Raw genomic sequence first — 70,297 nt, forward strand, 5'->3', positions numbered from 1 at the left:
GTGGCCTGGGTGGAGTTACTGCTCCCACCTCTGTTCTAAGCAGGTGCCTCGTAGAGGGCTCTGTAGCTACAGTCACCACGCCCCGCTGTCATTATCTGTCTACTGGACCCTTCCCCAGGCTCCTGAGGCTGCATCCCTCAGCAGAGCACTGTGCCTGTTCCCATCTGCACCCCAACCCCTGGTGTGTGCTCCCCACAGAGCAGACGCTAGGAAAAGTCTGTTGTATGATTTTTTTTTTTTTTGAGACAGAGTCTCACTCTGTTGCCCGGGCTAGAGTGCCATGGCGTCAGCCTAGCTCACAGCAACCTCAAACTCCTGGGCTCAAGTGATCCTCCTGCCTCAGCCTCCTGAGTAGCTGGAACCACAGGCATGCGCCACCATGCCCGGCTAATTTTTCTATATATTTTTGAATCAGTCAATTAATTAATTAAGATTAATTCATTAAAATCAATCAATTAATTAAAATTAATTAATTGAAATTAATTGGCCGATTAATTTCTTTGTGTTTTTAGTAGTGACAGGGTCTGGCTCTTGCTCAGGCTGGTCTCGAACTCCTGACCTCAAGTGATTTGCCTACCTCGGCCTCCCAGAGTGCCAGGATTATAGGTGTGAGCCACCGAGCCTGGCCCGTTGTGTGAATTGAATTGCAATAAGAAGACTGACTAACCTCATCTCAAATCAGTAACTTTAAAAATGATAAGTGTAAAGAATTTGGAGCTCTTTCAACTTGGGTTTAACATTTAGGTCTGACTGTTAAATATCAGGAAGTGAGTAAATATGATAATAAATTAATAATAGCTACCACCTACTGAGCACGCCCAGCATTCTGGACACTGCTCCGAGCCCTTCGGTACCAAGTATAGAAGACGACAAAGTTTTAAAGATCAGACTTGGGACTTAGACTGGGAACATTTGCATTGGCTCCTAGTTATCTGGTGTTTTCTAGGTGTTAGATGCCATAACAGACAATTTTTATGCATACATCCACTTATTCTCACAAGAACCATTTGGGGAAATGAAACAGACTGCGGCCACAGCACCTTAAAACCCAAGAACTCTATGCTGCTGTCGCTGTTGTGGCCGTGAGAACCTGTCAAAAGGCTGTTTCTTACCTGTGACTCCCAGCGAGTTGTCTTAGTCCTAGAGTCTGAGAAGCAAACTCCACGAGAGAGCCACGGCTCTGGACTGTGGTGTAGCAGCTGGTCTGCCTGTCTGACCACACACCCAGCCTCAGGGGTCCCGAACATGCAGGGAGGAGAGAGGAAAACCACCCAGGGCCTTTCTCTGATGAGCTGATATCAAAGACCTGGATGGCTGAGAAGCAGGTGACCAGCGGCTCGCTCTGTCCGGCGGGGCCAGCAAGTCTCTGAGGTCATCTCAGCAATCACCTTGGTCCCACTGGCCCCTCAACTGGTGTGATACAAGGGCACCCCTCTAACTGTTGGGGTCCTCACCCGTCACCCCCATTGTTTTCTGCTCCTGTGAGTTTTCACAGCCAAGGGAGGTGGAACCATTGGCAAAGCTCTGGGATCAGGATCAACCACTGGCTGCAAAAAAATGAGGAATTAACTTTTACGGAGCACCTGTGCTGTGCCTGCCGTTCACGCCCATTCCCCACTTAGTGCTCGTGGTCCCCTGTGAGCTGGCTGTTACTAGCAACACTCAAAGGCAAAACAGAACCAGTGAGGCGAGAGAGCAGCTGCCCTGGCGCACCCAGGTGGCACGCGGCAGAGCCCAAGACTTTCCGTGAGGTCTGCAGCGTTTGGCCACAGGGCAGAACAGAAAACCCGGTAGAGTCAGTGTGGAGGTTTGCTAACTCTGCCAGACCCGGTGCAGGAAAAACACCAGCCTGCTGTTAAACCAAAGCCTGCTGGGGAAACTATCTGGTGGCCCAGGGCTGGGGAAGGTCAGCGGCCGGGGGTCCTTTCTCACCGGCTTTGTTGGGGCTGAGCGACCCCCTGGGCCCGGGGAGCCCACGGAAGCTTTGGCAGCCTGGCTGGAGGGGCGGCGCCCGCGGAATGTGCTCCTGCTGGGGGGCAGCTGCTGAAGCTCTGGTCACAGGCAAGGGAGCCACCACCTCTGCCTGCGCCGGCAGCAAGCCACGAGCTACGAGCTACGCAGACTGATGGAGCAGAGAACTCATCTGGGGATGTGCTTTTTGCTTAGATGGTGTTGGGACTTGCTGGTGATAGCTAGAAAGCCACGCCGCCACCAGGACACGGGGGACTGGAGAGCCATGGTGGAAAGCCGCTGAAGCGTCGCCCAGGTAGGGCTCTGCGCCTTCCGGGTTCCTGACTGCTGTTCTTTACACGGTGCAGACAGGGCTCTGAGGCCTGTGGCGGGGCGGGCGGGCACGGCTCTGGGTGCTGCGGGCGGGGAGAGAGGGCATGGATGCGACCTCTGCCACCACCACGGATAGACTGCCCTGTGGTTTGTTCGTTTCTATGTAGAGAGACTTTTGTGATTTATGAGCGTTTTTCCATCCGTCCGGGGCAGATTCTGCTTCTCGGGCTCTTGCAGCTGGAAAAGGCAATGAATGTGCCTCAGAGGGGGAGGGGACGGGGCCGAGGAGAGGGAGGCGGTGGGCACACGCACTCCGGGCCCCTCGGCAAGGAGGTGGCGTCTGACACGCAGAGCCGACGGAGCGGAGAGTGCCTGGCTCATGGCAAACAGTTGGCGGGTGCTTTTGTTTTATTTTGCTGTTTTTCTAACGAGGTGGTTCCATTTTTCAGACATTCAGGGGCAGGGTGACAGAACAGATTTAATGGTGACCTTTTTGGCCAAGAGATCTATTTTGCCAGGAAACGATAACTGCAAAAAGGACAGATAACGCGTTTTGGGAGGATCTTTTAAAACTCTAGGGCTTTGGCAACTTTTCCATTTATCTTATTTTTTTATTATTATTATTTTTTGAGACAGAGTCTTACTGTGTTGCCCAGGCCAGAGTGCCATGGCATCAGCCTAGCTCACAGCAACCTCAAACTCCTTGGCTCAAGCGATCCTCCTCCCTCAGCCTCCCGAGTAGCTGGGACTACAGGCATGCGCCACCATGCTCGGATAAGTTTTTCTATATAATTTTAGTTGGCCAATTAATTTTGTTTCTATTTTTTAGTAGAGACGGGGTCTCGCTCTTGCTCAGGCTGGTTTCAGACTCTTGACCTTGAGCGATCCTCCTGCCTCGGCCTCCCAGAGTGCTAGGATTACAGGTATGAGCCACCGCGCCCAGCCTATTATCTTATAATTGGCATTGATTTCCCCTCCTCCGTCCACATGCCAAGGACCTGAGCAGTGTCACCGTCGTCTGTAGTTACGGAGAGGAGCTCCGCGTGACGCACGGAGACTCTCCTCCCTCCACAGGGGGGCTCAGTTCCCTGACTAGGGGTGGGGAAGGGAAACACTGTAGCTGTGTAGTGGGGACACCTGCAGACACCGGCTTCCCCAGGTGACCAAGGGCCGCCCTGGCAGGGATAAGCTGTGTTGCCATTGTGAATTGCTGCTGCAGTGCGATTCTTCCCCAAACCTGCAAACAGTCTAACCATGAGAAACATCAGACAAATCCAGATCAAGGGAGATTCCACAGCATATTTGACCTTCAAAACTGTCGAGGTCATGCAAAACCAGGAAAAGATGGGGACACTGTCACTGACCAGAGGAGACCAAGGAGGTCTGACAGCCAAACCCAGAATTCACTACCCAACCCCGACTCCTCTCTAGGAAGGAAGGGGAGCCCAAGGGTGGAGAGAGTTAAGGCCCAGAGTGCGTGGAGCACAGCTGCCCACCCGGATGGGATCTGCTGTCGTCACAAAATTCTCAGATGACAATCACAGCCAAAGCGTGGCGATCACAGCTGGGCCTGAAGTGCCCTTCCTGTCACATCTGTTCTCCCAGGCCAGCCATGTAGTGGCTGCACCAGCCACTCACAGTTTCTGGAATGCTCGGCGGCATGTTCCTGTGGGCCTGGAGTCCCCTCCCTGCCTTCCCATCCGGGCAACTCCCTGCCCAGGGAATCTGGCCCGCCTGGCGCTGTGAACTGGCTGATGGCACTTCCCCGAGAGCACACTGTGGCCTGCAGGATGCAGAGCGGGGACTCGAGGGCCAGCTCCTGTGAGCCCGCCTGTGGCCCTGGGGCCTGCGGCAGCCAGCACGCTTGCTCACAGGGTCAGGTGCGCAGAGAGGTGACAGCAATTCAGAGAGGCCCAGAGGCCTGCCCCTGTCCCCCAGCCTCGGCAGAGCAGGTGAGCCTGTTTGAAGGCAAAGCCGCTGCAAGATTAGAGAAATGCTTCGGAAGCAGGGGAGGAAGAAGGGAGAATTATGAGGCCGCAGGAAGACGGCGCTGCGATGAGAATCACAAAACTCTCGGGTGAAAATCACAGCCAAAGCGTGGCGATCACAGCTGGGCCTGAGGTGCCCTTCCTGTCACGTGTGCTCCTTCACGGCCAGCCGTGTGGTGACTGCACCAGCCACTCACAGTTCTGGAAGGCTCGGCGGCATGTTCCTGTGCACCTGGAGCCCTCCCTGCCTTCCCATCCGGGCAACTCCAACTTGCTCTGACTCACAGGACCAGCGGGAAGGTCTCTGTGGTTGTCACGATGCCCAAGCCCGTCTCTGTGTCCCACAAACGCCAGCACATCCTAAGGGCTCTGGTTTGCAGGTCTGTTGGCTACTTTGGGCCTGAGCTCCTCAGGGACGGAGACAAGCCCTACCTGTGCTTTGTGTCCCAGCACCCAGCACAGGGCTGGCCCCCCGGGGCACCTGTAACGTGGCTCTTGAGTGAAGGACACAAGGGCAAAGCCTTGAGTGCAAGTGGAGGTGCGGGCACGAGGAAGAAGCTTGCGGGAGGAGAAGCATGGATGACTTAATGGCCACCCTGACGTCACACCCCAGTTCTGTCACCCTGTGGGGTTTGGACCGGGCCTGTGAAGGAGGAGATACACCATGCCAGGCACCTGGCGGGTTCTGCTTCCCCCAAGTCAGTGTGGTGCCAGCCCTGCCAGCTGCGGCTCTGCCTGGTTCTCTCTCCTTCCCTGTGCAGTGGGCGCAGTTGCACCCGCCCCCAAGCACAGATGTGAGAACTAAATAGAACGCCACGAGGGTCCCCTTTCCTCCCCAGTGTGCTGGGCCCAGCTGTCCCATCCCAGAGGACTCCCTGGCACCCTTTGCACCTCAGAGCCTTTGCCAAGCCCCCACCCTGCCTGAACTGTCCATCATCTGGAGAGCTCCTATGCACCCGTGGCAGTCCCATCCTGATGTCCCGGCCTCTGTGAGCGTCTTCCGCCTTCCTCAGGCTCTGTCCCAGCACAGCCAGGCACAGACGATCGCTCCTGGCACTGGCCCAGCCGGGAGGGACAGAGGAGAAGGGCTGTGGGCCTCGTGCCAGGTGGCCGAGGCTCCGTCCCAGGGCCCGCCGCACGCCCGCAGAGCTGGCGCCTTTCTCAGGCCACGCATGTGGCAGCCAGCCCGGCTGGAGCTGTCTCTGCCACACCAAGGGGCGTCTCCAGGACAACCTTGAGAGTCCTTGAAGCTCTTCCTCATGTCCTGTTTGCAGACCTGAGGGGAGGACAGTGCCAGGGCTGAGTTTGTCTCGTGTCTCTGTTCTCCTTGCCCTTCGCAAGGTCACACGGCCTGAAGATGCTTGGGAAGGTGTATTTAGCTTGTTTATTATTTTTTTTTAGAAAAACACCAGAATGTGCCATTCTCAAGAACAATAGTGCTGGGGGGAGCTTTGGTGTTGGGAGGACAACAAGGCTCACAGAAGGTGGGGGAGTGGGCGGGTTAGCCACGAAGGCGTCCCTGGCCTCTGGAGGGTGTGGGGCGGGCTCGGGTGCATCACTGGCAGCGGGGAGATCACGGCATGAGCGTGAATCTCAGTTTGCAAAAACACAACATCTATCGGGTCTCGTCTCAGCTCCTGCTGGGGAGTAGAAACCAGCCCCCAGCGGCTCAGGCTTCTCCCCACTTTATCCAGGGTTGGGCCCAAGTTCATGGGGGGTCTCATGAGTCTCAGGATTTTGGGGTGCCCCATCTGGCCTTTGTCATCAATCCACACAGGTGGCTGCTGGGACGTCTCCTTTCAGCCTCTGACCCTGGCCACGCCCCTCTCAGAACTGTGCCACCTCCCAGAGTTTGGGGACTCTTCCCGAAACTCAGGTGCCACTCCAGGTGGGACCCTCGGGGAAGCCACCTGGGCCCCATCTGCCCAGACTGACGCAGCAAGATCTCTCAGTCAGTCACATCTGCGTCACAGGCCTACGCTGAGAAAGTTCTTCTCTTTCTGTTTTCTGCTTCCCTGTGGTGGTGGGTACAGGACGGCCATGAATGGGTTAAGATTTGGGTGGGGAGCAAAATATCAATGGTGAACTAACAGGAGAAGGAACGATCCGTTAATGCCTCAGAAAAGCAGCCGGTCTGTCCCACCTGCTGACGCGCAGTGTGAACACCACCGAGCCTGCGGCTTTGACATTCTTTCCAACCCAGAGCGAGAACAAGCGCCGTGTTTACACACCGCGTTTACCAAGCGGGCACTGCGTGAACACGCTCGGGGCGGGCAGAGTGGCGTGAGAGAGACTGGAGTCGGGGTAGGGAGGAGGCAGTTTGCAAGCTCGTCATGAGGGTGGACGGGATTTTAAAAGAAGAACGCAGAATGTTCTGTCTTCACTGGGAATGGTCCCAGGTCTGTGGTGGGCGTGGCCGGACCACGAGGTGTGGCTGAGGGGTCCTGCGGAGGGCAGGGCCTGCGGCTGCCTCTGAGAAGAGCAGGTGTGAGCCCCACACACACTGCAGGTGAAGACGCCACCCACACGGCAGGGCTGTCGGGAGCTTTCAGAGGAAGGAAGCCAATGCTCCGAAGGCACTTTGAAGGGATGGAGCCTGGTGGCCCCGTGTAGGTAAATGTCCAGGCCAGGAGCAGCCAGGTGCTCGGCATGGCAGAGTGGCCAATCCGAGAATCCCAGAGGGCCCCTGTGACGGTGCAAGGGACATAGGATCCATGCCAACATAAATCTGAGTGCCAAAGAGCGCCCAGGCCTCGGGGCACAGATGACATCAGCAAGACAGGATGGTGACCTCAGCTAGGACAGCAGCAGGAGCCTGAAACCAGGTGAGCAGGGGAGAGATTGCTAAAGGGAGCCAGCCCATGCCAAGCTGGTTCTGTCCCCGAGACTGCATTTCTGAAACCAGGCACCGGCCTTGCCTTCCCGGCTGGGTGACTCCCTCTCTCTGGGCTTCAGAGCCCAAGTCCCCTAATCCAGGTGGCAGATAGCTGGACGAGGACTCCTGCCAGTCTGCAGGAGTGATGGCACTGGTCACTCATACTGTCACATAGGGAACTGCTGCCAGTCCTTGGGGGCCAAGAACTATGTCGGGTGCTTCTTGCACCTGTGAACTCACTCGATCCTCACAACCCATGTGATGTCGTCAGGAACCCGCCCGGTGGCCCAGGGCTGGGAAGGACCGGAGTGGAGATGCGAACCCAGGTCTGTGTGACCCCAAAGCCAGGGCTCTTCCCCTCCGCCCGTCTGTCTTTACTAACCTCCGCCTGCGGCGCTGCAGCGGGGGAAGGGGGAGCATGGCCCAGGTGAGGGCTGAGCGTGCACTGCAGACACGCTTGCGAGGACCGGGGGAAACCAAGACGCAAGAACCGATGAGCTCTGGGCTGTGCTCACCTGGGGCCTTGTGCTGGGGGCTGCAGGCAGGGGGCACCTGGGACCATGACACGTTTACTCTGCTAGAGGCGCTGGCGCAAGCTTGCCTGGAGAACGGCCCCGAGAAGAGTGCCTCTCTTGCCCCGTGGCTGCTCCTACGTGGAAGCTTCCCTGGGCCCCTCTTGGCGAGCTGCATTCCTGTCCACCCAGCAGCTCAGGCCCGGCCGTGGCCTCTCATTTCTCTGTTGCTCCCTGCTCCTGTCGACCCTGCCTCAGAAGTTCCTGGGACTCAGTGCACTCATTATTTGTGACTTACAGGGACATGCAGAAGGCCAGGCACCGTGTTAGGCTCCGGGGACACAGATACTGGAGCGTTGCCATGGTGTCATCCGTGTACGCCCCTCACTCCTTCCGGCCCAAACGCACCTGTGCTGGGGGCTGGGCCAGCGCTTTGGGGCGCCGTGCAGGGAGCAGCTCATTTGTCCAGAGCCGGAAGAGCCCGGGCGGAGGGGGTTCTGCAGCGCTCAGGGGAGGCCTGCCCATCTGCTGAGAGCTTTGGAAAGGAAATGCCACCACCACGGACAGGCTGGGGCCCTGTGCTGCTCCTGCTTGTCACTTGCCCCCAGCTGCAGGCAAGGGAGGTCGTCAGGAGCCCGCCTGGGCTGAGCCAGCCCTGCCTTGGTGTCAGAGCTGCGTGCAGCCAGCGTGTGACTTAGGTGGCGTCACACTCATGGCCCGGGTGCTGATCCTGACGTTGAACCGGTCCCGGTGGTCTCTGATTGTTGAAAATGCTGCCCCTCCCCCAGGTTACGCTCCTGGGACCTTCCTGGCAATTTTCTCTTGGTGGCGTTGTGTGAGGAGCTGACCTCACAGCACCCGTGGGGACCCAGGTCTGTTTCAAGCCACAGCGGGTGCCAGTGGGAAGCCGGCCCAGCCCTGGGCTTGGCAGCTGAGCCACTCTAAGGTCCTCCACCCACGGGTCTGTCACCACGTGTCGGCCCATGGCACGTGGTGTCATCGGTCCAAAGATTAGAGGCTCACGTGCATTCAGACCTGGAACTCTCTCTGGCCCTGCGTGTGAGCCGGTCTCTGTGCCCGGGGCCTAAACTGAGCAGGGCCGGATAGATAGGAGCCAGGGCAGGCGCTGGACACGCAGGGCTAAACGCGCCCTCACTGCAGTTTCCGGCCGCGGGGCTCCCGCGGGTCTGTGGTTGTCTGGGCCCGGGGCTCCGCCGGCTGCCGCCCGCAGCCAGCGCCAGGGGGCGGCGGGGGGAGTCCGGCCTGCAGACAAGGCAGCCTGGCCACAGCGTTGGGAGGGCAAGCCGATTCTGTACAGATGTATCACGTCTCCTGACTTGAAAACTGTAAAATCATATAATCCCATAGAAAATTTTGAACCAGCCGTAAGTCACCAATAACGCTGCCAGCCTAGCGTTTCTACCTAAGAGCTGCTCATCTTGGTTCATGGGACGCATGATTTTCATTCCTTGTGGCGTAAGGGTCCTGCTCTTTCTGTCTTTCTGTTTTGGCGTCTTTGTGTCTTCACAACACTCGTTTTCGAGGCTGCATGATGCTTTATTGTTAACTCTATTGCATCATTTCCACCGGGCGTTTAGTTTGCTTCCGTATATATATACTTACCACTGTAGAGGGCCATGGCTGAAAACAAAACAACACACTAAATTGTTGCAGCGCTGCTCAGAACCACGTGTGCGTCTGGAGGCGATTTTGCCCTAGCCCCTCCAAGGAATGACAATTACATAGGGAGACAAGTGCTCATCTCGGGGTGGAGTGGGGCGGACGCGGAGTTGCGTTTTCTGCCCTGGCGGCGGTGGCCTGAGTCTCGCGGCTCTCTCGCCGAGCTCCCGGCAACCGTGTTCGCTGGCCGGGTTACTGATGTGGTCTTTGGCCAGAGAGCAGACTTTCCTCTCTGAAATTACATGACTCATACGGAAACAAACCCCAGAGCTCTGGACTCATTCGCCCTGTCGTCTAAACCAGGGTTTTAATCAGAGGTCCATGAGTCGTCGTGGGGCTTTGTGCCAGGGAAGGGCTCTGAAGCCGGGGCACAAAATTTGACACGTAAGTGATAAGTGTGTTTTCTTGGGCTAGTGTCTGTAGTTTCGTTAGATTCTCAAACAGGCCTTTGGCCCATAAAATGTTTACAAAACCAACTTCTTGGGTTGGGTGCGGTGGCTCGTGCCTGTAATCCTAGCACTCTGGGAGGCCGAGGACCAGCCTGAGCAAGAGTGAGACCCTGTCTCTACTAAAATTAGAAAAATTAGCTGGGTGTGGTGGCACATGCCTATAGTCTCAGCTACATGAGAGGCTGAGGCAAGAGGATCGCTTGACTCCAGGAGTTTGAGGTTGCTGTGAGCTAGGCAGATGCCACAGTACTTTAGCCCGGGTGACAGAGTGAGACGCTATCTCAAAATAAATAAATAAATATTTAAAAAAAAAACAACTCTTCTCTTTCCCCCTCCCCCTCTTTGGGAGTCTGGGATTGAAATTAAAGAAATCTAAAGATCTGTGCCGATACACAGAGGTCCAGTGATGGGATGGGGAACATATTATCCCCATTTTAAGGACAGTGAAACTGAGGTTTGGAAGTACTTGCCAAAGGGCACACAGCCAGCATGTGAGGAAACTTAGATTTGGACCCAGGTCTGCCTCGCCCTCCAGTCTGTGTGCCCCTGCCCCCTAAGCTAAAAAGCCTCACCCTTAAGACAATTCCTGCTAGTTTTGCTTTTTAAACCAAACCTAATTGCTATGTGTCCAAGAGATTCTGCCACTATTATGGCCATCCGTGGTTCTTAACTAAAGGAAATGTTTTGGCATTTTAAAAATAGATGGATCCCACAAGCTTTGCATTTCTCACCAGGGAGTCAGACTGACACAGAAATTTGTGGTTGGTTAATTGTTCTTTCCTGCTACAAGCATTAACCATAGGAGGTGAGCTGTATTTGTCAAACTGAAATGTTTTTGCCTAAGACTGAAGGAGCCAAGAAAACGTTGAAGAGAGACTTTGGTCAAGAAACCAAACCCAAAATTCCCACCCAGGGGGTGGGAGACTTCTGCTCGTTGACTTCCTGAAGACCGTTGGGCCTTTCTTCTTCAAACAGCTGTTTTTATTAACGATAATCTCCGGCACCAGCGAGTGGCTTTGACTTCCTAAACGGGCTTGATTTCCTCTCAGTAATCCTGCCCTGAATTTCCTTAACCTCAGGTGTGCATACCTGGAGGAGGGGAGCTTGGAGCATAATTCAATTTCACTTTCTCCTTGCTTCTCTGCTAAAATACCTACTTGTTGTTATTGAAAACTGGCAGTCATTAAAGAGGAAACACTTCATGACATATATCAAATAGTCATGCTACAAAAGAGAACCAATTATATTTTCCTCTTGGGCATCTTAGATGTAGTACAGCATTAAGCACTAGGTTAATGTGCCTTCTTGGCCCCAAAGTATTGGCCGATGATCAATAGTCGTTAGTAGATTAGCACTTGCTTTTGGGATGAATGGCATCTTTCCACCAGCGTCTTGGTCAGGCGCGCTGTGCACTCTATCGCAAGTGGGGTGTTGGGGCGAGGGGGATAAGTAGGATTTTTTCTTATGTTAGGGTTTTCCCTGATTAATTGGTTAATTGATTGACTCATGCATTCATTCAAAGAAGAGAAAGATCGACTGCGTATCTACAGTATTCCAAGGTCCAAGCCAGGGCCCGAAGATACAAAGCTGAAAAATAAATATCCCCTTTCCTTGCAGAGCTTGGGAGGAGTATGGTTCAGAAGGCAGGTGTGCTTTCTGTGCTATGGGTCTGTAAGAAGTGGGTGACCCATGGGGACAGGGTCCCAGAGCTGGCGAGGGGTGGGCTACATCTTCAACAAAGACTAGTTCTTCAGGCAGACCGAGGAAACCTGTGTTGAGTGCTTTTTTAGCTCTTTTCCAGAACATAGTATCATTTCTTAACATAGGTCTATTCACCATCATTATTAGCATGTAAGAATGCTCCTCCTAAACACTGCCCTGAAATCACTCTGACGACACACCGGCCATCGGCGTGGATGTGGGCAGTCTGAAAGGTGAATGGTTCTAATCCTTTAGGTTTTATAATTTGGGTCCCAAAAGAGATTTTTATGTGGGGCTTGATATTTTTACAAATTGCTTTTATATTATTTAGTTTGATCCTTTTAGGCAAGCAGAAAATGTATTTCTAGCCCAATTGTATACGTAAAGCAACTGAGGCTCAGAGAGATTTAGAAAATTTGCCCCAAATCACACAGGTTTATCATTTTTTTATTTCTACAGATTTGGGGGGTCCAAGTGGGGTTTTGTTGCATGACTACATTGTGTAGTGGAGAAATCTGGGTGTTTAGGGTACCCGTCACCTGAACAGTGCACATGGTACCCAATAGATAATTTTTCATCCCTATAGGCTTCTAAATTGACAGATGTAATTATTTCTGGATGATTTGGGGTGCCTACTATATTATTGTGCCAAGCTATTTAATATCATAATAATAGCAACTAATATTTATTGAACGCTCACTATGTACGAGGCGCTATTCCAACTACTTCATATATTTTGAATCATATAAATAAAGTCGTTCAGGAACTTGCTTTCGTACAAACAAGCACTTCTGGCTTTTTTGCCTTTGCCTTATCTCATAATAGATGAATCCAGATGAGTCACTGTTGAGGTCTTTTGCAAAAAAAAACATGATTGCCTTTGCAAAAAAAAATTTATTTATTCAACAAAGGAAGATTCTCTTGAAGTTCTTCTTTGTCCTTGATAAAATATTTACTTTTCTTGTTTTATCGTCCTGCTGATCCCTCCCCTCCATGCTGTCCGCCTGGGCTGGCCCCTGGCCTTGGGCCCGGGCAGAGCACGCAGGGGCCCGAGCCCGGGCAGAGCACGCAGGGGCCCAGGGCCGGGCAGAGCACGCAGGGGCCCGAGCCCCGGCAGAGCACGCAGGGGCCCAGGGCCGGGCAGAGCACGCAGGGGCCCGAGCCCCGGCAGAGCACGCAGGGGCCCAAGCCCGGGCAGAGCACGCAGGGGCCCAGGGCCGGGGCTGGGGTTTGCACAGTGCAGCTGGCTCAGGTACTGGGACCCCAGCATCGTGTGTGTGTGTGTGTGTGTGTGTGTGTGTGTGTGTGTGTGTGTGTTTCCTATCCATCCCCCCACCTCTCCCTGCCTGCCTGGCACAAAGGGCTCAAAACAAGTTTGTTGAAGGAATGATAACAGCTCATGCAACTCACTAGCGTGGAACCACCACGGCTGTCCATTCACTGTCCCTCAAAAAGTGGCAGGAACACAGCAGACGGTTTTGGGGGTTACAAGAATCGAGACATTCTGTCACGTCATCCCAGGGTATCAGAATGAGAAAGGTAAAGCTGTCTCGCACATATCGTGATGAAATTTCCAGCCTGGCCTGCGAAAGCATCCCGTACAGGTCAGCTGGGTTGCCAGGAAACCTGCCCTTGTGCCGGGGCCCTGGAGGCCCGAAGAGGCTGGAAGCCGCAGCCCCAAATCCAGCCACTGCTGGCAAGGACAGACGAGGCCTGGGAAGGGGAGAATTCACCCTGGCGGTCGCCGGAGTCCAGTCCGGAGACGGGAGCGAAAGTGAGGACAGGGTCCCAACAGCCACTCTCCTCCTCCTCTGGGCTCCCAGTCCCCTGCCCCTATCCCACTGCACTTGTGGCTTCGCCTGGGTCGAGAAGCCCCGATACTGGAGCACAGGGAAGAGAGGGAGCCGCCAGGCCTGGCTGGGACGGAGCGGACACCAGCGGTCACCCTCCCCTGACCCAGAGGTTATGGCCTGGCGGGGAAAGGAGCTGCTGCCAGACCTCGTGCTCACCTGTGGCTAAGCCCACACCCCTTGGCTCAGCCCCTGGGATCCCAGAACCGTGAAGCAGATGTGGACAGGTGGGGAGGGGGAATGGCAAGGCTGGAAGGAATGAAGGCTGGTGGCTCATGGACCACGATGGAGGCAGAGAGGAAGATGAGAAGGGAAGAGAAGCCAGAGGTGGCTCCTGATGGAACCCGCGGTACCCGCTCGGGCTCCTTTGGGCCGTGGGAGTGCTGGGACTGGACCGTCTCCGTGCTTCCCTCCATCTCCGTAGCTCAGAGTGGAGCCCAGGTCACCACCCAGACCCTGTTGCACCCGCAGCCCCTCGGGAATCACGGGCCCCTTGGGAATCACGGGCCCCTTGCACATGGGGGCAGCTTGGGGACCTGCCACCCAAGGCCCTGGCTGTGCAGGGGAGGAGATGGCAGGAGAGCAGGAGCCACTCACGCCAGATCACACCTGGGCTACGAAATTCACACCCAATGTTCAGTGAGGCCCTGAGGCATCGCCTTCCCCAAGTGGCTTCTGCAGAGTCAGAGAGAGTCATGCATCCTGTGCTCAGAGCAGACTGGAGACATTTGTGGGCGTGGGGGGTGGGCACGCGGACACTGTGTGCGAACGAGACCTCGGTGACCAGAGCAGCCCATTGTCTGGCCCAGCTGAATTTCAGAGTTGACCGTAGCTAGAAGTCTATGCCTTGGAAAGAATTCAACCCATTGGCCTGTGTGTTGTCAGGGAAATAGGTGGGAGTTTTTGATAGGCCACGGTGGGCATGGTATGTTATCACGTTGAACTCGACAAAACCTGTAATGACACCAGATCTGTCGAGGCTATCCGGACTTTTCCCTGCTGGTACAAGATTGTTTTGTTTCAGCATCTCAGGAAAGGACTTAAGTTGGGAACTCCTTATTCCTTAAGTGGATAGGATCTGGGCGAGGTCTCCCCCCGCCCCCCATCACCTTGACCCTGTGCTGCCTGTTGCTGAGACAAAAGGTTATTCTGGCCCAGCTGAAAAACACAACTGAAAAAAACTGCTTAGGGAAATGTGAGAGAACTGGGTTGTCCCTTTGTGAAGGAGGCAGTCGTGTTTTCGTCCCACCCGAAAGGCACAGTCATAAGCAGAACATCAAACACGGGGACAAGGTGTCTGGGTGCTGCAGGCCCCCCAGGGTTCGGAGGGGGAAGGGGGATGGGGTGGAGAGGTTAGGGGTGCAAGCGACCTTGTGCAGCACCTCTGCTCCTGGCCTCAGCTGCCACTCCCCCGCCCACCCACCCACCCCCTGCGACTCTCCACTCTCCCCACCCCTGGTGCCAGTTGCTTCCACATTTCAGCTGTTGTGACTAACGCCGCCACACGCATAGGCATACGCGTATCTGTTCACGTCCTTGCTTTCAGTCGTTTTGGAATGTGTACACCCAGAAGCGAAAGTGCTGGGTCTTAGGGTAATTCTACATCTCATTTGTTGAGAAACCGCCATGCAACATTTTGAATGGTACAGTGAGTGAGGCGGGCCTCAGGAGGGGAGGGCAGGGAGTGGGGGCCAGGTGGGAGCTGCCACGAGTCTCCCAGAGAGAGCAAAAGCGACTGGGACCCGGCTGGCCGCAGGCGAGGCAGGGGGGCGGCGTGGTCCTCCCTTGGCCCCGCGTAGACGGGAGAGCCAACGTAGATTGGTGACGGTTGTCTGTGGGACCCAGGAGAGAGTTGCCACCTACAGGGATGGGGAAAGGCTTGAGCCGCAGGTCGGGGAGCTCAGCCGTGGCCACTCTCAGTCTGAGACGTGTATGAGAAGTCCGGGTGGCAGTGGTGAGGGTGACGGACGCTGCCAGTTGTTTCTCTGAGCTCTCCCTGCCGCTCCCTCTGGCCCTTTTCCCGTGTGAGTGTCCCCGGCTCCCACCCTACCCTCCAAGCCTCCCGCATGCTCCAGAGGCTCCGGGGCTCCCAGGGCCTCCGGCCGTGGCAGCTGAAGGCGTCCTCCCCGTCTGCGCCTGCGCTCTGGGTGGTATTTGAGAGTTTTCTCAGGTGTGTGGGAGTGAGCAGCACCTTCTGGGCACAGGGGATGGCCGCCCAGCCCACGGCAAGACAGGGGACTGTTTCGGCTCCCGAAGACCCTCCTGCCTTCCCGGCCAAGGCAGGTCTGTCAGCCCCTGCCTGCCCGCGGTGCAGCCCCGGTGCTGCAGGCAGAGCCCTTGTCCCTGCTACACGGGGGTCCGATTCCCCGAAGCCCTGACCATTTGAACCTGAGTCAGGGGTCGCCTGTCTGAGCTGAGACTGACTCCTGGAAAGCCAGAGAAGCACCTTCTCCGCAGCGTGGAGGGCCGTCCCGCCCTGTGCCTGCTGGGGCAGGCGACAGGCGAGCCTCAGGAAATGTCATTAGAGCGAGATTTGAGCAGGCTTGCTCTGGCGGCGAGGCACCATCAGCGCCTGCAGCGATGCCAGCACCTCAGAGCTCGCCCCGCAGTAGAGGAAACCCAGGTTGGGAGAGGGAAGCGGGTGGGCAGGGCGTGCAGCCGGCGGATGGGCGAATCAGGCAGAGAGGCCCCCAGTTCTCCGAGGTCCCAGGTGTGCTGGCGTGAGCACTGGGGGGAGTCTTTGCCCACAAAGCACAAATGTGGCCAAGGCGAGACACCGGCTCGGTTGCTCTTTGGACGGTGAGTCCTGTTGCAGCTTAGACTTCCCAGGTGGGATACCCACTTTCTTTCTTTTTTTTTTTTATGTTACAGACAGTAATGTTTATTTATTATTTTTTTATTACTTGATATTCAAATTTGTTCAAGTGTTCCCAAAATGTTCTTTATGGTTTGCTATTTTTTATTTTTTTATTTTAGCATATTATGGGGGTACAAGTGTTAAGGTTACATATATTGCCCATGCCCCCCTTCCCCCTCTAGTAAGAGCTTCAAGCATGTCCATCCCCCAAATGTTGTACATCTTACTCATTGTGGTTGTATATACCCATCCCCTCCTCCCCCCTCCCACCCTCCCGACACCCGATGAATGTTACTCCTATATGTCCACTTAGGTGTTGATCCGTTAATAACAATTTGCTGGGGAGTACATGTGGTGCTGGTTTTTCCATTCTTGAGATACTTCACTTAGTAGAATGGGTTCCAGCTGTATCCAGGAATATACAAGAGGTGCTATATCACCGTTGTTTCTTAAAGCTGAGTAGTACTCCATGGTATACATATACCACATTTTATTAATCCACTCATGAATTGATGGGCACTTGGGTTGTTTCCATAGCTTTGCAACTGTGAATTGTGCTGCTATAAACATTCAAGTGAAGGTGTCTTTTTCATAAATGACTTTTGATCTTTTGGGTAGATGCCCAGTAGTGGAATTGCTGGATCAAATGGTAGATCTACTTGTATCGCTTTGAGGTATCTCCATATTGCTTTCCACAGAGGTTGAACTGGTTTGCAGTCCCACTAGCAGTGTAGGAGTGTTCCTCTCTCTCCGTATCCACGCCAGCATTTGTTGTTTGGGGACTTTTTGATAAAGGCAATTCTCACTGGAGTTAAGTGATATCTCATTGTGGTTTTGATTTGCATTTCCCTGATGATTAGAGATGTTGAACATTTTTTCATATGGTTGTTGGCCATTATTCTGTCTTCTTTTGAGAAGTTTCTGTTCATGTCCTTTGCCCATTTTTTTTTTTTTTTTGAGACAGAGTCTCACTTTGTTGCCCAGGCTAGAGTGAGTGCCATGGTGTCAGCCTAGCTCACAGCAACCTCAAACTCCTGGGCTCAAGCGATCCTCCTGCCTCAGCCTCCCTAGTAGCTGGGACTACAAGCATGCGCCACCATGCCCGGCTAATTTTTTCTCTCTCTATATATTAGTTGGCCAATTAATTTCTATTTATTTTATAGTAGAGACGGGATCTCGCTCAGGCTGGTTTTGAACTCCTGACCTTGAGCAATCTGCCTGCCTCGGCCTCCCAGAGTGCTAAGATTACAGGCATGAGCCACCGCGCCCAGCCCCTTTGTCTATTTTTTGATAGGGTTGTTTGATTTTTTCTTTCTGATTTTCCTGAGTTCTAAATAGATTCTAGTCATCAGCCCTTTATCAGATGTGTAGCTTGCAAAAATTTTCTCCCATTCTGTGGGTTGTCTGTTTGCTCTCTTGATAGTTTCTGTGGCTGTGCAGAAGCTTTTTAATTTGATCAGGTCCCATTTGTTTATTTTTGTTGCTGTTGTGATTGCCTTTGGGGTCTTCTTCATAAATTCTTTGCCTAGGCCCATGTCTAGAAGAGTTTTTCCAACATTTTCCTCTAGAATTCTAATAGTTTTACACCTAAGGTTCAAGTCTGTTACCCAGCGTGAGTTGATTTTTGTGAGAGGCAAAAGGTGTGGGTCTTGTTTCAATCGTCTACATGTGGCTATCCAATTTTCCCAGCACCATTTATTGAATAAGGATTCTTTTCCCCAGTGCATGTTTTTGTCTGCTTTGTCGAGGATTAGATGGCTATATGAGGATGGTTTTATATCTGGGTTCTCTGTTCTGTTCCACTGGTCAATGTCCCTGTGCTTGTGCCAGTAAAAATCTGCTTTATGACTATAGCCTTGTAGTATACTTTGAAGTCTGGTAAATTGATACCTCCTATTTTGTTTTTATTGTCTAGGATTGCTTTTGCTATATGGGGTCTTCTCTTGTTCCATACGAAGCATAAAATTATTTTTTCTATATGTGTGAAAAATGATGATGGTATTTTGATAGGGATTGCATTGACTCTGTAGGTCACTTTGGGTAGTATAGACATTTTAACAATGTTGATTCTGCCGACCCATGAGCATGGTATATTCTTCCATCTGTTTACGTCCTCTGCTATTTCCTTCTTCAGTGTTTCATAGTTCTCTCTGTAGAAATCTTTTACCTCCTTAGTTAAATATGTTCCAAGGTACTTTATTTTCTTTGTTGCTATTTTGAAGGGAATTGAGTCTTTGATTTGGTTCTCACTTTTACTGTTGTTGGCGTATATGAATGCCTCTGATTTCTGTGTATTGATTTTGTATCCTGAGACTTTACCAAATTGATTTATCATATCAAGGAGTCTCATGGTTGAATCCTTGGGGTTTTCTAGGTATAATATCATGTCATCAGCAAAGAGTGAGAGTTTGATCTCTTCTGCTCCCATCTGGACACCCTTAATTCCGCTCTCCTGTCTGATTGCTGTAGCGAGGACTTCCAGCACTATGTTGAACAGAAGTGGAGATAGTGGGCAACCTTGTCTTGTTCCAGTTCTAAGTGGGAATGCTTTCAATTTTTCCCCATTCAGTATGATATTGGCTGTGGGTTTATCATATATGGCTTGTATCATTTTTAGGGAAGCCCCATCTATGCCTATTTTGTTGAGCGTTCTTATCATAAAAGGTGTTGAATTTTGTCAAATGCTTTCTCTGCGTCTATTGAGAGGATCATATGGTCTTTGTTTTTGCTTCTGTTTATATGGTGAATTAAATTTATAGATTTGTGTATGTTGAACCATCCCTGCATCCCTGGGATGAAGCTCACTTGGTTGTGATTAATTATTTTCTTGACAAGCACCTGGATTCAATTGGCTAGGATTTTGTTGAGAATTTTTGGATCTATATTCATAAGGGATATTGGTCTGTGGTTTTCTTTTTTGTTGCATCCTTTCCTGGTTTTGGTATCAGTGTTATGTTTGCTTCATAAAATGTGTTGGGGAGGATTCCATCCTTCTCAATGTTGTGGAATAATTTCTGCAGGATAGGCACCAGTTCTTCTTTGTAGGTGTGGTAAAATTCGGGTGTGAAACCATCTGGTCCAGGACTTTTCTTTTTAGGAAGGTTTTTTTATTGCTGTTTCAATTTCAGTACTTGATATTGGTCTGTTCAGGAATTCTATTTCTTCCTGGTTCAGCCTAGGGAGGCTGTGTGTTTCTAAGAAATTGTCCATTTCCTCCACATTTTACAGTTTGTGTGCACAGAGGTTTTTGTAGTATTCATAAATTATATCTTGTATCTCCATGGCATCAGTTGTAATTTCTCCTTTATTGTTCCTGATGGAGCTTATTAAAGATTTTTCTTTTCTGCTTTTCATTAGTCTAGCCAATGGTGTGTCAATTTTGTTTATTTTTTCAAAGAACCATCTTTTTGTTTTATTAATCTTCCGTATAGTTTCCCTGTTGTCAATTTCATTTAGTTCTTATTTGATCTTAATGATTTCACTTCTTCTGCTGGGTTTGGGGTTGATCTGTTCTTCTTTTGCCAGTTCTTTGAGGCGATTCATTAGGTTGTATATTTGTGATCTTTTCGACTTTTAGATATAGGCATTTATGGAAATAAACTTTCCTCTCAGGACTGCTTTAGCTGGGGACACTCACTTTCGAATGGGTTTCTTCGATGCATTTGGTTTTCTAGAAAACTTGCCTGTGAACGCCTGCTGGACTCTGGGCTCTGATTCAGGACGGAGCAAGAGCCCCGTCCCCTCTGTGGCCCCCGTCCCGGCACATGGTCTGGCTCCAACGTCCCTGTTGTGGGGCTTGTGAGTTTCCCTGTGGGGAGGAACCAGACTGTCCCTGGGACTCCCCCGGGTGCTGGGAGACCCCGGAGCAGCCATCGTGTGGGGCTGTTGGGCACCTACGTGGTCGCAGCCTTTCCGGAAAGCAATTCCAGAGCAGTCTCCCTCCTGAGCACCTGCACAGAGGGAAGAAGTCTGGAATGTGAGCAATGATTTATACGCAAATACTACATGACAATATACACACATGTACACACACGTAGCAGGGAAACTTTTAAAACTGTGCTCATGGTAAGTTTGAATGCTATGAAAAAGGTTTATGCTATGCTATTAAGTGATAACAGGAGTATGTTTATGTGCAGCATAATAATAGTTAATATTTATCTATAGCGAGGCACTATACCGAGGACCTTAAGTATATTTCCTAAATCTCTGCACAGCCCTGTGAGGTAGTTATTATTATCTTGATTTTCCTACCTGAGAAAATGAGACTTACAGAGATGAAGAAAGCTGATGAACATGGCCTTGTTTATAAATTGGAACATCAGGATTTGAATCCTGTTTCTCTCCCAACACTCCATTTTAAACCTTATTCCATGTTGGTTTCAGTTTTATAAGTAATTTTAAATTGTGTATATCCCTTCCCTGCCCCTCCCCCAAAAGACTAAGAAGAAAAACACCATCTAGAAGCAGACTGTGACAGAAAGTAGAAAAAAATTTAAAAAAAAAGAAAAAGAAAAAAAAAAAAAGAAGAAAAACACCAAAATATTAGCAGAGTTTGTCTCTGGGTATTGGGGTTAGGGGAAGTTTTTTCCTCTATCATTTCCTACATTTAACATTTTTTTTCTAGAATGAGCACATATTATTTTCATAAAAAGTTTTGAGTTCTGTCAAGAAAAGTGGTCATATACAACCTACAAATAAATTTGGCTTATCAGTATAGCAGTAAAAATACTTCTAAAAACAAGCAATTGGAGTCAAACATGATATTTAAGGTATGGTGACTGAGTAGGGTTCATTCCACGATAAAAAGAGAAGTCAACATTAATAAATATATTAGGGCAATTTATCACATCAGTAAGTCAAAGTAGAAAAATAATTGCTGACTGTCCTGACACATGTTTTAAAAGACATTCAACAGAATTCAACAGCATTCCTATCAAAGCTTCTTGTAACCTAGAGAAAAAGGAAATTTCCTAGATGTCTTCTGCAAGCCCACGGCCAAAATCAGGAGAAGTCAGAAACGCCTGCTAGCAGTGATATTTTTCAACTTTGTTTTGGGAATTCTAACAAGTGCACTATAACAAGAAAAAGTAATGCAACATCTATATATTTAAATAAAAGGCAGAAAAGACGGTGTCTTTGTCTTCCAGGGAAATTTAAGACAAGTAACTGAAATACACAAACGTCAACAGCTTTCTTTTTTTCCAATGGTAATGTTAGCAATGCCAATTCTCCAAAAGTTATATATATATATATGAATTTGAATTTGATACCAATAGAAATTAACACAAATTTTAACTTGTCAAAATCCATCTTAAGTTATATTGGAGAAATGAATGAGATGAAGAAAGTCTTGAAAAGAAGACATGAAACTGTATCACTAAACCTGAGTAATTAATATGCATGGTTCAAGGCAAGAACAAACAGAGAGGTCAGAAATAGGACTACGAATATGTGGGAATTTAGTATGTGATAAAGAAGGCATTGCAAGTCAGTGAAAAAAGATGAGTTACTTTTTAAAAATTTTATGATATACTCGATTTGTCAATTCAATAAACATTTATCTTTATTCTAAGGATATCTTCCCATACTTTTTTCTAAAAGCTCTCATTTTTGTCTTTGACATTTAAATCTTTAGTCAATTTGGAGCTGATGGTTGGGGATAGTTGTGAGTTAAGAGTACAGTGTATATTTTTTCCACACGGAAAACCAGTTGTCTCAGCATCAGTTATTGAATGGTTCATTCCATCCCTGGTGATGTCCCTCTGGCGTGTACGATGTTGCACCCGTGTGAGGCCCTGTCTGGGTCCCTCTGTCTCGTCTGCCTGTCCTGGTTCTATGTTCCTTTCCCAATTCTACTCTTCATCCCTGCGGCTTTTAGTAAGTGTTGGTATTTCGTAGGGGACTCATCTCTATCTTGTTTCTTTTTTCTTTCTTCATAGCTATCTTTGCTGTTCTTGAGCTTTTTCTCATCCATAAAACTTTAGAACCAGCTTGTAAAATTCCTCAAAAACCCCCTGTGGAATACTGATTGAAAATACATTTGGTTTTTGGATGATTTGGAGAGAATGTGCACTCAATGAAATGGGTTCTCTTAATCATGGTCAATCTATATTTCTCCTTTTGTCTAAGCATTTATTTAATATCTTTTAATAAAGTTCATATCTGCATACAAATTTGTGCATATTTCGTTAGATATATGAGGGCTGCCCAGAAAGTATCGAGCCCTTGTTAATATAACAAGAATGGTTACGTGGCTGGGCAGCCCTCGCACCTCGAGGTACAGTATATGTTTAGTTGGTATTAGACATTACCAATTTTTTTAAAAACTACATTTCTCTAAATAGTCAAAGTATAGGAATAGGCCATGCACAGAGGAAAAAATCTATATAGCCCCATGCATCTCAAAAGTAATCAAAGCAAAACAAATTAAAACAAAAAGGTTCCATTTATCACCCATCCCCTTAGTAAAAAGTAACGTCTGATAATACCAGGTTTGGCAAGAATATGGGGAGCGTAAGAACTCCCAGGTACTGCGGATGGGAGCACAAATTGGTTCAATCACTTTAAAGACCATTTTAGGAGTCCGCCAAGCTACTGAGGGCGCACCCCCCGCTGCCCCGTAAGTTCACGAAATTGCCTAAATTCAGGGGCACGTATGAGGGATCACAGTGCTGTTCGTCAGTGTGAACAGCATTCTTTAGTAGAAAATATATAAAATAAAATGAGGTTTATTCATTTCATGGAATAGGACCAAACAACAAAAAAATACGGATCTCTGTATCACAATGAACAAATCTCAAAAACACAATTTTTTTTTGCCAGAAAAAAGCAAGCTGCAAAAAGGTTACGTACATTATGAAGCCATTTTTGTAAAAGTCTAAAACATACGAAGCAGCAGTACATATTGCTCATGACTGCTTATATATGTCATAAGTGCACAAAATCATACATGGTGGTAACACCCACTAACTTCAAGATAATGATGACTTTTGTAGAGAAAGGAGAAAACAATAATCATACCTTAGTTGGATTTTTGTGTCTGTAATATAAAAAGAGAGGAGGAAAAAGAAAGAGAATTGAAGTAAGCGTAACAAAATATTAATGTCTGATATTAACGCTGTTGCATTAGTTTCTGTGCTTTTTAAAATATTCATAGCTGATAGTGAAAACACTTTGAAATAGTTGTACATTTCTATCACCTTGGAATGGGGAAGACATCCACAAATGTGAACAGAAAGGGAAGGTTGACCAAGATCAATAAGCTGATTAGATAAAAATGGGAGCCTGTGTGCATAGTGCATGCCATAACAAAACTGAAAAGCAAAAGCTAAATGGAGAGAAATATTTACAACATTTACCACAGACTGATATATAAATTAATTATAGTTATCATATAAAAAGCTCTTGCATATCACTGAGAAAACAACAAACACGTCCATGTAAAATTGGCAGAAGACACAGATGACCAAATTGTAACACGAGAAACACAAGTGGTTAATAAATACATGATAAATATTAATAGAAAAGTAAATTAAATGTTCATAACTGTTTTTCATGGGTTGTAGGGGTGGTGAGTGGCTTTTTTTTCTTTGCATAGATGAGAATTTTCTGATTTCCTATGTGTGTATTACTTAACTGCTTAATAAAAATTGGGATTGAAAAGTAAAAGGCAACTATTTTATAAACTAACTTAAAAAGGATAAAAAGAATAATAATCCCTATTAGAGGAAGTATAGGAAAATACATACTCGTGTACTGCTGTCTGAAATGTCTACAGAGCAATTTGACAAAATACATGGGAGACTTCAATAGGTTGTGTACGAGGGCTGTCCGGAAAGTATCCAGCCATTGTTGATATAATGAGAATGCTTTCTGGACAGCCCTAGGATGGTCTTTGCCTACAAATTTCACTTGTAGGATTTTAACTTTAACAAAAATGAGTAGAAGACCTGAGCAAGGACGAAGTATGTGAGCCAAGGATGCTTTCACAGCGTGTTTATGATGTTAGAGAAATTGCAGGCAACTTGGTGCATAGCAAGAAGAGTGGGGGAAATGAGAAGGGGGTGGCACCACTTGTTGATAGGGTGCTCGCGCCAGCCTTGCACAGCTTGCTGCAGACAAAACAGGTGGCAACAGGAAAAGATGACCATGATAATGCTCTTTTAAAAGCAGGTCACAGAACAGGATGTAGATAATGATCCCGTTTTTGCTTAAAAAAAAAAAGATGGCCATGGAAAATCGCATATCAGAATGTTAGCAGTGGTTTATCTGTGGATGATGGTGTTGTAGGTAATTTTTACCTTCCTGTCTGTATTCTGAATTTCCTGTACCCAAAGCAAATCACTTGTGTCAAAGGGAAAGTGTATTTAATGTGGTTCTTAAGAGGAGGCTCGGTCCCTCAACCACGGACTGAACATGAAAAGGACAGATGTCTGTCCCCCCTTGCATCTTGTTCCTCAGCCTTTTTCTAATGTTGTGCGAGGGATACACACGCATATATTTGTTTAAGTAATTGCCTGCTTTGCTTTTTTCAAATTCAACCTTTATAAAAGGTATGTAGGCAATGCAAGCTTATTTACTGTGTGTTGAATCCAGATCAAGCAGAGACGTATAAAATCCTCCAATCCCTTTGCTTGTGCATTGCAATCCTCAGAAGCGACACTGTGCGAGGTTTGATCCACACTGAAGGCTTTCAGGTATTTTCATTTGCAAATATGTCGGTAGACTCCCCCCACCTTTTTTGTTTCTTTTGCGCTTCTAGGATCGTATTACACAGAGCATTCTGCAACGTACTCTTGCACTTAATAATAATATATTCCAGACATTTTTCTTTGCCAGTTCACATCTATTTTATCCTTTTATAAATTTACCTACCCATTCATTTACTTAGCTGGGTTTTATCATTGTATAAGTTAGCCATGACTATTGTTTTTGAAAGTGTAAACAGCCGGAAAGGGTATAAACTGAAAGCTAAGCCTGCCTCTTCTGCCAACACCTGACTCCTTCTCCAGGGGGAAGCACAGGTGATAGCTTCCGCCTTTAAATCTCCTTCTTATTGCATTTGCAACTTCCCTAAATACGACTGCTAAGATCCCTGAGCTGATCACACTGAAATGCTTCTGGCACTGCAGTGCCTGCCCTCTGTTCTTACCTGCCTGTCACCTGTGCCCACCCCTCTCCACCCCTAAATTTTATCATTTTTTTATCCTTCTAGTGATTGACTTTATGATTTTCCATGATATATTTAAATCTTTATATCTTGATTTTATTAACATTAGGCAGTATCTATTGACCTCAGCCCCCCACATATGCACAGTGTTTTCAACTTCACACCCTACATTTTGTTATGTGATTATATTTTACATATTAAGGCTTATCATATTTATATTCTGCTTGTGTGTATATTAATTTTACTGTGCTTCATCACTAGGTTAATACTCCAAATTTTTTCAGTCAAAAAGTAGGCATTATAACAGCATGACTATGTAAATTTTTTTCTGTAGAATCAAGTAAAATAATTGGATACATGGAGAAGGCCATGTGATACTTCATCATTAAAATTTCTCATCTGTGGGAGAATTTCCCAAATATCAAGGCTTAATGAAGCCTCTTTTCTTTTCCTTTGTGTGTTTGGGATTGTACTCAGCTGCCACTATGTCTTGTATCTCACGCTATTCTTGTCCTTAAATACCTTCTGCGTTTTTAGAGAACATCCTAGTGGGCTTCATTTTCCCCGTATATGCACATGGGCAAGGAGAGCTTTCATTGGCTATACGCCTTAATGTAGGATGTCTAGACAGGAATACGCTTTTTTCTACAAGGTTACAGAACTCAACACACCAAAAAATATGCAAAACTCAACACCCTTCAATAGCTGGCAAATGTTCTTTTTAAAAAATTATCTTTAAGGAGGTGTAAATAACATCCCGTAAAACTCATCCATTTGAATTAGAAGTATGAGTTTTTACAACAGTATAGATGTGTGTACTCTCCACCAAAATCAAACTGGAGAACGTTTCAGTTTCCTTTGGCCCCTTCCGTCCTACCTCTTACCCTACCTCCCACCCCGGCAACTGCTTATTTGCCTCCTGTTACCATGGCCTGGCCTTGTCTAGAATTTTCTTCAGACAGAATCGTGCAGTGTGTGACTAGCTTCCTTCTCTTAGCACAAAGCTCCTGAGACGTCCCTGCTGTTGCAGGATCCGCGGCCAAAGGAGGCGGCGCCCCAGGCCGGGGCTGGGCAGCAGGCTCCGCGGCACTGGGGGCAGGCCACCCCGCCGCTCCCGCCCTGCCTCCTTCAGCGCCCCCTTAGCCGGACACTCGCCTCTCCTCCTTCAGCTGTGAAATGAGGATGACTGTGACCGATCTGTCGCTGCTATCACAAATACCAAAAACCCTTATCTGCCAAGAACCTTTTGACCATGACATGCCAGGCGAATGCAAAGGAAGGTTTCTAGTTTCTCCATTTGTAGTTGCTGCCTCCACCACCCCGTCTGTCTGAAACTGCGCTTCAGGCTGGGAGCGTCTCCCCTGGGCAAACCTCCCTGCCCCAGCGAACGTCTGCAGAGGGGTCTGACCTGCTTCAAATGAACCCACAACTCTTCCTTCCCACCTTCTGCTCCTCCCGCTAACTCCCCCTGTGGCATGCACACGCTCATGCGTGCACACACACACAGTGCACACACATGCATGTACAAACACACACATGCAAGCACACAAACACATCTCCAGGCACACACATGTACAAGCACACACGCGTGGGTGTGTTCACATGCTTGTTCTCTCACATGCACACATGAGTCCTCTCTCTCTTTGTTTCCTCTCTCCCCACCCCCACACACAGACTCACACCTCCTCCCATACTGTCCCTCTGGAAAGGAGGGCAGTGTCTGCTCAGTGCAGCAAAGCCACCTGGAGCCCCCATGCCCGCACGTGTCGCATTTTGCTTCTGCGTGGACTTTTGCACTTCCTGGCTCCCCCCAACCTGAAACTGCTTGGGTGCGGCCGGAGCCCCAGTGGCAGCCCTAGTCGTCGCACGGCCTCCTGAGTCACTCAGGTCTCCAGTCACAGCCACGGGGTGAAGGCGTCCGTGGAGACCCTAAGTAGTCATTAAAGCCACGGAAAGTCACCGCTAAGGAGTCCAAGGAGCAAGAAGTGTAAGTAGTGGCTCATTTAATTTTAGAAATTTTACTTGCTGTCAGGTCTTTTCAATGTTAAATCATGACGTTTAAATAGACATTGTTTGACCAGGAAGCTTAAAATTGGTGGCCACATGGTTGGCCAGACCAAAGTAGACAACAGTCTACTGGTCACTTTGGCAGATGCAGGAGCTTGAGTCCAAGTCCAGGGAGCATTCTAGAAGTTGCTGCCTGCTGGCCTGTGGCCAAACTGGGGAGGCCGGGAGAGGTCAGGAAAGGCCGAGGCCCAGGACGGCCCTGGCTGCGGCTCCAGGCCCCAGGCCTGTCTGTTGCTGGGCAAATCTTTCACATTCTCTTTTTATTTTTCTGCTTGTACCAATAACTCATGCTTAGTGTTAAAGAACTCAAGGAATATATAAAATTACAAGTAAGAAGGTCAAAGTCACATGAAGTCCTATCACCTGAGATAAACAATATTTTAGGAAATACCTTTTTTTGGGCTCTGCTTTGCGTTAACACCCCCCCCACACACACACAAAGTTTTTAAAATGTGCTTTTTAAATATTTTGGCCTTCCGCCTCAGTTTTCTATCTCTGCCTTCCCCCAACAATACCCAAAATAAATGGCTTTGTGTCCATCCTCCCCAACTTCTCCCCATGTGATGTGCAAACACATGCACAGGCCTCCCAGGGGGTTATTTTTTCATTCTTCAGGGTTTCCAAATATGGGATTGTTGTATGCACCTCTTTGTATCTTGGTTTTCTCCTATAACAGCATGTTATAGATATTCCTCTTAGCTTTACTGGTAAGATCTAGCACATTTGTTTTAATAATTATATAATATTTTTAGAATACAGATTTATTTAATAATTTCTTAATTGGTGAGCAGTTACATTGTTTTTTGGTTTGGTCTCTTTGGTTTTTTTTCATTTTTTGGTTTTTTTTTATTGCTACAACTGTTGCTACAACAAACATTTTCATATCTCACATATCCCATCATTGTATATATATCTCTATATAATGATGGTTTATTGCCCTGAGATAGTCTAGAATGGGACTGAAAATCAAAAAGTATGTGTGTTTTTTTTAACAGAAGTTAGAAGATTGCTTTCTCTAAGAATTTAGAAGATTGCTTTCTTTCAGTAGTATTTCATATTTTATTTGCTTGATAAATATTTGTCAAGCATGAATCCATGCCAGGCATTGCTTCAGCAATTTGAATTCAACAGTGAGTAAAAGATCCCAGACCTCCCAGAGATTTCATCCTAGAAACAGAGCAGAAAGAGCAAATGAAATAACAATAACTATTAATGTAATAAATACTGCCTAAAATGTATGAAAACACAAGTTTCCCTTGCTTTACCATCAACAATTGGTATTATCCTTTCTTTTATTTCTTTTTGCCAATCTTGTTAATATAATCTGATATTTTATTACCTTAATTTTTATTTTCCAACTAGTATGTAATTTTAATATTTTTCATATGTTTATTTAGGTATTTGGATTTGTGTTGTGCTAACTTTCTTTTTGTAATCTTTATCCATTTTTCTGCTGAGTGGATTGTATGCTATCCTATATTTCTTGCCAATTTTTGTGAGCTTTGTATATTTCATAAATAGACATTAATCTGCTTTACACTTTGCAAATTTTCTCCCAAGTCTATTGCTTATCTACTGACTGCATGAATAGTTTCTTTTACCATATAATACTTTTAATGTTTATGAATTTGCATATATATATATTTTTTTAGCTTCTGGCTACCCTAGCTTTGTTGATAGCTGTTGCCAAACTCTGTTATATGTACAGTTTCCTAAATTTATTCTAATACATTTTTTGTTTTTTTGTATTTTTCATTTGTACACCTGCAATTTTTAAAATACGATGTGAGATAGAGGTTCAACTGTATTTTCTTTAAGGTCAGCAGTCACTTCCCACATATAAATGTATTTATTAAATGCCACATATATGCATGTGGTGTCCACGCTCACCAGAGTCTGTCCGCATGCATTTCATTCTGTGCTGCTCTGATTAGTGTCTGTTCCGATTCCAAGTTCATGCTGTCTTGATTATAGTCTTCTTTTTTGATGATTTCAAAGCTAGGTCAAAACTTTATTTGGTCATTAAACCTACAAGTAATTTTATCCAATTAAAAATTGTAATTATAGGCCGGGCGCGGTGGCTCACGCCTGTAATCCTAGCACTTTGGGAGGCCGAGCCGGGCGGATCGCTCAAGGTCAGGAGTTCGAAACCAGCCTGAGCGAGACCCCGTCTCTACCAAACATAAAAAGAAATTAATTGACCAACTAAAAATATATATACAAAAAATTAGCCGGGCATGGTGGTGCATGCCTGTAGTCCCAGCTACTCGGGAGGCTGAGGCAGGAGGATCGCTGAGCCCAGGAGATTGAGGTTGCTGTGAGCCAGGCTGACGCCACGGCACTCACTCTAGCCTGGGCAATAAAGTGACACTCTGTCTCAAAAAAAAAAAAATTGTAATTATAATTGAAAGCACATCTAATTTATAGTAGGTACAGGAAAGAAGTCACAATCGAGAAAGAGAACAGGTTAAAATAGTTGCAAGACAATACCACATAAAACTTCATGGCAACAAATTGGAAAATGTAGAGGAAATCGACAATCTCATGTAAATTATATGTCATCAAAATGGCACAAGGAGAAGGAAAAATGGGAATAAACAATTCCTGTAGAAGAAATAGGAAATGTATTTAAAGATCTACTATTTAAAAGGATCATAGAAACAGATGCCTGAACAGCTGAGTTCTATCCGTCCTTTAAAGAACAGACAACTCAAATGTTATTAAATTAATTCAAGACCATAGAAAGAAGACAGCTCCCAGTATATGTTATGAAGCCAGCATCACTGTAATGCCAATGCATGTGAGCGAGAAAATCTCACTTGGGAATAGACTCTCATTCGAAGTAAGATATTAGCAAATAGTATCCATCCCATGTGTCAAAAAGGCCAAGATACTGTAACCAAATAGCTTTTATTCCAGGAACACAAGATGTTTCAATAGCAGAAAATTTACCAACATAATTCATTACATCAACAAAAAAAAGGATCACATTGATAGATACTATGTAGGCACCTACATAAAAATCAGTAGCCATTCCTAATACAAACCCATACCCCATTATCCAAACTTCTGAAACCCCAAATCTCTGAAGATGGAAGTGCTGCTTGTAACTTTGGCACTGTAGTTCATTTAGTGACAAAGCTAATCTGAACTCACATAAACTACTTAAATATAAAAAATGTTGTTCTTTAAAAATGCAAAGTATTATGTGTTCTCTGTGGAAGGCATACTAAAAAAACATACTTGTGGATTTATTGTTTCTGTTGCTCTCTGTGCTATATCCAAAATTATTATATTGGGTTTTTTTTTTTTCAAAGTGGGTTTGAGGAGAGTTGATATGAGGAATGTGCTTTTAACTCTGGAAGCTCTGTAAAAAAATGCGTTACCATGTTTTATTGAATCTAAGACACCACTTCTGGGAAGGCTAGTGTTTATTTTTCTGTTTCACTAAAAGAGAGAAAAAGATGATGCTCTTAATCACACTATAAAGCAGGGGTCCTCAAACTTTTTAAACAGGGGCCCAGTTCACTGTCCCTCAGACCATTGGAGGGCCGGACTATAGTTTAAAAAAAACTATGAACAAATTCCTATGCACACTGCACATATCTTATTTTGAAGTAAAAAAACAAATGGGCAAAAACACCCGCATGTGGCCTGCGGGCCGTAGTTTGAGGATGCCTGCTATAAAGCATCATCAATTAGAAGACAGTTCCTGGTTTCAGAGATGTTGAAATGTGAAAAAAAAAAAAAAGGTGCATCTTAGAATCGATGAAATATGGTGCATAAATCCAAAGGAAAATCACCACTAACAATGCACCGTTCAGATGAGAGCAGGTCCTTCCTCTCTGTGAACTGTGAACGTTTGACTCTCGGGAGTGAGCAGATGGGGGCGAGGAAGAGTGTGGCCTGAGTCGGACGGGACTCCGGAGCCGGCGTGCAGCGGGTGGAGGCTGTGAGCAAGCTCTTGCACCTTCACATCAACCCACCCCAGCTCACAGCCCCTGGACTGCGGGCGGCCAAGGCGTGGTCTCGGAGGTCTCCCCCTTCTGACATTCTGAGAGTCTGCACTCAAGGAAAACGTGATCATACTTTTCTCACCTCTGAAGACTCCTGATGTTACTCTGGGAAGCTGCAGTTGGCCCTGGATTTCTGTGCTATCCGTCTGCTCTGAACGTGCAGCGTCTCACCCGAGAATCTGAGCTGGAGGAGGAAACCTTAGACGTGCTCTAACAAACCCCCGTTTGCAAGGCGCCCGTGCATCCAGTCAGGAAATGTGACTTCCCAAGTGGCATGGCCAGCGGCTCAATGAAGACCAAACCCAGACCACCAGACAGGCTGGTCAGGCCCGTGCCCCAGAGGGCTGGGACCCACCCTGGCGGTTTCTGGCAGTTGCCACCGGCCAGGCGATTTCCGAGTCCCAGGTGGAGTCGGTTCTCCTCTCTGGGCCCCGAGAAAGGATGGACCCAAGCTTTGCTCTCCCAGCCTCTGCTAACCATGCTCTGACTGCGAGGTCTTCACTCCCTCTTTCCATCCTAGCTTTCTAACTGGCCTCCCGGAAGGGGTTGGGGGAGCTCCTCTGTCCAGAGGACCGAGGACCCCCCATCTCATCCGTCACCTGCTGCCCTGTGCCCCCAACAGGATGGGACTCGTGAGCAGCAAAAAGCAGGTCAAGGAGAAGGGCAAGGGTCGATGGAGCCCCTTGAAGGTCAACGCCCAGGGCAAGACGCCCCCGCCGCTTCCGCCCCTGGTGAGTGATCAGCCCGCCGGGCAGCAGGTTGCTTAATTTCCCCGTGCCTCGGTTTCCACATGGGTAAAATGGGTGTAGCAAAAGTGCCTTCCTGACAGGGATGTACGGATATGTGACGTGCAGTGCGGTGTAACTCGCACAGGACCAGGCGTGGGTCGCCCCCAGTGATTCTTAGCCAGTGTTCATTTCTCAAGGGTGGCCTTGAAAGCAAAAGAAGTCAAAAAGTTCAGCTTGGGGAGAGGGTGTGCTGCGGGAAGGGCCAGGGCCTTTAGCTAGGTCTGCTGCCCCCTCCCTCCCCAGAAGCTCCTGGAGACAGTCGTCCCTGGCCCGGCCTTGCTGCCAGCATTCCCTGGAGCCTGCTCTCCCGGGACGAGCGTCCGGAACTGGGAGGGCCCTCTCCTCACCTCCCAGCAGCCCCCCAAGTTTTCTAGGGTGCCCCACAGACATTTTTATTTTTTTATTTTTTTGAGACAGAGTCTCACTCTGTTGCCTGGGCTAGAGTGCCATGGCGTCAGCCTAGCTTGCAGCAACCTCAAACTCCTGGGCTCAAGCGATCCTCCTGCCTCAGCCTCCACAGTAACTGGGACTATAGGCCACTGATTTTTTCTATATGTTGTTAGTTGTCCGGCTAATTTCTTTCTATTTTTAATAGAGCTGGGGTCTCGCTGTTGCTCAGGCTGTGCCCCATGGGCATTTAAATGCAGAAAAGTTTCCAAAGAAAGAAGAAAGTGAAATTTGAAGGGGGAGAAGGCTTTATGGCTAGGGAGTTTCCCTGCCAGCACTGAGTGCTCACGAAGCAGGAAGCACCTTCCACAGCCGCTGCACCTCCGAAGGTGCACTTAGGTGACCCCATGTGCCACTGCTTCCTGATTGCTAACCCCCTTTTGGTTTGGGGCAGTTGGGAGTCGCGCCTGGCCCCCCTCTCCTGCGCTGTCTGCCACCAGGGGCATGTTCAAGCGGTCATATCTTTACTCTAGCAAGGACCTGCTGGGGTGGGGTGACTGCTAATCCCGTTTCATAGACGACCTTGACAATGTTATCTACTCGAGTCCCAATTTAATACAGGACTCTCAGCACACACAACGACGAGATGTTTGCTGAGTGAATACATGAGCAAATGGGCAAACTTGGTCTTAGATTAGGCAATTTCCCCAAAGTTATAAACTAATAAGTAATGGAGCCTGGATTTTTTTGATTTAAAAAAGTCATGTGGCCGGCGCGGTGGCTGACGCCTGTAATCCTAGCACTGTGGGAGGCTGAGGTGGGAGGATTGCTCAAGGTCTGGAGTTCGAAACTAGCCTGAGCAAGATCGAGACCCCGTCTCTACTAAAAGTAGAAAGAAATTAATTAGACAACTAAAAACATATAGAAAAAATTAGCCGGGCATGGTGGCGCATGCCTGTAGTCCCAGCTACTCGAGAGGCTGAGGCAGGAGGATCGCTTGAGCCCAGGAGTTTGAGGTTGCTGTGAGCTAGGCTGATGCCATGGCACTCTAGCCCATGCAACAGAGTGAGACTCTGTCTCAAAAAAAAAGTCATGTAATATATATTAATTATGGACAAGAAATTTAAATTACTCACAATCCCACTACCCAAGAGATACCAGAGGCAGCTCTTCTCCAGACCCTTTTTCAATTTATTCTTTATATCACGTGTTCCTATTTCCAATAGAACCACACCATACACAGTATTTTTCAATAAGCTACTTCAAAATTATATTCAACAAATATGAAATATAAAACAGGATATTTATAACACGTGTGTCAGGTGGAAAGGAAACAGTGCAGGGCTCACCTGTGCAGCCACTTGCTGTCTTCAGAGACAGAAAGGGACCTGCTCCTTGGAATCCCCTGCGTCCCCGCTGTTTGTCCCCCTCACCCCGGCCCCCGTACCCCAAATCTATCTATCATTCCTTAGCTTTGCTTTTTAATATCACTACATATGTCTACATCACTGAGCAGAATTTCATTTCATTTCTCACATTATGAGCTTTAAATTGACTGAATCACACAGCACGTGTTCTTCTGAGACTTGGAGTTTGGCTCAATATTATATTTGTGAGATTTATCGATGTTGATGCACGTAGCTATAGCTCATTTATTTCATTGCACGGCCATTCTGTAACTTGTCTATTTTTCTCTCATTGGTTGTAAGGATTATTGCTACCTTTTCAAATTGTTTATGTATTATTATTATTATTATTTTGCTAAGAGCATTCTTGTACATGTTTCCTGGTACACATATGCAAAAGTTTTTCTACAGGGTACATACCTACCAATATATTGGTTGAGTTTTAGGGAAACATAGTTTTAAACTATTTTTCTTTGTCAACAAATATCCTTTTGCAATGTCATCTTTGAATGGTAGAGCAAGGATTCTAACCCAGATAACTGGGTTTTCTCCCCTGTTCCACAACTGTCTCTCACCAAAGTTGGGGTGGCCCCACACAGGGTCACGGCGAAAGTGGCAGATGGCCTGGGTGTTGTCTGAGGGCAGGGCTGCACCCCAGGGAGCTGCGGGGGCACACACAGCATTTACCTGCACAGCCCACAGAGGAGGTTCCCGCAGGTGACCAGCTGCAGGGTGCGGGCTCACTCAGAGTGTTTCTGCCCCAGGTCATGTTCAACCACCTCGCTCCTCCACCCCCCGAAGAACACCCGGATGAAGGTAGGAATGGCGTGGTTTGGGGAGCTGAGGTCTATAGCCCTCTCCCAGTTCCTGGCCCTGTGGTCTCAGAACGGGGACAGTCGGGGTGGCCTCCCTAAGGAAACGGGGCAGGGCCCTCGAGGGCTGGTGGAGAGAAGACAGGGTCCTGTCTGCCACCTGCCAGCCACTTTCGGGAACCCTCCCACCAACCCTCTCACCACCCATGCCCCCTCCCTCGGCCCCAGATGCCACTGTGTCCTGGTGGCCAGGCCCGAGGGTGCCCCGGTGAATGAGCTCTGCCTGCCTGAGTGTGTTGGGGGCTCAGTCTTCAGGGCTCCCAGGCTGAGAGAGCTGGCTTCTGGAAGCTTCCTAACCACTCTCGTCCACACGGCCCCGGGAAGGTGTGCCCGGCTGGCCAGGGCCCCACTATTAATCCACGCACACAGTGTGCATGGAGCACACGACTTGCAGGCCGGGCTCTGCCCAGGACTGGGGAAGAGGTGGCCGTAAGTCAGTCACACTCCTGCCCTGAAAAAGCCTGAGTCTGCCATACTCATGAGCAAAGTGCTGGAACCGGGTCAGTGCCCTCACCTGGTGTCCCTTACCCTGCGGGGTCACCGTTCATTTCCATCAGGGACAGCAGAGCCTTCACTTCCAGGCAGGGGGGGTTACAGCTCCAGAAAGGAAGCTCAGGGCAAGGAGATAAGCTGACTGCCTTTAGCACAAGCACTGGAGGCTTAGACCCGCAGGGGACTCCTCGTCCCCACCGAGGGGAGGTGGCCAGCCCCAGGAACCTCATCAGGGACAAAGCTGAGTCATCTGCCCCCTGGAAAGCTAAACGGCCTCCAGGTGACATTGCCAGGAGGGTCCTTGGGCTCCCAGAGCTGTGCGGAGAGCCCTGGCCACTAGCAGTGCTCATTTGAAAGACAGCACCAAGCTCTTAAGCTCTCGTCCCACCAAGTCCCAGGGCCGGGCGGCTTCAGGGGAGCTGCCAGTGGACAGCATGGTGGGGCACCAGGCACCAGCTGCCATGGTCCAAGACCACCCTCCTTGGGGTAGAGGCTGGAGGGACAGAGGGGAGGGGAGAAGAGGAAGGAGCCTCAGAGCTGAGGACAGGGACAACTCGGATGGCGAGGGACCCGGACTCGAGTCTGCAGCCATGGCTGCCTCCGTGAAGCTGATGTCCCCAGTCCTCTGGCACTAGTTCCTCACAGGAGCCCTGTATGGTCCTTAGGGCTTCCGAGTGGGACCCAGGGGGGAGGACGGGTGGGCTCCGCGGGCAGCCGTCCTGGCACGTCCTGGCACGGCCCCGGGTCGGGCGGCCAGTCTGCCTGGCGAGAGCTTCCCCTTCAGCCTCGGTGAGCAGGAGTTGCACCAGGTCCCCTCCTTGGTAGCCAGAGATGGCTCCTGCCCCACCATCGCCCTGCTCCTTCAGATGAGCACTTCGTGGTGGCCCTGTACGAGTACGCCGCCACGAACGACCGGGACCTGCAGATGCTGAAGGGGGAGAAGCTGCGGGTCCTGAAGGGGTGAGTGTCTGGGACGCCATCCCCTGTCCCCACCAGACTGCTTCAAAGTCCCCCTCCCGTGCTACACTCACCACAGGTCTGCAGCAGACCCCAGAAATCCCCATGGCCTGGCCCCAGCCCCGTAGCCCAGCATCTCCTTAAGCTTGACCTTGCTGTCTTCCTCTCCACAGTCTTCGTCACAAATTGGTTTCCACTCACGACCTCCTGTGCATCCTTCAAAACCCAGCTCTAATGCCATCTCCTCCATGCAGCCCTCCTGACACGTGGGCCTCTCCCTCGTCTGTCCCCGCTGTCCCATGAGAGCCCTACACTCGCATCAGCGGTGTCCGTCCTTGTCTCCCTCTCGAAACACAATTTCGCACGGGACTATTCGGGCCAGTCCAGCTTCAGCTCGTCTCTATTGCTGCCTCCTGGGGCCCCGAGTCTGCTGTCCTCTCCGCCGTCAGGCTGTCCTGTGGAGCCAGCGGGCCTGACTTTGTTCTCCAACTTCTGAAACGGGCTTGAGCCCAGTGAGGACAGCCTCGGCCTGCACACGTTCCTCCCCGGCCTTCCCTGGACGCGGGCGCCTCTGCCCGCCGGCTGCCCAGCACCCCAGATGCACCTGCCACGTCCCCACCCTCTGCCCCGCGTGTCCTCTGCCTCGGGGGACGGGCTGTGTGGGCGGCTGGGCTGCTGGTCATGTCTTTGTCTTTGCTTCTCCCCCTCAGAACCGGAGACTGGTGGCTGGCCAAGTCGCTGGTCACGGGGAGAGAAGGCTACGTGCCCAGCAACTTCGTGGCCCGGGTGGAGAGCCTGGAGGTGGAAAAGTAAGTGGACGCCGGCGGCTCCCAGCCGTGCAGGGCGCGGCCCGAAGGGGGTCCAGGGCACCCAGCAGGGAGGGACAGGGGGGCAGGCCTGCTGGGAGAGGCTTCCCTACCGGCTCCGACAGCGCGCCAGCTGCTGGGCGGTGCTGAGCGGGTCACTCTGCCCAGCTGGGACGAGAGCCGTCCCTTCCTGGGTGCCCTGGCTGGCACCGTCCGGTGTCCTGGATGGGTGTCCGATGGCCTCGTAAGCTCAGGGCGGGCACCGTGCCCACCCACCCCTCCTTTACTGCCTCTGGTGGGCGGGGAGTTTGTGCGGGGCCGGCTTACAGGAGAGCAGGGTCCCAACCTTCTAACCCCTCGCACCTCATCACCCATGTGTCCCCGGGAGACTCTGCTCTCGGCTCACACGGTGCCCAGAGCACCGACGCAGGCCAGGTTCTGCCCGGGAGCGCGGAAGGGACAGCTGCAGGGAAGACGCCTCCTCCCCTCCTCCCTGGGGGTCCCACACCGAACAATGCCTGGGGGGGGGAAGGGCCGGGGTGCAGGCTCCGCGTCTGAAGCTCCTCCAGCACAGAGCCTGGGCCGCGAGGGCCGGCGTGGGCTCATGAGACCGGCTGGGCTTCGGGGAGGGCGATCGGGTGCATTTTTCCAAAGCAAAATTAACAATGTCACCCGAATCATGATCCCGTTTCATTCCAGGAAACAGTCCAGCAGTGGGTGGGAAGAGAGACAGGAGAGGGATGCAGGGACAGGGGCTTTCAATCTGTCACCACGAGAGGAGCAGCAGCTCGAGGCTGACCTGGAAGCAGAGATGACATCTTATTCCTTGCGGACGGAGATAGCTCGGGGCGAGGTGCTCGGGTGAGAATATCCCCAGGGCCACGGCACTCCTGAGCTCCCTGCCTTTGCCATTTCCAGGTGGTTCTTTAGATCTATTAGCCGGAAGGAGACGGAAAGGCAGCTTCTGGCCCCAGTCAACAAGGCCGGCTCCTTTCTCATCAGAGAGAGTGAAACCAGCAAAGGTAAGCATAGGTGGCCTCGCCCGCCTTCCCGGCTCGCCTGGGGACCCCCCTTCAGCGGCTGTGTCCTAGGGGGACGGTGCTGGCCAGGAGAACCGGGAGCTTCCAGGCCTGGTCTCCCCCCAACTTCAGCCCTGTGTAGGAGTTGGCTTTGAGGCTGCCCCCACGGACAGGTCAGTTCTTCACCAGGGCTGGAAATGACCAAGTGCACGGGAATCAGGCAGGGAGGGCTCCCGCCACCGCCAGGCTGGCTGTGTCTGCAGGAGCCTGGTGGGGCAGAGGAGGGGTGTCACCCCGAGCCCTCAGTCACCAGCCACACTTGGGAATCGGAGGACTGGGGGGCCCAAGGAATGCTTAGAGACAATCGAGCCAGAGCTGGCGGGGAGCACACATGCGGGATGTGGCCTGGCAGGGTGTAGAAGGGAGTGGTGATTGTGGACAATGGGAGAGCCGTGGCCAGTCCAGACACTCACAGATCGCAATCCGCTGTTGGGGTAAAACACTGCTGCCACCCCTCGCCCCGGGGTTTTCTCACTTTCGCCACCATTTGGCTTTCTTTCCTTCTCAATGTTCTTTTCGTTATAAAATACAGAACACATATAAAGCTTGCATGAATTATGAATGTGCAATTATGAATTCTGTAAGGTAATCATAAGTAAACCTCTGCGAAACCGCACCTAAGAGATGGAACATTCCAGACGTCCAGGAGCCCCTCACTCCTCCACTTAGGCCCCCACCTGACCCAACCCCACCTGCTGAGAGGTAACTCCTGCCCCGACTTGCACGGAAATCCTTCCCTGCTTTCTCTCTCTGGGTCACCAGCCACGTTGCGCCTGTTTTTCAGCTTTGCACAAATGGAATCACACTAGTCGTATTTTTGTGTCTAACTCCGTTCACGTAGCACTGTCTGAGATGCTGTGTTAGCTTGCTTGGGCTGCCATAACCAGGCACCGCGACCGATTGGTTTAAGCGACTGACATTTATTATCTCACGGCCCTGGGGCTGGAAGTCCAGTCGGCAGGGATGGTTTGTCCCGAGGCCTCTCTCCTTGGCTTGCGGACGGCGTCTTCCCCCTGTGTCCTTGCCTGGGCGTCCCTCTGCGGGTGTCTGTGTCCTCCTCTCTTCTTATAAGGGTGCTGGTCATACTGGATTGGCTCTCACCCTAATGACCTCACTTAACTTAATCACCTTAATTAATCACTGGGGTTTGGGACTTTAACACATGGATTTGGGGGGAACGCATTTCACGTAGCTGAATTTGGCAATATTCTGTTCACGTCCGTGGCTACACGGCACCAGAGTGGACGTCCCGTGACCAAGTGGTCTGTTCAGATGCTGGTGGGCGCGGGGTCGTTCCAGCTCGGGGCTGTGACGATTGTGCTGCTCCAAGCCTGGCTATGCTTCTCCCTGGCGCACGTTTGCCGCTCGTTTTCCATCTGCGAGACCCCAGGCCACACCCAGGTTTGGCCGACGCTGAAACTGAGCCCCCTGAGAGAGGAGGTGACTTGCCTGACACCAGCAGTAAGCCCCGAGCCCAGGACGTCGGGGGCCAGGCATGTAAGAGGCTCAGAACCCTCAGGAGCTCTGAAGCGTGGCAAGCAGGGTGACAAGCCTGGGTGACAGGACCGTCCCAGGCCTTGCTCATCAGGAGCTGCCCCAGGCCTGCTACAGCCTGTGGCCAGCTTTAGCTGGAGAGACGATGGTGACAGTGACACTGGAGGAGGAAGGGGAAGCGAGGACTGCACTGTGCGACTGGCTCCTGTGGCTGGGCTGCTGAGAAGGCCCCTCAGCTCCCTTTGCGGGGGAGGACAGCACCGTCAGAGGAGCGCCAGGCTGGGAGGGTGCATGGGAAGCCGGGCTCCGTGAGGAATTTCCTGAAATGCGGCAGACGTAGCTCTGGATTCTTAGCCCCGCACCTTGCGGGACGCGGGTGGCCTCCGCGCTGGGGCTGGGGCGGGGTCGGGGCGCGGCCAGGTGCGCTGCGCCCCAGCACCTTCGAGCAGGTGGTGGGAGAGGCACGTGGGCTAGCGGGGCGGGAGGGGAGCAGGGGAGATGGGCAGGTGGTTCTGAGACAGGAGAAGAAGGAGCCAGGACTGACAAGACCGCGGAAAACGGAGCGAGAGGGAAAGCGGCAGCGAGCCCGCCCCCTGGCGGCGACGTGCGGTACTGCCCCGGTGGGCGCGGACCTGGGGGTCCCCCCAACCCCGCACCCCAGCCCAGGTCTGCTCTGCCTCGGCAATACTCCCGGGCTTCGGCATCCCCATCCCCCACATCAGCATGGAAGGGGGCCACAGTAACTCAGAGAGGTGGACAGAGGCACGTCGTAAAAACATCGAGTTCCTGGAAAGGAGTTTCTCAACCGGAAACTCTTACCTCCTCAGTTGTTCCCAACCCTGGACACCTGCTCCCAGCTGTCTGCAGGGAGACATGAAGCTAGGGGACAAAACACATGTGTGCACGACAAGCAACACAGGAATTCCAACAGGGCCCCTGGGAAGGAGCTCGCCGTGCTCCCTGCCACCCAGTGGGTGCCTGAGGCTGTGAGGCTCTTTGCTTGTGGGCACAGGCGCCACCCCCAGTAGCCAGAAAAGGGCATGAAGCTCTTCCACCCTCCAACGACCCCACGTTTCCTAGTGGTCCATGGCAAAGGGGGCCCTGAGTGACCAGGTGCCCAGGCGGGGGCCCACGTGATTGCCGGGGGACTGTCCTACCCGCTACAAGGTCCTGTGGTCCCTGGCTGAGTCTGGGGGACTCTGGGGGGATAGAAAGGGTGACAACGGAGAGCAGAATTGGGGGACTTTTTTCAAAGCACTGAAATGGAGCCCCAATCCTAACCCTGTCTTCGCATCTCACGCCTGTGTCTCCGCTGACTCCAGGGGCCTTCTCCCTGTCTGTGAAGGACGTCACCGCCCAAGGGGACATCGTCAAGCACTATAAGATCCGCTCCCTGGAGGAGGGGGGCTACTACATCTCCCCCCGGATCACCTTCCCCTCGCTGCAGGCCCTGGTGCAGCACTACTCCAGTACGAGGGGCATCTGGGGCGGGGCGGGTGGTGGAGCCAGAGGAGCGCTTGTGCCTCTGTGGCTGAGACCCCAAACTGTGTGAGTGACTGGTGCCACCAGTGGGGCGGGAGGGGGGTTATCCCGAAGCTGGGCCTAAGCAACTGGCCACTCTCAGGATAATGATTAAAGTTGGTGGCCCCAGTCCACTGTCCTGACTGGGCACAGGGCCACCTGGACAGGAGTCAGTGTCTCCAGTCTTGGAGCAGGTCAGGGACGGCTGCAGATGCAAAGAGCTAATGTGTCCGTGTGTGTGTGTGTGTGTGTGTGTGTGTGTGTACACACGTGCTGGGTGGGGAGTGAGGGGACACAGCTAGGGACGCTGTGGCTCCCCAGCGAGAGCCTGGCCACTCTGGGAAGCTCCAGCCCCACCCTTCCCTCCCGAACGCAGAGAAAGGGGACGGTTTGTGCCAGAGGCTGACGCTGCCCTGCGTGAACCTGGCTCCGCAGAACCCCTGGGCCCAGGACGAGTGGGAGATCCCCCGGCAGTCTCTCAAGCTCGTCAGGAAACTTGGATCTGGGCAGTTTGGCGAAGTCTGGATGGGTGAGTGTGTGTGCCCGGAGCCCTGTCCCCACCCAGCGTCCTGAAGCCCAGAGGCGGCTGCAGAAGACGGAAGGCCGAGCATCTGAACAGGGTGTGGTCCTTCCCTGCCACGGCTTGTGAGGGAGGAAGGGCGGGGGCTAGTCTGTGCCTACCCATTTTACAGATGAGGTCGTGGAGGCACAACACAGCTGCTGTGGTTGTCCCAGGGTTGAGCAGGAGCAGAATCCAGCTCTCCCAGCCCTAAGCTGCTTCCCTCCTTCCTTCTCCTGGGCCCGGGGCTGGCTTGCCGCTGCGTGTGTGTAGCCGGAGCATCTGGCTCGTGGCTGTGGCTCACGCAGACGGAGCCGCAGGTCAGACCTGAGGAGCCAGGAACCAGGAGCCCCACAGTCTGACTGTGGGCTGAGGCCACCACTCTCGGCTGTGTCACTGAAGTTCCAGGACCCAGTGTCCTCACCTTTCATTTGCAGCTGAGGACTGTGGCCCTGCTTGCCATGGGCACTCCCAGAATATAAAACACGGGACTTTGTTTTGTCCCTGGAATGTCACGGGGTCATAATTTCAGGGTCGGATCCTGAGCCCGCCCTGAGACCTCCCCACCCAGGGCTGAAGCCAGCGGTGCCTCGGGCAGGAGCTGCAGCCCGGTCCCAAGGGACCGTCCCCGAGAAGGGCACATGGAGTTACTGTCTCTTGCCCTTCCGTGTGGACGGGGGGCCTAATGGAGTGCAGGGAGAGTGGAGACGCGGTGGGCTAAGGAGAGGGCACAGGGAGGAGGGAAGGAGGCCGCACCGCCCCTGCCCTGTCCCTCTGGCTGTGCCCGGCGCTGTCGTGTGACAGGAGAGGCCCCTATGCCGGGGTGGGCTTGGGGCAGGTGGCAGACTACATGCAGGGCAAAAGGGGGCCACCCAGCCCCCGGGGCTGGGGCAGAGAGGTGAGATCGCCCTCTCCAGCAGGGTATAGCCGGGGGCTACGACGGGCTCGGCACCCTCTCGCAGGGCGAGCCCCACCCAGCGGTCACCCGCCGGCCACAGCCAGCTTGGGCCTTGGTTCCCACCTAGAACAGGGCGGCACCAGGGAGCTGGTGTCAGTCTGGGTGAAGGGTTCGCTTCCCAGCAGCCTCTCCGTCTTCTGAGTGCCCCCCCCACGTCCCCTGGCTCAGGCTATTACAGAAACAACGTGAAGGTGGCCATCAAGACCTTGAAGGAGGGGACGATGTCTCCGGAAGCCTTCCTGGGCGAGGCCAACCTGATGAAGACTCTGCAGCACGAGAGGCTGGTCCGGCTCTACGCCGTGGTCACCAAGGAGCCCATCTACATTGTCACCGAGTACATGGCCAGAGGTGGTGCCCCGCAGGGCTGCGTCCTCAGTGTGGCGGGGGCAGGGGTGTCCAAGCTTAGAGGGGGAGCCTGGGACTGATGGGGCAGTGGGTTTGCCAGGCCAGGGGTCACGGCAGGGGTCAGCTGGGCAGTGTCCTGCAGCAGATCTAGGCACAGCCAGGGGCAGGAGGGTGGGAATGAGAAACAGGAGAGCTGAGTGGGCGTGACAGAGCCGTGCTCTCGGCACCGGGCAGTTCGGCCAGCATGTCTGGAGGCATCTTCTACGCCCAGCCCTGTCGGAGGCCCGCTGGAAGGGACAGAGCTTTGCAACGTCAAAGAGCAGGTGGCTGGACATACAGAGACAGGCTCTAATTCCAGTCCTGCCACCTCCTAGCCATGGACCTGTTACAATTGTGCAAATATTTTACAACAGGGGGGCGCAGAGGGCAGGCTAGACAGCCTCTGAGGCCCACAACATGGCCTGGTTCTTACGGGACAGGGGCTGGGGTGGGCCTTGACCTCCTTCTCACCCCACTGACTGCCTCCCACTGCTCCTGTAGGGTCTCAAATATGGCTCTTTAGTGACTGTCACCAAGGGGGCCACAGTCCTGTGCTGAGGGCACAGTGGCTCCCCTGTACACCTCGGGTGAGCGTCCCTCGGGCCGTTTGCTCCCATGTGCCATATGCACTTGTCCTCCGCATCAAGCCCCAGGGACAATTTGATGTTTTCTTACTGACACTAGGTCGCCAGAGGGAGCATGTGTGTCTGACAGCAGGGATTGAGGGAGCAAGGCCAACACGTAGGAGTGTCACATCAGGAAAGAGCATTGACTTGATTATTTTATTTTATTTTATTTTATTTTATTTTATTTTATTTTTTTTGAGACAGGGTCTCACTTTGTTGTCCAGGCTACAGTGCCGCGGTGTCAGCCTAGCTCACAGCAACCTCAAACTCCTGGGCTCAAGTGACCCTCCTGCCTCAGCCTCCCAAGTAGCTGGGACTACAGGCATATGCCACCATGCCTGGCTAATTTTTTCTATATATTTTTAGTTGGCCAATTAATTTCTTTCTGTTTATGGTAGAGACGGGGTCTCGCTCTTGCTCAGGCTGGTTTTGAACTCCTGACCTGGAGCGATCCGCCCGCCTCGGCCTCCCAGAGTGCTAGGATTACGGGCGTGAGCCACCGCTCCTGGCAGGGCATTGACTTTGAGTCAGAACGGGGGCTCTGCTCCCAGCCGCCAGCTGTGCGACCTCAGACAGCCCCCAACCTGCTGAGCCCTAGCCTCGTCTGGGCGGCCGGTGGCACGCCAGCCGTCCGCTGCAGCAGCGGCCCTGCGGGCCCTGAGATGGGAGCTTCTGTGACATGCCAGGCGCTCAGCAGCTGTGGTGCTTCCTTCCTGGTGCCCCGAGGGGCCCAAGCGCCACAGCCCACTTCCTGCTCCCGGGTGGGGGCAGCCGGCACCCGGAAGGGCTGGCACCACAGGGGGTCGCTTTGCAGAAGTGCAGTTTGCGGCTTTTTCATCCTAGGGTGCCTGCTGGACTTCCTGAAGACAGACGAAGGTGGCAGACTGTCCCTCCCGAGACTGATCGACATGTCAGCCCAGGTGGGTGAACTGCCACACTCCTCTCCCCTGCGCCTCGTAAAACGGCCAGCTGCTTAGAGGGCATAACGGTCAGACCTAGGATGGACTGCGAAGGACAGAAAACCCAAAGCTATAATCTTCCGGATGTGCGAGTGGATGTGGGCAGCCAGCAGGCGGTGGCTTTGCCCCGCCGGTTTCTCCCAGTGTCCGAGTGTGTCGTCCTGTCGGCTCAGGTGCTGCTCACACGCGACCATCCCGTCCTCTTCTCAGCCAGGGGGACACGAGGGCCCACCTTCCTCCCTCTGGGCACAAGTCCCTCACCTCACCTGCCGCGCTTGCTCCTGCAGCCACAGGGAAGCAGGGGCGGGGCGTCCCGGGCGGCGTGCTGGACGAGGCTGCCCCTTGCAGAGGAAGAGAGCGGTGGTGTTGTGGGAGTCCCCAGAGTTGGCGAGAGGCGAGAGTTGTGTTTATTATGACACGGCACAGGCAGGTGTGTTCACCTCTACTTCAGACGGCGCCCACAATCGCCTCCTGTAGGAGGTGACTCTGAAAATGTTGCCCCTGTTCCAGGAGCCCTAAGTCCTCCCACAGCCCCGGGATTGTCCCCAGGCTGATAGGCAGGCATGAGTCTCATCCAAGTGCTAGGGGCGTCACTTCCCTGAGCCTAGCGGACCCTCTACTGCTGCCATCGGCGAGTCTCAAGGGCCCGACCTCTGCTGCCCTGGACTGGTCCTCAGTGTCCCTCGGGTTCACATGCAGAACTTTCCAGATGACACGAGGTGGAGGATGTTCCCTCCCTGAGATTTAGCCGAGGGCTCTGACTGGCAGGAAACACATCTGGTGGCCCCGTGTGTGTGTGTCGTTAAAACTGGAAGTCTCAGCAGAAAAGCTCTGGTCTGTGGTCACCCGCGAGGTGCAGACAACCCCCAGCTTCAGAGAGGAAACCTTCCCTCCCACCAGCCCGCACAGCCCGCCCCACCTCGCCCACCTCGTCCGCTGTTGCTGTCGTGCAGGGACTGGCGTCACGGTGCCCGTTTTCCGCTGAGGTGAGCAGACGTCAGTCTGAGTGGGCCGGCACGATGGTTCTGGAAAACGAGTGCTGGTCGCCGGGTTCAGACCACAGGACAGCAATAAGCCCGTTACCCCTTCTCTCACCCTCTCCTGTCTCTTGCTTGGTCCCCACTGCAAGCCCTTGGGAAACCTTGGGTCACCCAGTGGTAAAGGACGAGAAAGGCCATCTGAGTTCAATACCTAGATGTGGTCGGTCATGCATACGGGGTCAGGAAATCGGAAAATCAGGACCTCTCAGAACAGCTTCTAAACTGTTCTCACCAGGCGCCGTGGCTCAGGCCTGTAACCCTAGTACTCTGGGAGGCCAAGACGGGAAAATCGCTCAAGGCCCAGAGTTCGAAACCCCGTCTCTACTAAAAATAGAAAGAAATTAAGTGGCCAACTAAAAATATAGAAAAAATTAGTCGGGCATGGTGGCGCATGCCTGTAGTCCCAGCTACTCGGGAGGCTGAGGCAGGAGGATCGTTTAGCCCAGGAGTGTGAGGTTGCTGTGAGCGAGGCTGACGCCACAGCACTCACTCTAGCCCAGGCAACAGAGTGAGACCCTGTCTCTAAATAAATAAATGAAAATAAACTCTGTTCTGACCGTGCTAACCCTCACCCCGCGTGGGCACGAACACACACCCTCATGGCGCAAGCTCGGCGCCCTCCTGCGCTCTTCTTTTCCTGCTCCGAGGATGAAACGCAAAGCCCCCGGGACCCCTCCTCCGAGGCCAGCGCCGGCCTGCCCTCGAGGCCCAGGCGCCCGTGTTTGTAGCCAATGGCGCTGCTCCCTGTGCCCGCCCGCCCTGCCTCGCCTCTGCCCACAGCGCCCTCTTCTCACCGGGTGGAATCCCACTCCCCGTTCATGGCCTGAGTCAAATGTCATCTCTACTAAGGCTTCCCCAGACAGGAGCTGCTAGAGAGCCCTTAGCTCACGTGTTCTCGGCAGCCTCGTGTGTTGTGGCTTTTTGAAAGCACATTGGGCCCTACTCGTCTTTGGGGATTTTTGTCAGTTTTGGTACTGCTCGATAAAAATTAGCTAGTGGAATGAGTGCTGTCAAGGGCCGCTCAGACGTGTTTAGGGTTCAGTTTTGTGTTCCCACAGCCCCATGCTGACAACTGTGCTTTGACCGAGTGACTTAGCGAGGCAGTCAGTGAATGAATGAATGGGCGAAGGGACTCGTGCATGAACCAATGCAAACGGAAGCATGAGGAGAACCGGGATCAGTTCTGGTGCTGGCTCCGTGGGGTAGCTGATCCGAGGGGGTGAATCGGCTCTGTGTTCTCTGCCTCAGTTTCTCCATCCATCAATTGGGTGAATAAATATCCTTAGTTTCCTCAGCTAAAAGGCACCGGAGCAGCCGCAAACTGCTACCACTGGCCCAGCACTGGTGATCAGGGAACAGAGACCAGGGTCCCTCTGCCTCAGCTGCCTGTCCATATGGGTCCTGCTCTTGCCCCCGCCCCTGCAGTGCCCGCAGCGGCCAGCTGCTGGGTTGGGCGCTCAGCCGTGGCCACCTCATTCCATGAGGGCCTCAACCCTGTGCCCTGGAGACCACTCCCCTCCTGTCCTGGGTCAGGACTAGGACCCCTCAGGGAGGTAGCCGGGGGTCACCTGTCCCCATAGAGGGCTCCGGCTCCAAGAGCAGTGCCCCCAGCCTGCAGGGGAGGACACCCAGTCTCTTCCCTCCTGTCTTCCTCGCTCCTTCCTGCCCTTCCCTTGTTTTCCTCCCTCCTTTCCTACCTCTGCCCTGCAATCTTCCTTCCGTGCACTGGGAGACAGCTGCCTGGGAGGAGAGGCGAGGACAGGAGGGGTGCAGGTGGCCCTTATACTGTGTTTCCCCGAACATAAGACAGGGTCTTATATCTATTTTTCCTCAAGAAGACACCCTAGGGTTTATTTTCAGGGGATGTTATTTTCCCCTCAAAGCCTCAGCTTGCAGCATGCACAGGATGGCCGGGACCCGACACGGGGAGCCGACCTTGTGGGTGGGGCTGCCCGCACCTTTCCGGTCACCTCTGGGATAGTCGTTGTCACAATGGGGCAGATGAGAAGGGCCACTCTTCTTCTTCACCGCTCCGCAACGAAATGCATGGGTTGTGCAGACGCGCTGCGTAGCCACGCCCGTCACTAGGGCTTATTTTCGGGGTGGGGCTTCTATTGCACACATGCTTAGAAATCCTGCTAGGGCTTGTTTTATGAGTAGGGCTTATTTTCGGGGAAACAGGGTATCTCTGACGACAAGGTCTCTGCTGTTCTGGGATTCTGGGGGGCCGGGGGTTTGTCCATTTGAGGAGCAGCTGAGTCCCCCCTGCCTTTCTACTCCCCTCTAAAACGAGCTCCTTCCCCAGCAGCAGAACCCCCGGCACCCACCAAAGCAGCCAGGACAGCCCCACCCCCGCCGTCCTTCCCCTGGCGCCTTGCCAGGGGCGCGGCTGCTTCTGCAGAGGCCGGTGGGCGCTTCCCTCAGGGGCCGCCCAGGGGCATGGGGCGGGCTCGACCCCGGTGAGGAGGCCGCCACACCGTCCTTCACCCGTGGCCTGTCCGCACAGGTCGCCGAAGGGATGGCGTACATCGAGCACATGAATTCTATCCACCGAGACCTGCGGGCAGCCAACATCCTGGTGTCCGAGACCTTGTGCTGCAAAATCGCTGACTTCGGCTTGGCCAGGATCGTCGAGAGTGAATACACTGCCCAGGAGGGTGAGCGGAGCCCCGCAACCACAGGGAGACCTCGGGCCTTACCACCCCCAACTGCCCACAGCCCCCGGGACTCTCCTTGATACCACACGGCCCGGCCCCTGCGCAGAGCCCTGAGAGCTCTGTGGTCTCCACAGTTCTAGACTGCATTTCCCCAGTTGCGTTCAGCAGAGCAGCGATGCCGCCAGGCCTCCACTGAGGAATGGCTTTAGGGTAAGGTAGGTTCGGAGAAACTGCAGTTCCTCTCCCTTCCTGCCTTGGAGATTCCCAGTGCACGCCAACATATTCAAGGCACTGAGAAGTCCTGCAGCCAAGAAACAATTCACATTTGCCTCACCTGGTGTCTCCCGAACTAGTTTCAGCCCCCCAATACTACTTCCACTGGGCCCTATTCCTCTCCCGCAGAGCTGGGCTTTCACAGAGCACGCTGGGAAGCACAGCTTCAATGTGTGAGCAGCAAACTTTACTCCTGGATCAGGGCTTCCACGGGGCCCTCAGTTTTACTCTGCTAATGTAACCGAGGTACAAATCGACTTCACAAGAGGATCTGAGGGGTCGCATACATCTGCCTGTGAGCAAGCAAAATTCGCCGGGCATCTGAATCAGTCGTGCAGAAGGCAGATGCAGCTGGTTCCCTGGGGAAGCTCGGGCGGGCTGGCCGCGGAGAGAGCCAGGCGCGGGGAGGGAGTGCCTCGGGCCCGTGCGCCGCTGGGAATGCCGGCCAGGTCCACGGCTTCGTGGGGCATCAGGGTGCGAGTCCTTCCTCACAGGGACTCTAGGGGTCTGTGTCACCGTCCCCACCGTGCAGGACAAGCTAAACTGATAGTCCCTGCTATTAAACAAGGCCCGTGTGTGGCAGAAGAGCACTCCGCCAGTGCAGACGGAGACACGTGTGCTGGCTGCGCAGTGAGGCCACTTACTCTCTTCTTCTTCTTCTTTTTTAGACAGAGTCTCACTCTGTCGCCTGGGCTAGAGTGCCGTGGCGTCAGCCTCACTCACAGCAACCTCACACTCTTGGGCTCAAGCAATCCTCCCGCCTTGGCCTCCCAGAGTGCTAGAATTATAGGCATACGCCACCATGCCTGGCTAATTTTTTCTATATATATTTTTAGTTGGCCATATATATATTTTTCTATATATTTTTTTCTATATATATTTTTAGTTGATTTATTTCTATTTTATAGTAGAGACGGGGTCTCGCTCTTTCTCAGGCTGGTTTTGAACTCCTGACTTTGAGCGATCCTCCCGCCTTGGCCTCCCAGAGTGCTAGTATTACAGGCGTGAGCCACCACCCCTGGCCACACTTACCCTCCTCTTAAAGACCTACTGGGGGTGACAGCAAGTGGTCTTGGGGGCCACATCGTGCTTTTGTGCTGCAGCTCCCGGGTCTGCTCTTACCTGGTCACAGGTCCTGGTGTGTCCTGTTGACTTCCCAGCCCGAATCTCTGTGGTGTCCAGTGGCCAAACCCGTGAGGCCCAGCCGTGGGGACCAGAGGTGGCACAGGCAGGAGGGCAGGGGTGGAGGGACAACCTCTCATAACTGCACGTGGCTTTTCCCGCAGGGGCCAAGTTCCCCATCAAGTGGACCGCCCCGGAGGCCATCCACTTCGGGGTGTTCACCATCAAAGCAGACGTGTGGTCGTTCGGGGTCCTCCTGATGGAGATCGTCACCTATGGGCGGGTGCCGTACCCAGGTAGGGCCGTGCCTGCCGCTCGCGCCGCGCCCTGCCCTCCCGGGGCTGCCCTGACAGCAGGCCCGTCCTTGGCGCCTGTGGCTGCACATGCGTGTGGGCGTGGAGTCCCAGGGGCAGAGGCCCGGGCATGCTGTTCACGAGGCGGGTTCTGCCCCTTCGTGCCCCCGCGCTGGGCCTCGGGGCGTGTCCCCCGCCCCCAGCAGCAGAGGCAGGGGCAACGGTACCAGGGGGCGCTCGGAATGCTAATTGGGAGAGAGGTGGTGCCTATGTCTCAAGCTGTCTTTCCTCAGGCAGAAATAGAGACAGCCATTTATGTAAACTGTCTTCTCTGAGCTGGACCAGAGCTTCTGAAGTTCAGTTCAGGGGTCACGTGGGCCCCCCAAACCAGAACCAAGCTTACTCCACTAAAAGTCCCATTTGAGCAGGCAGAGCAGTGGGTGGACTGCAGGCCCCAGACACCCCCACACCCCCCAGTTGGAGGGGCTGGGCGGCCCTGGGGGAGGTTCGGGGCGTACCTGCCCCGTAAGCAGGCTCCGGCTGTGTTCTGGGCAGTCACAGGTGACAAGACAGGGCCCCATCCGTGAGGAAGAGCCCACATTCAGGAGAACAATCTACAGCCTCACGTCCAGCTATTCCCCAAGCAATAAAATATAAATAAAGGGATGTTTAACCACTTCGGTACGAGTGTCGACTATAGTCGATAGCCACAGATGGACGCGCACAGCCCAGCATCGACTGTAGCCGACAGCCGTGGCATGAGGGCGCACAGCTGAGTGTCGACTTTAGTCTATAATTTTGAATTGACTTTTCTAATTTTTCATTTATCAAAATAAAATTGTGAACATTTAAAAATAACGTAATGTGGCTGGGCGCAGTGGCTCACGCCTGTAATCCTAGCACTCTGGGAGGCCGAGGCGGGCGGATTGCTCAAGATCAGGAGTTCAAAACCAGCCTGAGCAAGAGCGAGACCCCGTCTATACTATAAATACAAAGAAATTAATTGGCCAACTAATATATATAGAATAAATTAGCCGGGCATGGTGGCGCATGCCTGTAGTCCCAGCTACTCGGGAGGCTGAGGCAGGAGGATCGTTTAGCCCAGGAGTGTGAGGTTGCTGTGAGCGAGGGTGATGCCACAGCACTCACTCTAGCCCAGGCAACAAAGCGAGACTCTGTCTCAAAAATAAATAAGTAACGTAATGAAAACATACATGTCTATGTTACCTATTCTGATTGACATGACAAGCAAAGCTGCCTGTAAAGTCAAACAAGCTTTCCGGGCTTTCAAGCTTTCCTCATCACACAAGAGCAAAACGGACTCGTCGTCGACGCACAGCACAGACTGCCGTGGGACTGTGGGTGCCGCCGTGGGCGAGGTGGGACTGTGGGTGCCGCCGTGGGCGAGGGGTCGCAGCCGCGAGCGCTGCACCGAGGGTTAAAAGCGGCGCTAGCTGGTGACGCTGGAGCCGGCAAGGGCCTGTGCCTGCAGGCACTCTGGGACTCAGATGGCAGTGCCCACCCTCCCAGCCCCCGCTCGAGCTCTCTGTCCCCTCTGCCCACAGGAATGAGCAACCCCGAGGTCATCCGCTGCCTGGAGCGCGGCTACCGCATGCCGTGCCCCGACACGTGCCCGCCGGAGCTGTACCGCAGCGTCATCGCCGAGTGCTGGTGCAGCCGGCCGGAGGAGCGGCCCACCTTCGAGTTCCTGCGGTCGGTGCTCGAGGACTTCTACACGGCCACGGAGCAGCAGTACGAGCTGCAGCCCTAGCCCCGCCCGCTGGCCCGGGTCGCCTCCGGAGAGCCTGGAGGACAGGCAGAGACAGGGGCGCCCATTTCTCAGCCGAGGAAACCAGAGGCAGAGGCAGCTTTGCAGGCGAGTCCCGGCAGGAGCCCGGTCTGCCCAGCCTTCCCGGGCTGTGTGCCCTCGGACAAGTGCCTAGCCTCTCTGTGCCTCCACTTCCTCGTGTGTACAACGGGGAAGGCCCACACAGGTACCCACGCTGTATGTCCTGTCCTGAGGACGGCGTTAGGCCCGGTGAGGTGTCTGGAACAGTGCCTGGCACACTGTTAAGTGACTGCCATCAGGCTCCATGCTGGTGCCATGCCAGCAGGTGGGCCACAGGTGACCTCGAGCCCTACTGCTCCGACCTGCGGGGGACCCCAGCCCTGTGCCCCCCCTGTCAGCTGCATTAGCGGGACGCGATCCCGTAGACCTGCGGTGCCCAATGTCCAGGCCACAGAAAACTTATCTTCCATGAAACTTAGGAAAGGGGGGCTGGACGCACAGCAGGAAGTGAGCGGCGGGCGAGAAGCTTCACCCGTACTTACAGCTGCTCCGTCGCCGGCATCACCGCCTACCCCCCACTCCCCTCCCTCGCGTGGAAAAATTGTCTCCCACGAAACTGGTCCCTGGTGCCAACAAGGCTGGGGACCGCTGTCCCCGACGCCCGTTCCAGGGGAGCCGTGCTGCGGGCTGCACCCGGCACTGGGGACTGTTCCATAATAAAGTCAGGAGAGTCTGGCCTTTTCCACGTCATTCCCAGTGACCAGCCTGGACATCTCACACGCGGCGCAGGGGCGGTCACTGCCTCTCCTGGCCAGCAGGGGGCGCCCTCGCCTCGCAGATCCACAGCTGCTGGGCGTCCTGGTGGGCTGAGGGGTGTTTGGGGGGACCAGGACGGGGCAAGGGACCAAGGGGTGGAGACACCAAGAAACACTGGGGGCTCCCCACTAGTTATCTTTTTATTTTGTTTATAATGGACTGAATGTTTTGAGCAGTTTCTGTTTACAGAAGAAACAGCAGAAAGTAACAGTGTTGCAATGGTGTGGTCCTTTCCTTACAGTTGATGCGCCGAGATTGACACACTGCTGTTCACTAAAGTCCATTGTTTATATTAGGGTTTGTTGTTTGTGTCCTACATTCTGTGGGTTTTGGCAAAAGTGCAATGACACGGACCCACCATCACAGCGTCACACACGATGGTTCCACCGCCCTAAAACTCCCAGGCCCCCCTGTGCACCCAGCTTCCTCTCCCGTGAACCCCTTGACTCCTCTGACCCTGTGATAACCCCACGAGCTAGAACTATTATCACCCCTTGTCCAGAGGAGGAAACTGAGGCACAGAGAGCTCGCACACACCCTGGCCATCACTGGCAGGATGGGGGTGGGGTGGGAGCAGAGCTGCAGGCCTCTGGGGGTGCAGCTGGGAGAACCCCTCAGGGCTGGACAGCCACCGGCCGTGGAGAGAGCAATCTGCACAGCACTAGCTTAGCACCGACTCTCCAGCAGCCCTGCCAGGGAGGTGGGCGCGGCGGCCATGTCACTGCTGTTGTCATAGCTACGAGGACCCTACAGACGAAGAAGCCTGGGTCCAAGACCCTGGGCTTATCTCCTAGGTGGTCGGTGCTGGGCCTGGGATTTGAACCCCGTTCTTGGCACTCACAGCTCTCTGCTGGCCGTGGCACGTGGCCTGCAGGGGGAGGCCAAGGTGGGCCTGGGGCCTCGCCCAGGAGCCCAGGTGGACAGGTCTCCCCCAGCCAGTCCAGGATGCCGGCGGCAGAGGAACCGGGAGACAGGGAACCCTGCCGTTGGGGCCGGGGGGCTCCAGAAAGTGTGGGGTCCCCGACCTCCCAGAGGGCTGTTTGGGAGGAGTGGTTGCTGAGTCTGTCAGGACACGGCACAGCTCAGCCCCTCCCTGGTCAGACCAGGTCCCGGGTCCCTGGAGGACGGACCTGCCTGGCCCAGAGCCTGTGCCTGGCGGAGGCTGGCGGGAGCTGAGCGGGCGTGCATGCAGGACAGCACACAGTCACTGCTTCTGTGTGTGTGGCGCGTGGCAGAGACCACCCCGGCCCTGGGGCTCGCCTGCCGGGGGCCGAGGGAGGACCTGGCTCCTGTGGGTACAGGCCAAGGAGGGAGCTGATAGCATAGCATAAGAACCAAGTCCCTTGTCCCCTCTGAGCAGGGACATTGGGCCAGGCACCACCTCCCAGACCCCGAGGCGCCTGTGAAGTGTCTTCTCACAACTTGGGCCCCCGCCGTCTAGGCTGTGCAGGAATCACAAGGTCTGGAGCTGGCTTGTCACCTCCCTGGACCCCACTGCCTTCCCTTAAAGATGCAAAGGGTCGCCCAGTGCTTCTCAGACACCACCTCCAGGCTTTGTTTGACACACAGCGTCCCCAGCCTCTCCTCCAGAGGTGCGGATGCGCAGTCTAAGGCTGGGTGGGGGTGCCGTGTCTTTCGCAGGCCCCCTGAGCCACTGTGGGGAGCAGGTGTCCCCTGTTCCCTGGCCAGGCGCAGCGGTTCTCAGCCCCGCTGCTGCACGTTGGAATCAGCAGTGTCAGGATTCCAGGTGGGGCCTGGGAAGCCGCGATTGAGAACCACCACCGGGCTAGGCTGCGTGAGGTTTGGAAGGCTGGCTCCAGTCACCTGGAGGGCCCGCCTGTGTCAGGTCCCAGACCTGCAGGCCCAGTGACAGCCTGGGAGAATCAGAAAAGAACCCAGGAGAGCAGCACATCCTCAGAGGCATGTTCTCAGGAGAGGCAGGTGCCTTCACCTGGGGAAGGTGAGGCAGGGACCAAATCTCGAAGGATGAATGAGAGTTTTCTCCACCAGGGGGCGCACTTGCCCCGCCGATGCCCAGAACAGAGCAGGTTTCTGGTGTGCTTTTGTTAAAGCGCATAAAAAATCTGTAAAGGGCGAGGAGCCTTCCAGTTCCCAGCCAGACAGTGAAACGTGTGAGCGTGTGAAGAGAGGGGAGGGAGGACGAAAGGAGAGAGAGAGAGAGAGAGAGAGAGAGAATGAGTGAGTGAATGGGCATCATCTCCTGCCCCGGGCATTTGCCCTCCTGGCGGGAGAGAAGGCTGCTCTCCCTGGCGAAGTCACAGTCTCTCACCTGCACATTCACGCCTGTGAGGACACGGCAGGGGGCCCGTGCCCGCAGCATCTGGGCCACGTGATTGCTGTCCTCCTGCCTAGGGGGACTTTAGACAACCCCAAGAGGTGGGTCTTATGGTCCTCACCTTTATAGATGAGGAAACTGGGACCCAGAGAGGGCAAGTAACTGGCCCAAGGCCACACAGCTGGCAAATGGCAGAGCAGGACCCACCACTCTAGGCCGTTCTTCCTGGACGTCTCAAACTGTGCTCCCCCTGGGTCTCAGGAGCGGGAGGCTCACAGCCGGATGGGGCAGGGGAATGAGGAGGTGGGCGTCCAGGTGTGCCCCCCTTCAGACTCAGCCATTCCTCCTCCTCTGTTGTATGTATTTGGTTGCCTTGTAAGGGTTATTTGAACAGAGTCTGGCTTTAAAACTTTTTTTGAAAATCAGTCATCTAGCACAACTCTCTCACCACTGTCCCCTTCTCACAAAGTGGAAACTGAGGCCTGGATAAGGGATTTGCCCAAAGATCCGCAGTCTGTGCTCCGTTTGGCTTCCTGGTGCACAGGTAATAGTTCACCCCAGGTTTTTCTGGGAAATAGTAATCTTTATATTTGATAGCTCTCCATCTCAGAGCAGTTGGTTCACTGGAAAATTCCATTCCTTAAGCATGCTGGAATAGCTCTTTGTGGAACGGAACAGAGTGTAGCATCTTTAAAGCAGTTGCTCCTAAGCGCGTGGGCACAGCACTCCACAGTTTACAGAGGGCTTCTGCGCCTTGCCTTGGTGTGCGGCTCGGGGTGTCCTCACAGCAGCCTCTCGGATGTGCGGCGCCCTCATTTTGGCGGGAAGCAGGGACATGGAGCCTGTCACTCACCAGCGTGTCCTTAGAAAGTGGTGGGCCAAACCCGAGCCCCAGGCGTGGCTCTGTCAGCACCCCTTGAGGGCCCCTAAGGGCACTGAGGCTCAATGTGCTCTTGGGCAGCCTGAGCGCGGGTCTGCCGTGGCCCTGGAGGGGCGATCCTTTTAGCATGGCTAAGCAAATGCGCCCAGAGGATGGCAGGAAGGTGCACGGACGTCCGCAGAATCGAGGGAGGAAGACAAACATCTGGTGCTGGTGTGGCCGCCGGGCTGACCGGAGCCTGGGGCTCGAGTCCCTGCAGGGCATCTGCAGGGCTGGCGTGGCCGGCCTCCTGCCCGCGCGGGAGCTCTGCTGCTGGCTCTCAGAGTGACAGCTCCACCTGCCCCCAGCGGGGACCTGACACAGCCCCCGGGAGTGTCCCGGACACAGCGGGGAAGTGTTAGGATCTGTGGGTGCATAGGGAAAATGTCCAGCTGGGGACTCCGTGACCTCTCAGGCCTTGGTGTGACCCCGAAGAGAAACATCCACAAGTGAGACAAGACCCCGCCCTAAGGAGCCCCGCATGCGTCGTCCTCACTCGTGCAAGCAGGGCGCCACCGTGCACACGAGCACGGACGCTGGCCACGGCGCAGCGCCAGCAGGGCTGCGTGCGGGCGCGTTGTGCCTCCTGCGTGGACCGTCTCGCTCAGCCTGCGGGGCTGCGTGCGGCCTGCGCTGCGCCTCCTGCGTGGACCGTCCCGCTCAGCCTGCAGGGCCGTGTGCGGCCTGCGCTGTGCCTCCTGCGTGGACCGTCTCGCTCAGCCTGCAGGGCGCCCTGAGGAGCGGGTGAGGCGACTGGTCCCATCTTGTAGATGAGAAAACTGAGCTCCCTGGTTTGAGGTCATCTGCCCTGCCCATGCAGCTGGGACACACCCAGGGCGGCCTGAGCTTGTCCCAAGCCTCTGCAGAGCCTCCCCTGCCCCCGCCAGAGTTTTCCTTTCCAGCCCAGTGCTCTTGTCAGTTGCGGGTGGAACTGTGAAAGAAGCACCGGATTTGGAGGAGTCAGGTCGGGCTCATGTCACCTCTTGGCTCTGCCCCTACTGGCTGTGGGATCCCCGCAAATGGTTTAACTCTCTGAGCCTCCGTTTCATCCTCTTTGAAGCAGGCACAGCATGTCTGTCTCAAAGGGAAGCCAGGGCGAACTGAGACGACGTACCTAAAGCTTCAGACATAATATGGTGCATACAGTAGGGTGTCAATACATGCATGCTCCCTTCCTGCAAACATGCTTGGGAGCTGAGCCCAGGCCAGACAGCACCTTCCCTGGGTTACTCGCAGGCGTGACTTGCCAGACCCCTGCGCTCCTCCCCACCCCGGCCCACCCCCTCCTTTCCAAATTTGGCCCCTGAGCCACCAGCCCCTGTGGGCAGCAGAGGCTGAAGGCGGCTTACTAAGGACTGATGAGGTGGAGGGACAGCAGAGAGGGAAGGTGGGAGGGCACGGGGAGCTCTCTGCTCTTGGCCTGATGTCCCCTGGAAGGGCTAGGGCACCGTCTAGGGGCATCTCCCTTCTGTGCCAAGGTCACTCTGCTGCTCTTGGTTAAAATTAGCCTTGTGCTCATTGCTGCAGACTGCGTGGCCTTTTCCCAGGAACCACCGGGACCCACCCGGCCGAGCACAGACGGGGCCGGGCCGCGCACCCTCCTGCCGCCCAGGGCCAGATACAGCCCATGCCGCTGCTCTGGGGGCTGGAGGAGGGAGGGGCATGTGCACGTGCGTGTGTATGCGTGTTGGCCTACATGTGCGTGACCAAACCAGGGATCTAGCGAGGAAATCGAGGAACTGCACCAGCTTTTTGCCGTTGGTGTCATAGCTTGATTATGGTGTTTCTTGCTTACCTCCAAGGCCCCCTTGTGACGGCTGATGACATCACCTTGCTCATTTCCAGCCCCCAGCACTACAGAGCAGGCCCACCCCTGCCCCCACACGCCACACCTGAGATTAAGAAAAATGTGCAGTATCCCTTCACCCAGCAATCCCTGGGCGTGCACAGAGCGGGTGAGCAAATGACAAGCAGGATGAGGCATGGTTGGCCCCATCCCCTCTGTGGAGCCGGGCTGGGTCTTCCCCTCACAGCGTTCCCAGCCCGGCACGGGGCCCAGGGTGCAGAAAGCGCTTAGTGGGTGCTTTTCCAATGCACGGATGGAGACAAGTGGCTGCATCGGGCCTTGTCCGCACGCCACACCCAGCCACGTGTTAACCCGAAACGACGCGCTCAGTCAGGCCAGGCAAGGATGATTCGAGTGACAGGAAGAGCTGGCGAGGCTGGGTGGGAGAGAAGCACAGTGGTCAGACTCGACAGACTCGGGCGCAAGTCCTGCTCGGCCGCACGGTTTTCCGCGAGGCGGTCGGTTCCCGGCCTCCTCCTCGAGTGTCACCAACCTTCACTTGTCAGCGCACTGGCCTCGAATGGACCCAACCGCGCTTCTCTGGGACTCGGCAGAAAGCCTGGCACAAGGTGGGTGTTCAACAGAGCGCAGCTTATTAGTATTTTCACGCGTTTTTGGCGGGAGAAATGTGGATTAAGCGTCCAGGGGCGTAGGATGGGATTGCTGCTGATCCTGCAGAGAGAAACCTCAGGACAGGCATCGTGAGCAGAGTTACAGCAAAGTGTCAGGCAGGAAGAGAATATTTGCAGTGCTGTATAACAAAGGATTAGTGCAGAAAAACTTAACTCGCTCTTCCCGTTCCTAAACAGCGCACAGACAAAGGGGTGGAAGATAGGCATGGCGGCGGCCCTGAAGGAGAAGCGTGGACAGCTCATGACACAGGGAAAGGGGCTCGGTCACACCAGCAAACGGACAGTGCGAATTATTAATAAATAGTGGCGTGTGATTTTTTGCCATCAGATGGCAAAACGGCCAGACTCCTAATGTCCGATGATATTGGTGACCCTGTGGTAAAATGGTTTCTCTTTTTAGAGAAAAAAAGAGGTTAATGGGAGTATAATGTGATTAAAGCCTTTTGGGGAAGGATTCTGGCTTCAAAAATTTTGCTGCGTCCGCACATTGATGGAACCATTGCACTGCTAGGAAACCGTCCTGCAGCGAAGCGTGTCCTTGTTCCCAAAGATAAACAAGCAGCACTGTTCACTGCAACTTGCTAGTGATCAGAGGGAACCACGGCACAGCAGCGGGGAAGACTAAGGACGTGAGGGTGCATTTATTTTGGGGACGGGTGTCCTGCCCTTGCAGCGGTGGGCACTTCGCTAGGGTCTGGCTTGGGACCGTGACCAGGACATAGCAGGTGACTGGGAAGGTGCAGAAAAGCACACATGGAGTGATTCACAAACATACACGTTTATATTCATCACACATGCGCATGTATGTAACTGTCCAGCAAAGGGACCCCAGTGATGCCCATGACCCCAGAGCGCCCACAATACCGGGGAGGGAGCAGCCGGGGCTAGTGGGCAGAGGCGGATAAGGGAGGACTGTCTGGCCTGTCCCGCGTTGCTTAGTCTTGGAGAAGAAAAAGGCCAGGCCAGTGGGAGTGATGGATGGTCCGGTGCAATTGTGTCTGGTGGCAGAGAATGGATGACGTGACCCTGGGGTTGGGTCCTGCCCTGGGCTCTACTAGGCCCCCCGGCCTCATTCCTGCCACTTCCTCCCCCCATGGTGCCCTCCCCCGGGTTATCAGCGCCCACCCCGGGGAGCCGGGCCCTGCCCCACGCCTGGGGACGGTCCATCACGGCTCATCGCCCGGCACGCAGGAGGCGCGGGAGGCCGGTACCGCCAGTGGAGAGGACTGCGGGTCGGTGGGTGCTGGCCGAGACTCCGCTCAGCATCCTAATGGGGCAGAGGGACAAGGACTTCTGGCCACCAGCAGCAAAGCCACAGCTGTGACACCCCCATCTCCCAGCAAGGAGAACAGTTCCAAAGGATGGCCCCGTCTTCCTCCGATGACAGGAGTGGCACCTAGCACCGACTGCGTGCCTACTGTGCGCCAGCCGCGGTGCCAGGCAGGGGCATGCTGTTTTCTTTTTCATCCTTACATAATCCTAGCAGGTAGATACTGGGGTGCCCACTTCCCAAATGAGGGAGCACTCAGAGACAGTAAGTGACCACAGTCACCAGAAAATACACGGCAGAGCCGAGATTTGGACCCAGGGTACTGTGACTGCACACACACGGCGGGCCACTGCACTGACTTCCGCCCTGAAGCAGGAGGTTCCTGGGACCCAGTCAGTGCCAGCCCTGGGTCTCCTGCGGTGTCCCTCGCCCCTGGGGTGACTTGTTCTGTGCCCTTATCTTTGGCGGGGAGAGAGGGACCCTCTCCACTGGAGGTGGCCGCAGGGAGAAGCGGCGTGCACACACAGGTGACTAACCCACGGAGAATGGGAGTCACCTGGATTTCCCAGGCAGTGGGCGGGGTCAGCCCTGGCAGGGGCTGGTGGTACCACAGGCCTCCCTGGACCCCAGCCGTGCCATTCGCCTGCCTCACTTTCCCCATCTGTACGATGGGTGCAGTAAAAGCACAAGTGGGAGTCAGAGATGTCAAAGGTATGCCAAGCCCTGTGGTATGTCGATAAGTGGAAACAAAGCACCCAGAACCCAGCTGAGCAGTGTCAGCCACCAAGTACCGTCGTCATTGTCCTCATCATCATCGTTGTCACCATCATCATCATCACCATTGGTGCTCCCCCATTTGTAAAATTAAGAGGAAATGCTAGATGGCGTTGGGTCTCCTCCAACTCTATAATTCCAGCAAGCCAAGGCAAACTTTTTTGCACACTCCTTGAGGAAATGGAATTTTCCACCCCAGTGCAAAGTGGAAATATTTCATCCAAGTGGGGGGAAAAACTCTCAAAGTTTCCAAGAACCTCCAGAAACCTGCTGAATGTGCTCACCACGAGCCTCCTCTTTTAAAGCGGTTCTCTGATGACGCCCGGTTCATCTCTGTTGGGTTATTTCACATCCCTGGAAGTAACAGCTCAGCCTGACTTTCCAAATCTTCACCTACACAGCACGGAGTTCAGTCTGCAGGGCCAGGCTCCCTACTCTCCAAAGGGTTGGCACGGCAGCAAGGGGTGGGGTTCTGTTGCATGGAGTCTTAGGGAAGTCTGCAGGGCCTGGGTTTAGGGGAGCTTTGGCAAATTCTGTTGGGTCACTGTGACCCTCTCAAGTCTCAGGTGAACCTCATGAAACCTCTATTTTTGTAGGTCAACAGTAATTGAATTTTGCTTCAACCTAATGGCATGTAAGGGGAAGCCCCTGAGGCCCACAGTGCACCCTTCTGCAGTCTGGGTGGGGCCGCAGCACAGAGCCCAGGCTTGCGGATGGAGGCAGGGGACTGGCCGAAATGACCCCGGTGCAGCTCAGGATTCTATGGCTGGTCGCATGAGTTGAATCGCAACTATGCCCAGCCTCGCTGGGACTGGACAATGCACCCGCCACCCCACCCCAGGGGAGTCACAGTGGCCTTGGACGAGTCCCCTCCCCGTGGCTGGACTCCCTCGAGGGGGCAGGGCCAGGGAGACAGCGGTGGGCTCTCGACCCACCGACCAGGAACACACTCAACCCTCTCGTCATCGCTCCAGCTCCTGTGTCTCTCCAGGACTGCTGGGCAGGTGCACGTGGAAGGCGCTGGCAGGACTTTACGGGCCTCAGCCCAGGGCAGGGGCTCGGGGGCTCTGCATGCCACAGACCTGGACATAGGTCCCGGCTCTGCCACTCCCAGAGTGGACGGACAGAAAACTCAGGCAAGCGATTTGCCCTCTCCCTGCTGTGTGCCTCAGTTTCCCCAGCTACACAATCTGGATAATGGTGCCCACCTCACAGGGCTGCTGGGACGGTGGGACTGTGTGTGCAGGGTGCTCAGTAGGTGTCAGCCAGAGCTCTGATGACCGTCCACTCACACAGCCGCCATTTCTTCCACACGACGGTGGGGCTGGGACTGGCCCAAGGCCTGAGGGTCCCCCCACCCCGGGGTCCCCCCGCTCCACCCCCTGCCCCGTCCTGGCTGCATCGTTGGTGGTCCTGGGCCCACCGCAGGACTGTCTCCTGTGATAGCTGTGGGGTCGCGGGGGTCAGGCATGTCCACTCTCCCTGCGGCGGGGAGGGGCTGCGTGGCGGCTCGGGCTCTCATCTCGGAGAAGACGATGTAAACAGCGAGCCTCGCCGTGAACCCGACAGGCAGGAGGCATCTCCCTGAGAACGGCAGCATCGCAGCCCGGGGGGCCTGACCTGAGGACCCAGCGTCCCACGGACGGTGCCTGTGGTGGCTGAGGGATGTTCTCTGAACACTGCCCCTCTGTCCCTGTACTTGTCCTCCCATCTTCTCCTTTGCATAGTGGAGCCACTGTGGACTTTAGTCTCTTCTTCTCCCTCCCCCCACTTAGCCCGCAACGGTTCTGAGCTTTCAGCTAATGGCAGGGTGCCCAGCGCAGTGCCCGGGTGCAAGGAAGCTCTCGTACCAGCGCCACCTGCCCCCGCAGGTTTTGCCCTTTCCGAAAGTCCTCTTCTGAGGTGCTAAGGTCCCTGTGATGGGCCACAGAGGCAGCCCGGTCTGTGGCGTCTGTCGGTGGAGAGAATGTCCTGCCGGAGCCGCAGAACGGGAAGCTGAAAGGCTGCTTCAGAGCTGGGCCAGCCCAGTCTCATTTCGTTACTTCACAAATGGGTCCCCCAGACCCAGTGAGTCAGAATCCCTCCCTCCCTCCCTTTCTTCTCGTTCGTGTATTAATTAATTAATGCGCTAACTAACTAATTGTGGGATTAGAGGTGGAACAGGGGAAGGTGGCGGACAGGACGTCTGGACTGCTCCCCTGATGTCGTTGATTTCGCTTGGGAATCGGAGTGAGAAGCAGGAGGGAGTCGGCGCTGTCCTGGGGGAAGTTGCCCACCAGGGGCTGTGGGTTCCTCTGTGTGCTCGTCCCTGCCGGAGGGTGCAGACTTTCCATCTGGGAAGATGAAAAAGTTCCAGAGATGGATGGTGGTGACAGTCGCACAACAGTGCTTAAATCCACAGAACTGTGCATTTAAAAATAGGTAAGATCTGTTTGTATATACAAACACAACGAGTAAGAGGTGCAACGTCTGGGGGATGGACACGCTTGAAGCTCTGACTCGAGGGGTTAGGGGGCATGGGCAATATACGTAACCTTAACACTTGTAACCCCATAATACACTAAAATAAAAATAAAATAAAATAAAGTAAAATAAAAAATAACTCAAAAAATAAAAAAATAAAAATAGGTAAGATCTGGCCAGGCACGGTGGCTCACACCTGTCATCCCAGCACTCTGGGAGGCTGAGGTGGGCAGGATTGCTCAAGGTCAGGAGTTCAAGACCAGCCTGAGCAAGATCGAGACCCCGTCTCTACTAAAAATAGAAAGAAATTAATTGGCCAATTAAAAATATATAGAAAAAATTAGCCGGGCATGGTGGCGCATGCCTGTAGTCCCAGCTACTCAGAGGCTGAAGCAGGAGGATCGTTTGACCCCAGGAGTTTGAGGTTGCAGTGAGCTAGGCTGATGCCACAGCACTCTAGCCCAGGCAACAGAGTGAGACTCTGACTCAAAAAATAAATAAATAAAATAAAATAAAAAATAAATAAAAATAGGTAAGATGGTAAATTTTATGTTACATATATTTTGCCACAATAAGATAAAACTTAGAAGAAATTGAAGTTGGAGTCTAACTTGGCAGACAACAGCCCTCAAAGGTGTCTGTTGGACACGTGGTCTTTGGGAACCCCCAGGGTGTTTGGAAAGCGCCCGCCACGCTGCTCACTGCTGTCCCTTGGGTCCAAAGCAGCCCCTGGCATGTGACAGGTGCCCAGCAAAGGGTTGATGAGCGAATGAATGGAGGAGGTCACAGTGGACACGCTGCTCGGCCTTGCTCCCACCTTGACCCCACCCACCATCTTCCCCCCTCGTCCCCATCAAAGAGCAGGTGTTCCGGGTCAGGCAATCGGGGAGGGTTTTCCATTCGGCTTGAGCTGAGCTTTGAACTCAAGTAGAGGAGCTGGTCACGCTGCTGCTGGGAGAGAGACGTTCTAAGGAGAAGGCAGAGCTTGCGCAAGGGCTCAGAAACAGGAGCAAAAGGAGCCCCCAGGGGCACACAGAGCGTGGTGGAGAGGGAGCCAGAGGCTGGGGAAAGGTCGTGGGACCTGCCGCGTTCCGGAGTTTGTACTTCATCCTGAAGTCAATGCAGTGCCAGTGGAGGTCCCAAGGGTGTGACTGCCCCTCACTGTCACTCCTCATGATAATGCGAGCACCAGAGGCTTCCCTGCACTAGCGCTGCGACAGACTGTAAAGGCCATGTGCTGAGGAGACAGGACCTGTGGTTCTGGGCAAAGACAGCTTTCCAGCAAGCAGTTTTTACAGAGAAGTCAACAGTGGGGAGTCCCACAGCAGATCCAATTTGCTACCTAGCCAGGCAACAATGAGCAGGAAATTCTGTTGCTAGGGCAGGCGTCCCCAAACTATGGCCCCACGGGCCACATGCGGGCCGCCTAGCACATTTATCCGGCCCACCGGTGTTTTTGCTGCTGCTGCCTGTCCTGTTTAGCAGCCGACTGGTCCTGGGCCCGCAGTGTGCAGTCTCCAACAGTCTGAGGGACAGTGACCTGGCCCCCTGTTTAAAAGTTTGAGGACCCCTGCGCTAGGGTGTGAAACCTCTGGCATGAAATGGGGGACGAGACTCTAATCAGAGAGGTAGGGGAGAGCAGAGGATATGGAGATGCCAGAGTCATAGAGGAACTCATGTTTCTAGAAGAGTAATACAGAATGGCAGTGCTTAACCACTTGGTACAGCGCTCAGTGGCTGCGACACCTCGCCCACAGCGGCACTCACAGTCCGCACGGCGGTCTGTGCTGTGCATTGCCGACGGGTCCCTTTTGCTCTTGTGTGATGAGGAAGGCTTGAAAGCCCTGAAAGCTTGTTTGACTTTACAGGCAGCTTTACTTGTCATGTAAATCAGAATAGGTAACATATATGTATATGTTTTCATTACATTATCTTTAAATGTTCACAATTTTATTTTGATAAATGAAAAATTAGAAAATTAGAAAAGTTATTAACGCTAAAGTCAACACTTGACTGTGGCTGTCAACTATAGTCGACACTCGTACCAAAGTGGCTAAGAGGGAAGAGCCACAGGTGGGACCTGCGGCACGAGTGAGAACTTGGTATCAAGGACTACAGCTCTGATGCAGTAGTAATAAGCTCGATCACGGCTGGCTATCAGGTTGACTTGAGACTAAGTGTTAAAACTGGCGCTCTTAAATCTCCGAGGACTGGTTGGTTGGTTTTGGAGCTTGGAGCGAGGGCGGCAGTTAAGCGGCCTGGGCTGTGAGGTGGAGAAGCTTCATGAAAGGCTGAAGCCAGGCAGGCCCTGGCGCTTGAGAGCTGCACCTTGCTCACAGGTTCCACCCGCGCGGGACGCTGCAGCTCCCACCTGCCGTTCTTGCTGTGGAAAGCAGCAAAGCTGTTCTGGGCTAGTGCTGCCATCTGGTGGCCGGCAGCAAAATCGGAGGGACTGAGTTCTCTCCTTTCCCTCCCATTTCTCTTCTGAAGTTGCCCGCACTCTGACCTCACCTCACCTCTGCCCAGCCTCTGTGGTCCTCTGTGCATAGCTTAGTGAGCTTCCCACCAGAGCCCTGCCGCCTGCACACCCAGGAGCTCTCCCCAGCCCTAGCTTGCTATCGCGCACTCCTTTCTTCATTCTAAATCTCAGGGGGAGATTTTTAAATGACCCCAATCATAAACGATAAGAGATAGCAAAGGACCTGCATTAATGAAAGGAAAATGTGTTAGGTGTGAAGCTAAATGCAATTTAAAAGCTGAACAAGTCTCCACAGTACGGCACTCGCAGGTGCCTGGACTGCGTCCCCCATGAAGGCAAAAGTCTCCCTCGATCTCCTCCCCTTCCTCTTCCAACTTTCCTCAGGAACCAGCACTGGGGAAAGGAAAATGATTGCTCCATTGGGTTTCTTGTTTTGTTTTATTTAAATTATACGTTTGCAACAGCACGTACTTCTCGTTGCAAATGTGTGGCCTGTGGGTTTAGGGGATTTGGGAACTGGAAGCGTTACTTTGTTGCCACAGGAAAGTGTCTCCCTCGTTCCAAAGGAGCCCGCCTGTGCCTAGGTGCTCCCTGAGCCACCGCTTCCTGGGCTGTAAGGTGGACACCGGTCTGCGGGAGCGACGGAGGGAAGACGGCAGGCGGATCTGGCCAACAGGGCTCTTTCACACGGTGAGGAAGACAGAGGACCCAGTGCTTGCACTTCTGGTTCTAGAAATGCTACTCTGAACCCTGTCTCGGGTCACAGAGGAACACAGGGGCAGGGAACAGTGATCCTGAGCAAGGTGAGAGCCAGCTGCCCCCTTGGCAACCGTGCTGCCTTCACACCCCTTGGCAACCGTGCTGCCTTCACACCCCGAGCAGGCAGCTCACAGGACGGAAGGCGAGTGCTCCCTGACATTCCCAGGGGCCACTTCCAGGCACCTGCCGCTTCCTGGGGAGACCTGCAACATGATCTGACTCACCACTGGAAACCGCCAGTCACCGTCAGGCTTCCCTGGAATGCACACAAGTCATGAAACCAGAGTCATGCCTGTGGGCATGCCTGTGAGCTTTTTGGGAGGCCGAGGCGGGAGGATTGCTCAAGGTTGGGAGTTCGAGACCAGCCTGAGCAAGAGCAAGACCCTGTCTCTACTGAAAACAGAAAGAAATTAATTGGCCAACTAAACATATATAGAAAAAATTAGCTGGGCATGGTGGCACATACCTGTAGTCCCAGCTACTTGGGAGGCTGAGGCAGGAGGATCGCTTGAGGCTAGGAGTTGGAGGTTGCTGTGAGCTAGGCTGACGCCACGGCACTCTAGCCCATGCAACAGAGTGAGACTCTGTCTCAAAAAGAGAGAGAGAGAGAGAGAGAATATCGACGATATCGAGTTTCGTTTCTCGCCTTCTTTCTAGTCTGTCTCCTCTACCCTCCTTTCTCCCAGGGTTCCCCGTTCCCATCCCTCGCCGCTGCTTCTCCGGCAGGGGTGACTCTGCAGTGTCCACGCAGAAGGGCCCGGGTTCCTGGAAGGGCGTCGTGGGCGTGCTCCTCTGCACAGCACTTTTTGTAAGATGGAGAAACAACACTGTCCGCATTGATCAGTTTGGGGTGCTAACGGGGGTTGGGGGCCCCTCTTGGTCCCTGTGCCACCAAAGTGGCCACACCACCACCTCCGCTCAGCCCCGGCAGCCTCTGGTCCCTCAGGTGGCTATCTGGCTGCCCCGTCAGCTGGACAAAGCAGTTGTCAGCTCTAATGGATGTAAACTCCAGCCCCGGCATGCTTCCTGCATCCCCGGGGGCTTTGATCCCCTTGTCTGGAACATAAATGAGCGGATTACCGAGACGCCCAGAACACGGCACCGAAAACGTCTTTCACCAAGGGGCTTTTGCCTGCGAAGATAAGGGCAGTAAGCTGCCTCTCCCCGGAGCCATTAGGGCCGTGCGCTGCAGGGCGCTTCACTCAGGGAGAGAGTGGGTTCAGGAGACTGGCCTGGAAGGATCTCCCTGACATTACTCCCCGATGCTGTTTACATCTGGGCGATGCACAGGACACAGAGGCCGGGCACCGCGGGCACCGCCTCTCCTCCCCGAGATTACGCGCATGACATTACTCCCCGATGCTGTTTACATCTGGGCGATGCACAGGACACAGAGGCCGGGCACCGCGGGCACCGCGGGCACCGCCTCTCCTCCCCGAGATTACGCACAACTGTGGCTGACATTTGCCAAGGCCTCCTTGAGTGGCGTGGTGGTGGCGTGTGGTTACTGTCAGGGGTTTCTGGACATGGGGATCGGGGTGGGGACTGGTATTTTTAGGGCACTTGGAGTCCTCGCTGGGCTTAGGCCAGCTCTGCAGACAGCTGGGGGGCTGCAATGCCATTCCTGCCTCACTCCACCCCCTGAGGGAGACCGGGGGATGCTGCCTCCCCTCCTCTGTCCTTAGAGGCTGAAGGCCAGTGTCTGAGAAGGGGGTTCCTTGACACAGACTCAAAGTCTCAAGATGAGAGCCCAGATCGGGGAGCCATTGGTGAGGTGCGAGGGGCCTCCTGGGGTGCAAATAGCAGCTCCGATCCCAAGTCTCTGACCCGAGTTAGATCCATAAGGCCCATTAGATCTACTGACGTAGTTATCATATGTGCACCTGGGGACAGGTGAGTCAGGGACAAATAAAACATATTCCTTCCTTCAATGAGCTCAAGATCTTGTCTTCATCTTCTTCTTGGTAAAATGACCAAAAGGCTCTGTGAGTTGGAAGAGATCCTGAGAGTCCATCTAACCCAAGCCCAGTTAGTGTTTCAAGATGTGCTATGGTATCGGTAAGAGATAATCACCCAGACAAGCTTGGATACCTCTGGTGTCAGGCCGCTCACTACCATGAATCTCTGACCTTTTAATTGCCATAATCGCTCTGAATCGCTCTGCCTCATTGGACTGACACCTGCCTGCCCACAGCATCGACTCCTCAGTCTTACTCTCTTCTCTCGGGCAGAGCAGAACACGTGTATCACCCACCTCCTCAGATCTTGTGTGGGCAGTCACTGGCCAGGTGGCAGGTCCTACCTTGCACCCTTGCTGAGGACCACCACGCCGGGCATCCGCCATGGCCCCGTGGGGCTCACAGCTTTGCTGGGCCAGCCCCCAGTGTAGATGGCAAGACCTGGGTCTGAGCCCAGCTGCAGCGCAGGGTGTCCCTGGGCACATCACGCCTCTGGGAGCTGCGGTGTCCCCGTCTGTAGCAGGAAGGGGCGCACCTGCACTGTCTTTCCCTCCAGATTGTTTCAGAGACCAACGAACTACCGTGTTTCCCCCAAAATAAGACAGGGTCTTATATTTATTTTCCTCAAGAAGACACCCTAGGGCTTATTTTCAGGGGATGTGTTATTTTTTTAAAGTACGGTACAGCAATCTACATTGATTCAAATATAGTTAAGTCGTCTTCTTCTAGAACATCATCATCACTCTCCAAACCCCAAACTCCATCTTGAATTTCTTGCGACTCTATTTCCTTTAGAACCATTGGCCCCAATCTCTCATGTCAAGCAGTGGAGCACTCATGGGGCAGATGAGAAGGGCTGCTCGTCTTCTTTCCTGCTCCGAGACGACACGCATGGGTTGTGCAGACGCGCTGCGTAGCCACGCCCAGCACTAGGGCTTATTTTTGGGGTAGGGCCTCTATTGCGCAAATGCTAAGAAATCCCGCTAGGGCTTATTTTATGGGTAGGGCTTATTTTCGGGGAAACATGGTGGGAAAATGAATGCAAGAGGGCATTGCTGATTATAAACAGCGAACATGAGGGACTGTTGTCCTGGGCACTCTGGTGCCGCCATCCCCAAAGGAAAGCTCTAAAGCTGTCCCTCCCTTAGCCACCCCGGCCAGCCTCACCCTCAGGCAGAGGAATGAATGAGCAGGGTCCTTCAGATGCAGCAGATCCTTTAAATTATGTCTACTCCCACTGAATCGCTGTTTTGAATTTCTGAGATGCCGGAGAAGTGAAAGCCACCTCCCACCCCCAGTCCCCCTGAAGCCTTCCCTGCAGAGGTGGCCCCTCCTGGGCGAGGCAGCCCCCGCCCTGCCGCCCCAGGCTGCACGGCCTGGGCTTGGGCCCCGTCCAGCCTGGAGCTGGGATAACAAGGCGGCTCCTCTGGGCGTTTGAGCCAATTAAAAAGACAAATGACCACAGGCTTATCTTCCCTCCTCCCAAAGTGCCCCTCCCTTCCCACCCCAAAGTGGGGGCCTCCCCTCCAGGGAAGTGGGCTGGAGCCCCGAGATCCTCTTCTGCAAGAACTGGGCTCCCCCGCCTCCCTCTGCCCACCCCAGCCCTGCCGGGGCCCTTCAAGGCCAGTGACGGATGGAGCGCCTCCAGCCTCCGCTTGGAGCTTCTGAGTGTTCCTGCGACCAGGGCTGGAAGGGAGGACCGTGGGAGGCACAGGGGTGGTTGGGAGAACGCAGAGCAGAAAAGCCACACGCTCGAAAGACTTTTTTTTATAATGTTAAAAGCCTTGGAGTTTATTTTTAAGTTCTGGCCTTGAGGGCCGGAGCTTAACAGAAAGCTCTATTTCTGAGGGGCATTGAATTCATTTACGCGTGGTCAGGGCAACCCGATCCCATCCTTAGAGGAGGGCCGGCTCGCCCAGGAGAGAGCGGGAACTTTAGGAGCAGAAAGCCCTGCGGTAAATCCAGCCTCAGCCCCCAGGAGCTCTGAGACCAGAGCACGGCCCAGTTTGCCGATGCTCAGGGCCCGGCTGGCAGGTGTGCAGGCGGCGCCGGGCGAGTGCCTGGCACAGCACTGGGCGCAGGCGAGGCATGTCGCTAACGTCCACCGATTCCCTTCCCCGAGTGGCAGCCTCGAGACTCCAATTCTAATTTCTCTACAGCTCACACCTTCACTTCC

General features: G+C 53.4%; 1 protein-coding gene across 1 annotated transcript; it reads left to right on the forward strand.

Moving 5' to 3' along the window:
* The first annotated feature begins 2,130 nt into the window (after positions 1 to 2,130).
* BLK (BLK proto-oncogene, Src family tyrosine kinase) lies at positions 2,131 to 52,929 on the forward strand. Its single transcript, XM_012752965.2, has 13 exons — positions 2,131 to 2,266; positions 32,070 to 32,178; positions 34,793 to 34,844; positions 36,259 to 36,352; positions 37,060 to 37,158; positions 38,074 to 38,177; positions 41,051 to 41,197; positions 41,626 to 41,778; positions 42,935 to 43,114; positions 44,620 to 44,696; positions 48,282 to 48,432; positions 49,992 to 50,123; positions 51,686 to 52,929. Exons 2-13 carry the CDS (start codon positions 32,071 to 32,073, stop codon positions 51,889 to 51,891), a joined length of 1,503 nt encoding a protein of 500 aa, XP_012608419.2. The 5' UTR covers positions 2,131 to 2,266; position 32,070; the 3' UTR covers positions 51,892 to 52,929.
* Positions 52,930 to 70,297: the final 17,368 nt, after the last annotated feature.

The sequence above is a fragment of the Microcebus murinus genome, chromosome 24, assembly GCF_040939455.1.
Source record: "Microcebus murinus isolate Inina chromosome 24, M.murinus_Inina_mat1.0, whole genome shotgun sequence".
Taxonomy (NCBI): Eukaryota; Metazoa; Chordata; class Mammalia; order Primates; family Cheirogaleidae; genus Microcebus; species Microcebus murinus.

What these genes read in the sequence shown, in the direction of transcription:
- BLK (XM_012752965.2), top strand. Translation starts at nt 32,071, where the DNA reads ATGGGACTCGTGAGCAGCAAAAAGCAGGTCAAGGAGAAGGGCAAGGGT. An exon ending in AGAGAGTGAAACCAGCAAAG is followed by an intron (nt 38,178 to 41,050) that starts GTAAGCATAGGT and finishes CGCTGACTCCAG; the next exon opens with GGGCCTTCTCCCTGTCTGTG. An exon ending in TGATCGACATGTCAGCCCAG is followed by an intron (nt 44,697 to 48,281) that starts GTGGGTGAACTG and finishes CTGTCCGCACAG; the next exon opens with GTCGCCGAAGGGATGGCGTA.